This window comes from Myxine glutinosa, chromosome 2 (genome assembly GCF_964187855.1).
Source record: "Myxine glutinosa chromosome 2, kmMyxGlut1.1, whole genome shotgun sequence".
NCBI lineage: Eukaryota > Metazoa > Chordata > Myxini > Myxiniformes > Myxinidae > Myxine > Myxine glutinosa.
This window is the reverse complement of record NC_136262.1, coordinates 74,376,669-74,448,757: the sequence shown is the minus strand read 5'-3', so window position 1 is coordinate 74,448,757 and position 72,089 is coordinate 74,376,669. Positions and strand designations below refer to the sequence as shown.

The 72,089-nt window shown below is 43.2% G+C and overlaps 2 long non-coding RNA genes across 2 annotated transcripts; both read left to right on the top strand.

Moving 5' to 3' along the window:
- Positions 1–12,635: 12,635 nt before the first annotated feature.
- On the top strand, positions 12,636–16,167 carry LOC137421685 (uncharacterized). Its single transcript, XR_010983386.2, has 2 exons — positions 12,636–12,811; positions 16,117–16,167. It is a non-coding gene; the product is annotated as an uncharacterized LOC137421685 (long non-coding RNA).
- Positions 16,168–31,203: 15,036 nt separating this feature from the next.
- LOC144891053 (uncharacterized) lies at positions 31,204–52,921 on the top strand. The gene is made up of 2 exons (XR_013622689.1): positions 31,204–31,578; positions 50,322–52,921. It is a non-coding gene; the product is annotated as an uncharacterized LOC144891053 (long non-coding RNA).
- Positions 52,922–72,089: the final 19,168 nt, after the last annotated feature.

Genomic DNA, 72,089 nt, shown 5'->3' with positions numbered 1-72,089 from the left:
AGCCAATTCAAATGATTGGACATGATTTAGAAAGAAACACACCCTTCTATGTAAGGTCCCACAGTCGACAGTGCAACTCAGAGCAGAAACTCTATCATAAAGTCCAAGGAACTGTCCGTAGAACTCCGAGATAGAATTGTGAGGAGAAATGGATCTGGGGAAGGGTATGAAACAATTTCTAGAGTGTTGAACATTCCCAAGAGCACAGTGAGCTCCATCATAAGGAGATGGAAAGGATATGGAACTACCCAGACTCTTCATAGAGCTGGCTGTCCGACCAAATTGAGCAATCGGGCAAGAAGGACCTTGGTCAGGGAGGTGACCAAGGAATCATTAATCACTCTGACAGAACTACAGAGTTCCTTGGCCGAGATGGGAGAACATGCCAGAAGGACAACAGTTTCTACAGCACTTCACAAATCTAGGCTTTATGGGAATGTGACCAGACGGAAGCTACTCCTGATAAAAAGGCTCATGACAGCATGACTGGAGTTTGCAAAATGGCACGTGAAAGACTGAGCGCATGAGGCAAAATATTATGTGGTCTGATGAGACAAAAAATTGAACTCTTTGGCCTGAATGCAAAGTACTACATCTGGCAGAAATTGAGCACAGCTTCATTGGTATCCAGTGGTGGGAGAGATTGTGCTAAAATTCAACCCATCTAACACCATCCCTACCATGAAGCATGGTGGTGGCAGCAACTTGACAACTTTTCAGCAGCAAGTCCTGGGAGACTCCAGGATAGAGGAAACAATGAATGGAGCCAAATACAGGCAAACCCTTGAGAATAATCTGCTTCAGAGTACAAAAGACCGAAGACTGCGGCAAAGATTTACGTTCCAATAGGACAATGTCCCCAAGCCTACGGCCAAAGTAACACTGGAAATGGCGTCAGAACAACATGAAAGTCCTTGAGTGGTCCAGTCAAAGCCCAGACTTGAATTCCACTGAGAATCTGTGGAAAAACGTGAAGATTGCTGTTCAACAACGCTCCCCATCCAACTTCACAGAGCTTGAGCAAATTTGCAAGGAAGAATGGGAGAAACTCCCCAAATCCAGATGTGCAAAAGTGATACAGACATACCCAAGAAGAATAATAACTGTAGTCCCTGCCAAAGGCACTCTACGAAGTACTGACAGGTTTCGGTATTTCATTTTTATTTATTGTATAAACTTCTCTCAAAAAAAATCCACTTTGACATTATAGGGTATATATGTAGATCAGTGACTAAAAATCTCAATATAACCCATTTTAAATTCAGGCTGTAACATAACAAAATGTGAAAAGTCAAGGGGTGTGAATACTTTCTGAAGACACTGTATTTATTGATGACATCCAGTTATCTATCTATAATTCCAGCAATCTCTGTGTGTATGTTTGTATGTTTGTATGTTTGTATGTTTGTATGTTTGTATGTATGTTTGTCTGTGACCGCTGTTTCTCGACAACTACCGGTCCGATATACTTGAAACTTGCCAGGTATATTGCTGGGGACCCGAGGATGTGCCTTTTCAAGGTTTTAAATTAATCGCAGAAGTAGTTACCGAGCTATGTCCAAAAAACGATTCAACCAATCAGAGAGCAGCGAGCTATCACGTGTGCCGAACGTGGCGAACAGACTCTGCCTCGGATGGCACATTTGAGAGCGTATTCATTTATTTCACGTTGGAAAACTATGTTGCCGTTAAACTATGTTTTAAAACTAATTAAAACTAATTTGCGATTCATCGTAACTACGATTTGCGACCTTCCGGACAGTCAAATGAGGACGTCACTTCCGGACTTACGGATAGTCATAGTGACGCTGAACGTGGCGAGCAGACGCTGCCTCGGACGGCACATTTGAGAGCGTATTCATTTATTTGACGTTGCAATCTGTGTTGATTGTTGTAAGGTACGATCGATTGTAGTACATACATATTTATATTTTGTACATATTCATTACGGGCACGTCACGGGTACGGGTACGGTACCGGGTACGGTACGGTTACGGGTACGCCACGTACGGGCACGTATATTGCTGGGGACCTGAGGATGTGCCTTTTCAAGGTTTCATATTAATCGGAGAAGTAGTTACCGAGCTATGGCGATTTAGCCGTTCGCCGTTCGCTTTGGCTTTGCGAATGGACCAAACCATTCATGTAAATAGAGGGGGGGGGGGTTCTGTGGTCGTTCACTTTGGCTTTGCGAATGGACCAAACCATTTCATGTAAATAGAGGGGGGGGGGGTTCTGTGGTCGTTACTGCCACGCGGTTTGGAATGTTTTTCCGAAAGGGCACCCACGTACGGGCATGCCCTAGTGATATACAAAGTGGATTAACCGACAAAATTACACCACAGATTCACGGATTGGTTTTGATAAATTATGAGCTTATTATATTGGTACATTGCATCACTGTTATTATAAACATGAATTGTACAATAATATCGATGTTCAATACCCATCCATCAATGCCCATCAATCCCGGTCGATCACTGAATTAACGCCAGGGGGGTTGACTCAGCCTGTCATCCTTCCGAGGTCGGCTAATTGAGTACCAGTTCACTGGTAATGCCCCGTTTGTCGTAAAAGGCGACAAACAGGGTTGGCGGCAGGAAGGGAATCCGGCCGTAAAACATTGCTTCAAAAAGGGGACCAACAAAAACAACAACAACCACGGTGCCCGAAAAAGGCCAACCCCCGCTTTGCGGGGAAAAATGGCCTCTAAAGGTGGTTTATAATACCCATCCATCAATGCATGATGAATATAGATTTTGAAATGTTTTTTTGGTTATATTGTTCAAACACTGTCCCATTAATCACACAAGATAATATTTAGGACATTCTCAAAACCAATGTGACTCAAAATGAACTTCGGAATTATGCATTAAACAAAAAATCTGCTTATTTTCACGAAATCCAAATGTCTTCATTAGGTTTTCATACCGAGGATTTGTGGTTAAATTAATGTGATATTGAAGCTTCAACTAAAAAGAAAACCCAAGGCACAATCTGAAAAAGAATTTTTTTAATTGTAATTTTTGTTTCCCATTATGTTTTTCCTATTTTGTTTTGTGGAAATCGGTGAGGAAGAACATTGTGTATCTGGGGTGAAAAGGCCTTTTGGTACCCTGGAGCAGGTTTTAAAACAACCCCGTTTTATAGTGTGTTTGAATAATTAATGTCGAGATACTTTTTCATTCCACATTTATCATGAAAGTCCTCTTTAGCTAAGTTTCTACATAATTTCCACCCTTTGTTATTAAAACATGATTATCCCATACACAATTCTTCCTTTTTAATGTGAAGGAAATTCCACTCAGATTGCATATTCTTAAGTTGTGCTGAACGTGGTGGTTCCGTTTGAAACGTTTTAATAGTGTGAGGAAAAAAAAAAATGCGAACAGTTGGAGGAAAATTTTTGCTTCAAGGTTTGTGATTCGGCACTGCCTCCAAAGCAGCATGAGAACCCTTCAATTAATCAAAGGAATCATCATCTCGTTTTTAATTATGTACAAGACTGACAATAATATCGATAGCTGTTATATTTAAATTATATAACTACTTATAACTCTATCATCGATATTTATAACTCTATCATCCAAAGTTTGTTGATATGCACTTATCTTTCATTTGTCTTTGCTCTCAACATTATTTATGTTTTCTGATAGGATTTTCTGTTCATTGGTATAAAAAAAAATGCCATAATTTGATCAGTTTTACTTCACTTAATATAATTTTGAAATATATCAAGAATTATACAACGCTCAGCATGTCGTCAGCATGCATCCGCCACCACAAGGCTCGACAGGATAATGAAGATCATTTTTGACTTCTCTTCAAATGAAATAAGGATGAAAAGTATACCAAATACCACATCACATGATATTTGAAGTCGATGTGCGAAACTGCTGAACTTGAATTTTTCTTTCTGGCAACTAAAGTGTCTAATTGGTGTTCTATCTGCAAAGCAAAGTTGGATTTCACTTGAAAAAAATTCCTCACATCACAGCAGAATTCCGTTCTTACCTAATCCCTCTGTCTGGTCGTTGAAGGCAACATTTTGGTCTGGATTGCTCAAAAAAGAAAAACTGTCCTTTCTTGCCACAGAGGGCTGAAGCAAAAAATGTGAGGGCCATTTAATATGTTCTCCAAACAGAATACGAAGAAAAATCCTCGAGCACACGAATGATTTCTGCATTTTGCAATCTCAAAGCATGTATTGTGTAATTAGAAAGGAAAATATTCCCTTTAAACAAATGAAATGTTCTTGTAAATTGAGAAATAAAATTTTTTTTTTAAACCTTGCAGTTTTTTGAACAAATGTGAATTTCTCCTTGATATAATATTTTGAACGCCTCACATATTTACAATATAAAACTCAACATTATTTGTCTGACATGGTTGTTCAAGAGGAAATGCGTGTGTGTCCTATTCATAGTTTGGAGTCTGAGCTGTGCATGTTACTTGTCTCGTCTTAATTGTCGTTGACAGCTTGTCACATTTGTTGGCTCGTTTCGTTTTTATTTAAGGTTGTTTCCTGAAATTACATCTGAGATACACAAGAAAGTTAAATTGAAGAATGCATCAGTGATTTTAACCACTTTGTTATTTGAGCAAGCTAAAGGTTTTGCCACCAATGAAATTTCTAGAATGTTTTGTTGCCCTCTCTCCCCCACAATTCAATCAATAAACGGACAACTCTCACATGGCTTACAAGCGATAATCAATATATGTCAGAATTGTCATCAGTGTTGCACTCTTGAAAATCCTCACAGCTTGATACCTCGTCCAAGCATTGCTTCAAATTAATCAGAAAGCTTGTGTTCAAAATCAAAGCAGACATCTTACATATCTTGCTTCGGTAAACTCACAAGTTTAATTGCCAGCTTTCAGCAAGGATTAATTAATTGCACAGAATTGCTGTAAAACTCCACGCAAAATATGTAAACATAATATAGAAACTTGTGTATATGCTCCAGTTTCAAAAACCCCATGAGTAAGATGAATTCACCTACCCCGACATCTACATCATTTACATTAAAATAGAAAGATTACAAAGAGCTACAAAGTACGTTGAAGACAAAATCACAACCTGAACAAGTATTTTTAACTCAGCAATTTTGGGAAAGCAAAAGTTTAATGCCAAAAGCAGTATTGTTTTTTCAGAAATAAAATTCTCAGTACATATCTCATGACCACTCAGTAACAAGTAAACATGGAGGAATTTCACTTTGTGAAAACAATCCTCTTCCTCTCTAGATTATACACCAACATCGCTCCCACCTCCAATAACACTCCACCCACTCCCTCCCCCAACCACACTCCAAATTATCATGCCCTTCCTGAGTAAGCTTTTAAATAATGATGTGTCAATAATATTTAAGCATAAACCAATTTGGTTGTGCCTATCAATATAGGCACAACCAAAGTGGTTGACACATTAAAATTTACCCCATAATGGCTCCCACGATATATATGAGAAGTGGGCAGAGTACAGGTAGAAACTTATCAACTCAAAAAGGGCAACGTTTATTTCCATATTCTGTATGTTTCTGTATGTAAATTTACGACACCAATTTTGAAAGTTTTCCATTACACTTTGGACATCGGTTAAATGGTAAACGTATCTATCTCTATTATAATAGCCGTAGATGATTCTGTCTGTCTGTCTGTTGGGCGTCTGTCCGGGGTGTGGCTTACTCGGTTTGCAGAGTAGCTCCACCCATAGCTCCACCCATTCTGGGAGAGGCTTCGCTTCATATAAACAAATATCCACCATTTTATTAACTCGCATAGCTTTGAGGCCTGTTTTGTAGGCCCGTGGTGTCTTGCTCTCTCTCCCAGTTTTATTTCACATCAAATTCGATATATCATTTCATTTTTCACAGTCGCTAACATAGTTTTAGACTCGGTTGAAAAAAAACGGGAAGAAAATCCGATGAAAGTTGCCGTTTATAGAACGAAATGAATTCTCAAAGGCCTGTAACTTCAAGGCCATTGAGTCTCTCACGCCTTTATCTCCAATCTAACTCACCATCTGATTTCATTTTTAGCGATGGTTTTAGACTCGGTGTCAGCAATAATTGAGAACATTCCACACACGCGGGAAAATGCAGAGATATATTTTTAAAAATCGCGTCATGATGTATCATACACCGCCCAACATGACACCGACGGCAACGTGTCGACATATATTAAAAATTCGCTTTTGCTTTTCCGTTAAGATATATTACTTTTTCGTTTGATGACAGTCGTCACAAAAACGTCAACAATGATGCCGACATATATTTCTTCGTTTTTATTTCATTCAACATTATTAGCCGGAAGTAAAATATGTTTCAGGAAATTACCGAGAGATATTTATTCGTTTTTTTTTATTAGTTATGTGCGCATCTATCTATAATTCCAGCAATCTCTGTGTGTATGTTTGTATGTTTGTATGTTTGTATGTTTGTATGTTTGTATGTTTGTATGTATGTTTGTCTGTGACCGCTGTTTCTCGACAACTACCGGTCCGATATACTTGAAACTTGCCAGGTATATTGCTGGGGACCCGAGGATGTGCCTTTTCAAGGTTTTAAATTAATCGCAGAAGTAGTTACCGAGCTATGTCCAAAAAACGATTCAACCAATCAGAGAGCAGCGAGCTATCACGTGTGCCGAACGTGGCGAACAGACTCTGCCTCGGATGGCACATTTGAGAGCGTATTCATTTATTTCACGTTGGAAAACTATGTTGCCGTTAAACTATGTTTTAAAACTAATTAAAACTAATTTGCGATTCATCGTAACTGCGATTTGCGACCTTCCGGACAGTCAAATGAGGACGTCACTTCCGGACTTACGGATAGTCATAGTGACGCTGAACGTGGCGAGCAGACGCTGCCTCGGACGGCACATTTGAGAGCGTATTCATTTATTTGACGTTGCAATCTGTGTTGATTGTTGTAAGGTACGATCGATTGTAGTACATACATATTTATATTTTGTACATATTCATTACGGGCACGTCACGGGTACGGGTACGGTACCGGGTACGGTACGGTTACGGGTACGCCACGTACGGGCACGTATATTGCTGGGGACCTGAGGATGTGCCTTTTCAAGGTTTCATATTAATCGGAGAAGTAGTTACCGAGCTATGGCGATTTAGCCGTTCGCCGTTCGCTTTGGCTTTGCGAATGGACCAAACCATTCATGTAAATAGAGGGGGGGGGGTTCTGTGGTCGTTCGCTTTGGCTTTGCGAATGGACCAAACCATTTCATGTAAATAGAGGGGGGGGGTTCTGTGGTCGTTACTGCCACGCGGTTTGGAATGTTTTTCCGAACGGGCACCCACGTACGGGCATGCCCTAGTACACTTTAAATAGGTTTATTTGAAATCTTTAATTTTCCACAATATAATCTACTTGCCATTTATCATTTGATGATTACGAGACACTTCCTCTTGAGGATCGTGACAATTCATGCACTGCGTGGAAACTTCTATTTCCAAAATGAATGAGACGATCGATGAAGAACGCAGACTTGAACAGAATGTAGCAAGAAAACGAATGAGACGGGCGAACGAGTCCATCGACGAACGTCAATGCAAACTTGAACATGATGGAGCAAGAAAAAGAACGAGACGGGAGAAAAACGAGAGAAACGAGACGGGGAAAAGCCGATTGGAGAGGCGAGTGAGGAGCAATTGGAGAGGGGAGTGAGGAGCGATTGGAGAGGCGAGTGAGGAGCGATTGGAGAGGTGAGTGAGGAGCGATTGGAGAGGCGAGTGAGGAGCGAATGGAGAGGCAAGTGAGGAGCGATTGGAGAGGCGAGTGAGGAGTGATTGGAGGGGAGTGTGAGGCGCGATTGGAGAGGCGTGTGAGGCGCGATTGGAGAGGAGTGTGAGGCACGATTGGAGAGGAGTGTGAGGCGTGACTGGAGAGGAGTGTGAGGCGTGATTGGAGAGGAGTGTGAGGCGCGATTGGAGAGGAGTGTGAGGGGCGATTGGAGAGCAGTGTGAGGCGCGATTGGAGAGGCGAGTGAGGCACGATTGGAGAGGCGTGTGAGGAGCGATTGGAGAGGAGAGTGAGGAGCGATTGGAGGGGAGTGTGAGGCGCGATTGGAGAGGAGTGTGAGGCGCGATTGGAGAGGAGTGTGAGGCACGATTGGAGAGGAGTGTGAGGCACGATTGGAGAGGAGTGTGAGGCACAATTGGAGAGGAGTGTGAGGCACGATTGGAGAGGAGTGAGGAGCGATTGGAGGGGAGAGTGAGGCGCGATTGGAGAGGAGTGTGAGGTGCGATTGGAGAGGAGTGTGAGGCGCGATTGGAGAGGAGTGTGAGGCACGATTGGAGAGGAGTGTGAGGCGCGATTGGAGAGGAGTGTGAGGCGAGATTGGAGAGGAGTGTGAGGCGCGATTGGAGAGGAGTGTGAGGCACGATTGGAGAGGAGTGTGAGGCACGATTGGAGAGGAGTGTGAGGCGCGATTGGAGAGGAGTGTGAGGCGCGATTGGAGAGGAGTGTGAGGCGCGATTGGAGAGGAGTGTGAGGCACGATTGGAGAGGAGTGTGAGGCACGATTGGAGAGGCATGTGAGGGATTGGAGAGGAGAGGAGTGTGAGGGATTGGAGAGGTGAGGGATTGGAGAGGAGAGGAATGTGAGGGATTGGAGAGGAGAGGAATGTGAGGGATTGGAGAGGAGAGGAGTGCTAGGTGGAGAGAGGAGAGTGTCAGGTGGAGAGAGGAAAGTGTCAGGTGGGAGAGGAGAGTGTCAGGTGGAGAGGAATGAGGGGTCACATATTATGTGAAATAAATAAATTGTGTTCATTACCCCATTTCTGGATCTGATGACTTGCCAGTAACCATTTTGTAAAAATGAATGTGCAGCATCTAACTCAATATGTCGAAATGTCACATCCATCCATGCCCATGGGATTCCCACGGGTGACCCCCACGAGTGACCCCGCTATAACCTATATTATATTAGCCGTAGGTGATTCTGTCTGTCTGTCCGGGGGTGTGGCTTACTCCATTTAGAGAGTAGCTCCACCCATTCTGGGAGAGACTTCATAAACAAATATCCACCATTGTATTAACTCATATATATATATATATATATATATATATATATATGTATATATATATATATATATATATATATATATATATATATATATATATATATATATATATATATAAATAAATAAATATATATATATATATATATATATATATATATATATATATATATATATATATATATATATATGTATATATATATATATATGTATATATATATATATGTATATATATATATATATATATATATATATATATATATATATATATATATATATATTCCCTGCAGGTAGTGGCGTCCATCTTGTTTATCCCTTGAAACCTGTACTGCCCCAGCCCTCTCCGGATGTCCCTGTTCCCTACTGTTGTTGCACTTCCTTCTTTCTCCCCATCTTGTCTCCCGCTCCCTTTATTATATGTTCTACGTGTTAGCTCTTACACGAGCCTCGACTCAGTATACAAAAAAAACAAAAACTTGCATAGCTTTGAGGCCTGTTTATTTAGGCCCGTGCTGTCTTGCTCTCTCTCTCACAGTTTTATTGCAACTCCAATTCGATATATCATTTCATTTTTCACAGTCGCTAACATAGTTCTTTTTTTTTCTTCTTTTTTTTCTTGTATACTGAATCGAGGCTCGTGAAAGAGCTAACATTTACTTCACAAACAAATCAACCAGACAAACAAAATACCCAAAAAGAGGGAGCGGAAGACAATATGGAGAAAAGGGGAAGCACACAAACACAACATCCGAGAGCAGGGAGATGTGTGGAAGGGAGAGGGCCCGGGGGGAGGAGGCATGGGAAGGGGGGGGGGGGAGGGAGAAGTATAAAACACAAGGACACCAAGGACTTCCTGGGCAGAAGTTGGTATTTCAAAAGAGTGGAATTGGGGTGAAATTAGCGGGGGTTGAAAAGATCAAGGTTTTGGATGGGGGAAGATAAGAGATGGTGGTGAACAGCTGTTTTAAAGACTTGGAGGGTGGAGTGGGATTGAAGAGAGTGAGGGAGTTTGTTCCAGAGGCGGGAGAAAAGAGGAATGAAGGAGTGAAGGTGAGCAGAGAGTCTTGATTTTGGCAGTTTAACCATAAGAGGGTTGCAGGCAGATCTTGTGCGACTTGTAGGAATATTTGCGGGACAGAGCCCAGAGAGAGCTGGGGGGGCAAGGCCAGAGAGGAGTCGGTAGAAGACGGAAAGACCACCAACCTGCCTGTGGTGAGTGAGAGAGAGGCCCTTGGAGTTAGCTTCATCGTGGGAGATTCCAATGATTCTGAATGCTTTGGTTTCAACAGCGTGAAGGCGAGCTAGGTGTGAGGCAGGAGCACCAGCCCAGAGGGGAGAGCAGTATTCCATTGTAGTAACAACTAAGCGAGTTTTAGACTCGGTGGGGAAAAAAACGGGAATAAAATCCTATGAAAGTTTCCGTTTATAGAACGAAATGAATTCTCGAAGGCCTGTAATATAAAAGCCATTGAGTCTCTCTCACGCCTTTATCTCCAATCTAACTCACCATCTGATTTCATTTTTATTGATGGTTTTACACTCGGTGTCAGAAATAATTGAGAACATTCACGCACACATGGGAAAATGCCGAGATATATTTTTTAAAAATCGCGCCTCGATGTATCATACACCGCCCAACATGACACAAATGGCAACATGTCGACATATATTAAAAATTCGCTTTTTCTTTTCTGTTAAGATATATTACTTTTCCGTTTGATGACTGTCGTCACAAAAACATCAACAATGATGTCGACATATATTTCTTTGTTCTTATTTCATTCAACATTATTATCCAGAAGTAAAGGTTCACGTGTTCATTTCACGTGTGCAAAAACAAACTCCATTTCACGTGTGCATGGACATGTAATTCACATATGTAAAATAAATAAATTAACAGACGGGAAATTGAGAGATATTTCGTTTGGAGCGATTATACACTGCCCAAAGTAAAAATTTCACCGATAAACCGAGCGAATTTCATCGAATTTCACCGAGTTTCAGGAAATTACCGAGAGTTGTTTCTTCGTTTTTATTTTATTAGTTACTAGCAGAAGTACCCGGCGTTGCCGGGCGGCGAAGGGAAGGCGGAAGGCGGAAGAGGGGGGAAGGGCACGTACACTTTAAACATGTTTATACATGTGGGATGTGGGGGGGGGGGGGGGGGGGGTGTGTGTGTGTGTGTGTGTGTGTGTGTGTGTGTGTGCGTGTGCGCGCGCACATGCATTCACATGTTATCAGAAGTAAATACATTGTGTAGATGACATTTGTGCATCTGATAAATTGGCAGTCACCATTTTGTGAAACTGAATGTGCAGGTGCAGCATCTAACTCAATATGTCGAAATGTCACACGTCCATGCCCGTGGGATTACCGTGTAAAGTTACTACAAATGTGAATGTGGGTGGGGCAGTTTGCACAAATATGCACACATTTACCATAAAAGTTGTAGTGTTTTTCAGCAACTGAGATTGACATGAAAATCTCTTGAGCCCTGCACAATAACCCCCCGCATCCACCCCTCCACCAACCTTTGAAAATTACCATCACCATTTGATTTCAATGTATTTGGCATGAAAATGAAGGGGAAAGGGCTGGACATAAAGCAGAGGCTAGATGTGCAGAATGTCCCTTTATAAAACATGGTCGAAATGCAAGTAATTGTTTTGTAATGTCTATTGTATATTCATGGCAGAGCTTGTCATATAATGAGCACATTATTGCAGAGAATAAACAAATTATCCAATTAAACAATTAGATCCGGCTTGGGAAGCTTCAGAGTTTGTGGAACAATAGGAGAAACGCAGAAAGTCATTCCAACAGTATGCCTTCTGGAAACTTCGCCTGAATCTTCCGTGAACGTATTAATGACATCAATACCCTTTCTTTTCGTCTTGAAATGAATATTAATGCTTTATCACATTGCTTTGAGTACAGTGTCTGGTTTATTTATTCCCTTGTCCTAAATATTTTATTAATATTTGTACCTTATCCTTATTTTGAGAAATAGTCTAAAGGGAAAGGATAATTCAATTTGATTAGTTAGCTACTGTGTGTATGTGTGTGTGTGTGAGATCAGCTGTATGTCCAATTACCACAATTAGCATTGACAGAGATCGAGTGTTTCAAATTTAGATGGTACCACATCATTCCCTTAATCCCTATGTTGTTTCACAATTAAACGTGCTATATTTTCATTAATTACTTTCCTTCCACATGTTCACGCAGGTGCAGGAGTTGTTTTTCGAATGGATTCGTTATACATGATGCTGTATATGGGATATCACATGGCCTGTCGTGCATGCATTGGCTGACTTTTGGAATGTTTGTCTAATGCGTTTTGAACTACACCCGTTTGTCTGGGAAGATAATGACCTTTTGGAATGTTTGTCTTTACATTCACAGCATATTCACAGAATCAGCCTGATTGCGTGCTAGTTTGTTCACAGGTGGCAGGGCCAATCAGATTCAGAGTTCTTGGAATGGGTAGTACAGCAATGGTTGCACGGAACATCCAGAGGAAGATCTATAGCCAGAGATTTAAAGAGAGAGAGATATCAACTGTGGCAGAAGGAGAGAGAGGGTTCTTCGCTTGCGTTGCAGGAATTGAGTCATGAGAGTTCAGAAAAGGGTGCTCTAATGGGAGATCAAGACCAGATCTTGCAGCGAGTGAGACAAACCTGTTTATTTCATGCGCAACAGGCCTCTTAGCGAGAACATCAGGATCACTGAAATCCACGCAATGCTGCGTGTCCCTGGGAAGGTGAGACGTTTCCCCAGTTCAGTGAAGCATCTGTCTTATTTTATTTCCCTTCTCCGTTATCCTACCTGTGTGTGTCCATGTGTATAATCGTTTGTGTTAGGTGTGTAGCATTTGGGATTCTCTTGTATGTACAACATATGAATGTTCTGCAGTTGTCGACAAACTCGTGTAGAGTTTGAAACAGCAAAGGGCTTACCTTGTATATCTTTTCATTGTTGCTCTATGCAACAGACAGACAAACAGACAGGGGTGAAAATACGACCTCCATCCACCTTTGGTGGTGGAGGTAATTAACCCACAGGAGCGCTAAATCTGACCAAACCAGAACAGGATGAGTCAAGATACAATTATTTATACATCATAGGTTCAATTAAAGAAAGTGTGGGGGTTTTCACCCGCAGCGCAATGGAATACTGTTCTCCCATCTGAGCTGGTGCTCCTGCCTCACACCTACAATGCATTCAGAAAGTATTCAAACCCCTTCACTTTTTTCACATTTTGTTATGTTGCTGCCTTATGCTGAAATCGTTTAAATTAATTTTTCCCCTCATCAATCTACACTCAATACCCCATAATGACAAAGAGAAAACAGGATTTTAGAAAGTTTTGCAAATTTATGAAAAAGAAAAAACTGAAATATCACATTGACATAAGTATTCATACCCTCTGCTATGACACTTGAAATTTAGCTCAGGTGCCTCCCACTTCTCTTGATCATCTTTGAGATGTTTCCACACCTTGATTGGAGTCCACCTGTGTTAAATTAAATTGATTGGACATGATTTGGAAAGGCTCACACCTGTCTATATAGGGTCTCACAGCTGACAATGCATATCAGAGCAAAAACCAAGCCATGAGGTCGTAGGAACTGCTTGCAGAGCTCTGAGACAGGATTGTGTTGAGGCACAGATTTGGGGAAGCCTTTCTGCTGCATTGAAGGTTCCCAAGAGCACAGTGGCCTCCATAATTCTTAAATGGAAGAAGTTTGGAACAACCAGGACTCTTCCTAGAGCTGGCCGCCCGGCCAAACTGAGCAATCGGGGGAGAAGGGCCTTGGTAAGAGAGGTGACCAAGAACCCGATGGTCACTGGCTGAGCTCCAGAGATCCTGTGTGGAGATGGGAGAAACTTCCAGAAGGACAACCATCACTGCAACATTCCACCGATCTGGGCTTTATGGCAGAGTGGCCAGACGGAAGCCTCTCCTCAGTGAAAAACACATGAAAGCCCACAGAATCTTGTTTCTCGCAGTGTGAGAGTCCTTTAGGTGCTTTTTTGCAAACTCCAAGCGGGTTAATTACCTTTCAATCGGTCCAACGGTTGCAGAGAAAATCATATTATTTGATTTTGTCTAATACATGTACAATCTTATTCTGTGCAGACAAACAAACAAACAGACAAACAAACAAGAAGACGTCATGCATAGCACGATACTTGCAAAATCCGCCTCCCCCCCCCCCCCCAAAAGTTTTCCATTGATACAGCAAATTGTGCATTTCATGAAGATTTAAATTTACCATATCGATCAAAGCTCGGGTCAACAGGATGAAAAGTGATGATTTTTCAGATGAAAAATGATGATTTTAGAAGTTTGACCTTGAGTTGACCTTTGACCTTTTGACCTCAGAAATAGTATGTTTCCCAATTTAGTGACGATATGCAAATGCTGTTCCATTTTCAAGTCAATCGGTTGAAAATTGACGGCTTTTCAGATGAAAATTGATGATTTTGAAAATTTGACCTTGAGTTGACCTTTGACATTTTGACCTCAAAAATAGTTCATTTCCCAATTTAGTGACTCGATATGCAAATGCTATTCAATTTTCAAGTCAATCGGATTTAAAATGGCGATTTTAGAAATTTGACCTCCAGATGACCTTTGACCTCAAAATCAATAGGCTTCTCAATTGGGACGACTTATACAACTTGGTGAAGTTTCGTGATGATCGGTTTAGAATTGTGACCTGTAGGCCGGTGACAAACAGACAGACAGACAGACAAACAGACAGAACCACAAACGGAACCGACCAAACGGACTCAAATGCAATACCCTCTCCTCTGGCTAGGGTAATTAAACAACAACCAACCTGGCATACATCTCTCATGATCCTGCAATCCCAAGTTTAAATTACTGTAAAAGTACACCGATATCTCTCAACATCCTTATTTCTAATACATGTACAATCTTCAACATGAACTCACTGTAAAATATAAAAACATTGTCAGAGTAAAGAAATAACTGCAATTTTATCAAAAGAAAACTGCACATGTAGAAGTACACGCTGAAAGAGAATGAAATTGTAACGAGGTAGACTGCAATAAGCATGAGTTAATTGCACCGTGAACGAGTGCAAAGATTTAAACAAAAGTTTGACAACTGAAGCAATACCAGGATGATGTTATTAATGAGCATCTCGATCAGAAGTTGGAAGTGAATCGAGATTTCATAGGTAACTCTTAAAATAGTTCACTCGGGGATGGGTAATATGTATGAAAAGTGTGATTAAAGGGAGAAATCAAAGGACCGCTGGAATGTCAAGTTACTTGGCAGACATGAGACATGGGTGAGCGGGACGGGGGGGGTGTGGGGGGGGGGGGGGTGGAGTAATCGTCAAAAAATACTGCTCCTGAGATGTGAGCAATTCTACTGAAGAGAGTTACCTGCAGAATTGTGCAATCAAATAAAACGTGTCTAAGACAAACACATTAATCAGGCCACACAGCTACCGGCAAATGAGTGTGAAATGCATTGCAACCTCGGTTGGTTCATACATCACCTGGAAGCACTTGGTGCGACATCGAGATGCATGAAACGGTTCAAAATCACGAAAAATCGCAATAAATAATCTTATCTATTGCAATATTTAGAGAACTAGCTGCCTCTGGGTCACTGACCAAAGCTTGGCAGGTATCTGTTTTATCTATTTTTTCGAGTTAAAGGCAATACATCCGGGACCTTAGACCTTCGCAACCAAACCTTGAACTCATTCGTTATGATACGATTTTAATATTCAACAATAAATCCCGTTAAAAAAAATTACTGAGCATGCCTTACCTGTCGCTTCGCTGATGGGATAAATCAAAAGACAGCATGTTGTACAAGACAAACACATTGCTTGTCTATCTGTGTCAACGAGGACGTAAAATGAAGTGAAACGCACAAAAAAGGATTTTATAACATGTAATTGTTGGTGTGGCCGTGGCTCTTGTCGTGGGGTCCTTTCATGTACTTTTAATATATTTTTATATTCTTTGAGAAATATTATTATGTATAATTTTGTGGTTTCCCCCCATGCCCTTCCAAAGGGATCCTGTTGTGGTGGGATAATAAATGGTACCATTTGACCGCAACATGAAGCTCCCATTCCCGTGTCTTCTTCCTCAATCCCAGAAAGTGGGACTTTTAAAACGGGCATCTTTCTGATTAAATAGACATTAATGTTTGTCTCCGAGTAAATTAATTAATTAGCTTTCCAACCAAGTGAATCGATTATTATGGGAAGGGTTAGGGTTATTATTATTCTGGGTTATTATTAGGTTATTATTATTAGGGGACCAGAGGTACCCTTTTGAAATTGCTCAGATTATTATTACTAGGGCATGCCCGTACTATATATATATCTAAAATTATATCCCCCCCCCCCCCTCTATTTACATGAAATGGTTTGGTCCATTCGCAAAGCCAAAGCGAACGGCTTGCGAGTACGGTGACAATCCCCCCCCCCTCTATTTACATGAAATGGTTTGGTCCATTCGCAACGACCACAGAACCCCCCCCCCCCCCCCTCTATTTACATGAAATGGTTTGGTCCATTCGCAAAGCCAGTAACGACCACAGAACCCCCCCCTCTATTTACATGAAATGGTTTGGTCCATTCGCAACGCCAAAGCGAACGGCGAACGGCTAAATCGCCATAGCTCGGTAACTACTTGTCCGATTAATATGAAACCTTGAAAAGGCACATCCTCGGGTCCCCAGCAATATACCTGGCAAGTTTCAAGTATATCGGACCCGTGGTTGTCGAGAAACAGCGGTCACAGACAAACACACAGACATACACACATACACATACACATACACACACACACACACACACACACAGAGATTACTGGAATTATAGATAGATTATTCTGATTCCATGAAAATTTGTTGGCGACCTACAGGTCACACCTTTGATCGTAGGAATTTGAAACTTTGACCAAACTTTGACCTTATGACTTGATGCATATCATAAGTATGACGTCATAGGTCACGTTATGTGGCGGCCATTAGTGAAAATCTTAAAAACCTATCTCCTTCATTTTTTGACCTATTGAGTTGAAACTTGGCACACATATACTACACCCCAAGGCGAAGAACGCTGTTTTCTCCGATTTTCCATTTTTTGCTTAATTAGTCTATGGCGCGCCAATTAAAAAAGTGCTGACTCTACATTTCTTTTATTTAATTAATATTGTGATGCCATGAACTTTGTATCGACCTACAGGCCAAACCGTTGGTTAGATGAACTTGATACTTTGACCAATTATAGTATGTCACTTGATTGGATGCATATCCTAATTATGACGTCATAGGTCACGTGACACGGCGGCCATGTTGGATTTCTTGAAAACCTTAAAAATGCATCTCTGCCTTTATTTTTTGATCGATTGAGTTGAAACTTTGAACACTTATAGTACGCCATGTGATTGGATGCATATCCTAATTATGACGTCATAGGTCATGTGACCTGGCGGCCATATTGGATTTTATGAAAACCTTAAAAATGGATCCCCGCCTTCATTTTTCGATCGATTGAGTTGAAACTTTGAACAATCGGATCTGGGCTGTCGTTGTCAACGACTCTGGCGAGCACCCGTCCAATCAGGATGGAGCAGTATGGTCCCTGGATCATCACTGCCCGCAGTTTTAATTCTATATATTATTATTCTGGAATTACTGAGACCTCTCCTTTCATAAATAGATGTGTGGAATAGGACGACGAATACGTAAGGTACGGCAATAACACCTCTGTTCACCCTCCTAAGTTCCAGCCTAGGCCCCACCTGCATTCATTTATCCCCTTACTCTGTGGAATTGTCTCCCTGTGTCCATTGTCTCATCCTCTTCACCTTTTTTGTACACAGAGTCGAGGCTCGTGGAAGAGCTAGAACACGGAACGAATCAGGTCACAACAATACAAAAGGAACAACAGAAAGAGAAGGGAGCAATGCCAACAGCAGGGCCGAGGGAGAAAATAAATAAAGACAAACAAACAAGGGATGCGGGGAACGTTGAGGGGTAGGAAGAATGCATGGGGTAGATAAGATTGATAGAGAAACAAAAAATGGGGTCGGGTGGGGTGGAAACAGGTGTTGCACACTGTTGAATATTTGAAACACTGTTGAGTGATGGGGAGAGAATTTGAAGCGTCATTCTTTAAAATGCTCTCCCCACGACTACCTCAAGCACTCACAATGCACATCCATAATCTATTCTACATATACTTATTATTTCCCATTGTGTTACTCTATGGGCCATTGTTACTTGTTTTTGAGTTATTCTTACTTTCCTCATTGTTCATAACCACCCAACTCTCATTATCCCTTGGTGGCCTGCTGCCCTTTGTCATTGAGCTCCTCCATGAGTCGAGACTCATGAATGACAGGGGAAATTGAATTTCTCGTAAAATGTTTTGTCCCACTGGCCATGCAAAAGAAAATTGAGTAATGAAATAAAGTAACAAATGAAGCGGTAAATAAAACTGGACAAAATCAACTTTCAGCAGCAACATTGTCAGCACACTCGTTGTGGTGGGTGACATTCAAATTTGGGAACCCAGCAAATTGGAAAGCAATATAAGCAAAGATAGAAAGTGGGGAGAAAGATGGACTATTAGGTATTGCTATATATGAGACTTCAAGACAATGTTGGAATATTTGCAATATAACACCTTCAACAATTAAAAAAAAACATTGAAATAATACCTTTATAACACCTAATAACACCCTCAACATTGAAAGCTTTAACAATAAAAAACACCCAGGAATGATGCTTGTCACACTGCACCTGGAACACGAGGAGCAAATTCAAGAGCCTGCAGATAGTCCCAAATGGCCAAATGTTGATACCTTATACTGGGGAGAAATATACCACAATTATCTTCAAAAATCCATTTTCACCATCTCCTCAAGCAAACTTAAGTTGTATTCACAGTAGTCCGTGGGCTGAGTAGGGTTTACATGCACCCCCCCCCCCCCCCCACAACGTAACTTCCTGGGTATGTCCATGTACCACCCTAGGGTGGGGTACCACCCATGTACCACCCATGTACCACCCTTTATAACACCCCCCACCCTAGGGGTTAGGAAAAACCACGTTAACAGAAAAAAAACTCATTCCCAAGGTACCTCCCACGCATATTTTGATGTTACCCCACCTGTCAGTGATTTCCGAAAATTAGGGGTAGGCGAAATTCAAATGGCCATAACTTTTTACCTCGTCATCCTATGGTTGCATATGACCCCTCAAAATGTTTGTCCTGGGACACTCTTTACAATGATATGTGTTATATGCAAATGAGGTCACTAATGAGGTCACCAGAGGTCAAACTATGAGGGAATGAGTTTTTTTTTCTGTTAACATGGTTTTTCCTAACCCCTAGGGTGGGGGGTACATGGACATACCCGGGAAGTTAAGTTGTGGGGGGGGGGGGGAGTGCATGTAAACCCTACTCAGCCCACGGACTACAGGGAGAAAGATTACAAATCAAAAGAGGTAGTGTAACACTGAACGGTAATATAGAGAGGCCTTATATATATTGTGTACAGGTAAACATGTCAGGAGGGACATAGCTGCCATAGAGAGGGTTCAGTGGAGAGCAACGATATTGATTCTGGGCCGAGCTAGACTAATCTGTGAGGATCAGCTGAAGGAGACAGGATTTTATACACTACAAACGAGTCAATTACGAGGGGATATGATGGAAATGTTCAAGATAATGAAGGGTGGAGATTTTATTTTATTTTTTTGTATACAAGATTGAGGCTCGTGTAAGTGCTAACATTAATCACAAAAAGACAAACTGACACATAAAACATATGATAAAGGGAGCGGGAGACAAGATGGAAAGAGAGGGGGAAGAACACAAGTACAACATTTGAGAGCAGGGACATCGGGAGATCTGTGGGAGGTAGAGGGCTTGGGGGAGGAGGCATGGGAAGGGGGGTGGGGTGAGAGAGGTAAAAAAAAAACAGATGGACACTGCTAGGACTTCCAGGAAAGAAGCCGGTATTTCAGAAAAGTGGGTCTGGGGTTAATTAACAGGGGTAGAAAAGATCAAGGTTTTGGATGGGGGAAGATAAGAGATGGTGGTGATCAGCTGTTTTTAAGACCTGGAGGGATGAGTGGGATTGAAGAGAGTGAGGGAGTTTGTTCCAGTGGCGGGAGAGAAGAGGAATGAAAGTGAAGGTGAGCAGAGAGTCTTGATTTTTGCAGTTTCACAAGAAGAAAATTGCAGCCAGATCTTGTGCGACCTATAGGAGTACTTGGGGGACAGAGCACAGATTGGGGGAGGGAGGGGGGGGGCTAGGCCAGAGAGTAGTCGGTAGAAGACAGAAAGACCACCAACCTGCCTGTGGTGAGTGAGTGAAAGGTGCTCACAATCGGCTTCATCGCGGGAGATTCCAATAATTCTGAAAGCTTTGGTTTCAACAGCGTGAAGCCGAGCGAGGTGTGATGCAGGAGCACCGGCCCAGAGGGGAGAGCAGTATTCCATTGAGCTGCGGATGAAAGCCTTGTATGTGGTGAGGAGCTCAGGTGTGCCAAGGAAGGACTTTGCAACAAGATAAAAATGAGGCAGGACCATTTTTTAAATCAGGATGGGCAGTCACAGAACTTGTGGGCATAATTGAAGAGTGAAGAAGAGGGCAGCAGTTAAAACAACCAAGGTTCTTTAACACAGTTGTTGATGCATGAATTGATCTTCCAAGAAAGGTGGCAGCAGCATGGAGAGTTATACGTTTAAAATGGGCTTGGGTAAGTACTTATAAGCAATGTGCACAGAGACAGGTGCTGGGCAATTGGCAGTCCGAATGGTAGGTAGCTGAAGATTTTTCCATGTGTGATTGAGTGGTGATGGATGTAAATTAGAGATGTCTGATTGTTTTGTTTGTATCCTGTCAAGTGGGATCAGGAAACAGACCCCTCCCCCCCCCCCCCTCCTGATCCCCATATTAAAACTACTCCCTGTGGTGCACATTGAAGTCTCCAAAATCGAGGACCTCAACTTGAGGGATGTCATAACTTCATGGCAGGAATTTAGATCATCAAAGAAAGTTGTAAAGTTTGTAGAGTTAGGAGAGCAGTCGGTGAAACAGAGAAGGAAGACGAGTGATGGTTGTGAGACAAATCTTAAACCAGATGATTTCTAAGGGATTGGAGATTCAAGATCCACAAGGCACACAACAGGATTGTTCCTGCTGGAATAAGCACAGACTCCTTCTTTGAAGTGGAATCGTGATTGAAGGTTGTCATTGGAAATGAGAAAGGAATTCACGAGAACATCATTTGACAATTGTATCTCTTGAGAGAAGCAAGATATTCGGTGAGGAACAAACTAAATGGTGTTCAACAGAAGAAAGGTTGGAAAAAAGACCACTAATGTTGGTAAAATGAATAGAAAAAGAGTCGGGCCCAATATTACTACTGCCTGAGCCCTCCCTCTCATTGGCAGCAAAGACAGGTAGGATTCTGGAGATTATTCGCATTCCAGAATGCCAGAACTAGGGGGCACAAACTTGTTCGACATCTCCATGTTCATAATTAGTGGTTTTAAGGAAATGAAAGGAAAGATAAAGAATGGAAAGATGTGGAATGAAAATGAGTATAAGTGTATGGTACGTGTGAGAAAGAGAAATTAAAGCTAGCCTGGTAACTTAGTTTGAGTGAGACAGAAAGTAAGACCAGTAATCCTGACAGGGAGAATGTAAGATGGTTCCAGCCACCACTTTAATGCTCCTACGTCAGGACGGTAGTATCACCCTGGGTGGTTGCTGTCTGCCACCTTCAACCTAAAGCAACTTAGATGGCTGGTTTTCCCATCCTGGGAGAAACCCTTAGATAGTAGGTTTTGTTTTTTAGTCCTACTGGGTGTCTAAGCATCCTCCTCGAAGAGGCAGAGGATGCTGACTTGGGTGGGCTGTCAGTTTAGTCACCGATGACCCGATGATGAACAGGCAGTACTGCATACATGCTACCAGGAGCAGGTGGATGTTTGAATTCCTGACCTGGCCTGGCTTGATATAGACCAGAAGACTCCTAGAACATCAACCCTTGAACTCTCTGGCTTTGCCTCCCCAGTCAAGGTTGCCTGACTGAATTCATTTCATTCCCTTTTACTAAAATAGTTAACATTACACAACATACTGTAATGTAAAGGTAGAACTAAGACATTAGTAAATCTGTCTCTGTTTTCAATATACTCATGATTGGGGCACAAATGCAAATTGTTAATCTGTGTAAATAATTCCGGAATTTTTTGTTCCTGCAAACAATTGTCAGGGGAAAAAATTCCCAATTGTCATTTTGAAAATGAGCAGTGTGTGTAAGTAATCACATTCATAACGTGAAACCTTCCAAGATCCAAATGAAGATATTCAGATGCTTCCATGATGCTGAAAGCAATTTCCTCGCCTAGAGGCAATCATAGCTCGAATAAGAAATTTCTGATTATCTCTTTACAGCAGAAAATTTATTGATGTGGGTATGAATAATCAGCATACACGTGGCGTTCAAAATGTTTTCAGAACAATATACTGTACATTAATCTGAGAGGCGCCAACCTTAAAGTACTTTTTTCACATTGGCATATTTTGATAAATAGATGGTGTTATAAAGATCATTTTTTTATTTCCGAAACAAAAGTAAATTGTGTTTTACAATATTAATTAATGCATGGAATTTCGATATTTGGTGTGAGCACCTTTTTCATGCGAAAAAAGAAATTATCCGTTTTGGAATGCTTTCCTGCAACTTCTTGAGATATTACATTGGGAGTAATTCTCCTCCACTCATGCAGGGAATACGTGTGTGTGTGTGTGTGTGTGTGTGTGTGTGTGTGTGTGTGTGTGTGTGTGTGTGTGTTGTTGTTGTTGTTGGTTGTTCCCACATACAGGTTTCAGAAGGTGAAACGTAGTCCTCCCAGGTCCTAAAAGTATCCAACTTCGTGTGTGTTTGTATGTCTATGTATGCGTATGTCTGTGTGTATGTGTATATACACTAACGGTCAAAAGTTTTGGAACACCTCAATTTTTCCAGTTTTTGTTGAAATTTACGCAGTTTAATGTCTCAATGTACTCTGAAATTAAGCATAGAACAAATAAACAATTGGAGATAAAAAAGAAATCAAAGAATCATTTTGTTTAACAAAATTTAATTTAAATGTTTGACTCAGCAAAGTAGCCACCTTTTGCAGATATAACCGCCGAACACACTCGTGCCATTCTTTCTACAATGGAAATCAAATATTGTTCGGGAAGTTCTTCCCAACACTGTTGCAGACGTTCCCACAAATGTGTTGCACTTGTAGGTTGCTTTGCTTTCACCCTTCTGTCCAGTTCATCCCAAACCAGCTTGATGGGGTTTAAGTCTGGAGACTGTGCTGGCCATTCCATGATTTGACGCCTACCGTCTTGTTCTTTTCCTCGAAGGTAGTTTTGACATAGCCTGGAGGTGTGTTTAGGGTCATTATCTTGCTGTAGGATGAACCCCTGACCAACTAGTCGTATACCAGAGGGTATTGCATGGCGCTGCAAAATTCTGTGGTAGGCCTTTTGGTTCAGGGTGCCAGTCACTCTGTGCAAGTCGCCGACTCTGGATCCAGCAAAAGGGCCCCAGACCATCACGCTTCCTCCTCAATGTTTGACAGTTGGTGTCACACACTGAGGAACCATCCTTTCGCCTCCTCGACGGCATACAAAAACCCTGCGTGATGAACCAAAGATTTCAAATTTTGATTCATTGGTCCATAAGACCTTCCAGTCTTCATTAGTCCACTGGCGGTGCTTCATGGCCCAGGCAAGCCTCTTTTTCCTATTTTGCCATGTTAGCAATGGCTTTCTTACTGCCACTCGACCTGTCAAACCTGCAGCTCGAAGTCTTCTCTTTACAGTTGAAACTGAGACTTGCTTACTTCGACCAGTGTTAAGCTGTGCTTGAAGCTGTTGTCCTGTGAGCCGCCTATCACGCAAGCTGTTGACTCTCAGAAACTTGTCTTCTGATTCTGTTGTGGCTTTGGGTCTGTCAGACCTCTTCCTGTCAGAGTTTCCTCCAGTTTCCAATATACTACTTCCTGCAGTGCAATATTGTCCAAATGATGCTTCAGAGGGTGTAATAACAGTCTGTTCCAATACTGCTTTTATACAGACAGGGGGTTCGTAATCAAGTAATCAGCAGAGGTTGGGACACCTGTAGGAATTGTTTGCATCAACTTTCAAGGCTTAATTTACTTACATTGCTGCAGAACGGCTACAGTATAAGTTGTTAACCCATTATTTGTTCTCTGAAGAAGGCCTTTTTTTACAATATAACTGTGCAATTTACATTATTTTCCCGTTTTTGCTGACCTAAACTTTTTTTTAAAATCTCGAGCAGTTTACTGCTTACCTTTGTACCATTTCAGGTTATTCACTGGACATTAAACTGCGTAAATTTCAATAAAAACTGGAAAGATTGAGGTGTTCTAAAACCTTTGACCGGTGGTGTGTATATATATATATATATATATGTCAAGTAGTAGATTTGTTATTGCCTAAAGTTCAGTTATAGACGTTAGGCGTAATGTGTTATGATTTAAATGTTGTCTAGAAATGCTATTTTCATAAAGTAAATAAAGGGTTTTTGCTTCGTTTTAGTTTTGGATGAGGGAAGGCTTAAAATGAGGTCATGCTGAACAAACTGTATACGTGTGCTTTTTTCGAGGCTGGTCGTAAAACCACGCCCACATGCGCTTGTTTTTTTGCGTAATGCAAGTAGAATGACATGAACCTATCGTTAACTATATATATTTTGTTTTAATCTCAGCAAACGCATGACTCTGTATAAACATGCTTTGGATTACTCATGTACACAAACCCATAAAATATATGGGTTTGTTTGGCTAAGCATACACTCTTCTCTTTGTGAGTTACAGTTCTGTTTTCTCGGAGCCCAGAAAAACAATTGATAAGGACGGGCTGACTCCCCCGAATGATAACGGTGGGAGGAACCTCTCCCAGTGTTGTTTGTTCCCTCGGAGATTTCCTGATAAAACGTGTCCCTATATAAATGGACTGGGAATCAATGTGTTTTCAGGAAGGCTTGACGTGGCATGTTCTTGCTGTAGATTGCTGTAGACGTCGGTCTCCTCCGGATCCGTATAAGTTGGTTCTTTAATAAAGCTGCGCCATTCCAGGCTATTGTGGACTTCTTTTGCAAACGAAGAGCTGATTCTTCACAGATGGTACCAGAAGTGGGGTGTCAACAGACGCGGAGGACGGGAAACGGAGCCCGAGGGACAGGAGGAAGGCTGACCTGAGGCCGGCGCCGGCACGTTGATTTGAGTAAAGGTGGGAGTTGTTTTATATCAGAGGGCTATTATTCCAAATTCGTACCTTCCTCCCTCGCGCGGGTTCAGTCTCCTTGTCTTCCCCGCTGTCTGCACTCGAACAGAAATTGTAAGTAGAGGCTCATTTAGGCCTCAGAATGGCGTAGCTTTGTTAAAGCCAGGATAAATAAGTAAGGATAAACCAGGAAGGACTTAACAGTAAGCTTAAAGTTACAGTTAGCACCAGGAGGGGAAAATGAGGTCGGACAGCCATATAGGTTGAAACCAGGTGGCCAAGATTTTTCCAGGAAGGAACAGCCCAGAGACAAGATGGGGTATGCCATTGCATGCCAGGGAACGAAGGGCTGTGGCTAACTTAGGCTAAACTTAGATAGAAAGCCATAGGAACATAGAAGGCCATAGGAACATGGCCAGTAAAAGGATTTGCGCAGGATATCGGTGAAGATAACGTTCGGTAAAAGGGAAGGGGGGAAAGTGAGGTCGAGCCAGGCCGAGAACTTTCCAGGAAGGAACAGCCCAGAGACAAGATGGGGTATGCCATTGCATGCCAGGGAACAAAGGGCTGTGGCTAAACTTAGATAAAAGGCCATAGGTTAACTTAGAAGGCCAAAGGGACATGGCCAGGAAAAGGGAAATGCGTAGGTACCAGGTAGGTTTGACAAGAAGGTAGTGACAACTACGAGGTCAAGCCAGGAAGTTCTAGACAAGAGGTCCAGATAAAGCAGGCCAGGACCTGGTGGACAAGAGAAAATAAATAAGCTCACAGGAAATGGGCCAGGTGAAACAATTAAGGAGGTAGTTAAGCAAGCAAATCAGCGGCTAATGCCGCTCGTCCATAATCCGGACCAAGACCCCGCGAAAGGGGAGGTAGCCACCATGCCCCCAACCCCCCCCCCAAGACCTGAGCTCAGCCCCGGGGCTCTAGGCAACACCCCAACACCCCCCGCCCTGCCTCCCCTTTCCACCTCAACCCACCCCCCGTCCAAACCCATCCCAAAAAAAAAAAAAAAAAAAAAAAAAAAAAAAAAAAATAAAAAAAAAAAAAAAAAAAAAAAAAAAATCCTTTTCCTTGAATGAGAGACGTAACATGAATGAGGAATGAATGTATATTGGGATGTTAATTGACGTGTGTGTCTGGCCAATGTGTTTGTCTGTGTGTCATGTGCAAAGCAGAGGGTTTCGGTGTGAAACTTTGTAAGCGATCTGCTCGACTTGGGGGAAATTCAGGCCGGGAATGTCCATTTTAACGTCTATCCGAGAGAACAGGCGAGGTCCTGAACTGAGTCCGGATTTTCATCTGTTTGGGAGTTGTTTGGGAAGCGAATTGATATAAATCGGGTCAGGAAAGCACCCGGAGTGCCCTTGTCGATCTACTGTTGATATGAAGCGGTTTCTTGGAGATGGTTGCAGAATTCGAATCAATATGTGTGTTTTACTTGAATTGAAGAGTTCATTCAATGGCAGATATTGTGGATTGTATGTGTGGGATGTATCGCTGAGGCAGCTCACCTTTGGAATTGGTGTCATATAGTGCATTTTGGGTCAGAGAGGTCAAGCGTCGGAGATCCTGTTAGCTAGGGATGAGTTCTGACAGCTCAATGTTCTGACAGCTCACTACATGTCAGGTCGTGGATTTGTTATGACAGCACTTTGTTATGACAGCCGACTGCATGTCCCAACGCGAGGTAAACCCCGCCGCGAACGCGAATAGAGCGACGTGCAGGGAGTGTTGGGATTCGTGCGGAGGCACGAGGGTGCGCGCCAAGACGGGGGGCGGCGTGGCGTCATGGCGTTAAGATGGTAGTGCCAGGTCAATCGGCGATCTCTGAATTTAAATCGGATTTTTGTCATGTGTGTTGTAAAATTAAACGTCTATCCGAGAATCCTGGCTTTATTCGTTTTATTAAAATGTGGTACAAACCTGTGTTTCCGCCGTGCGGCTCCGTGGAAGTTTGGGTAGAGGGATATTGTGTGTTCAGACAGGAGCCGAGCGAGCCGCGAGTCACGGGTGTGCTGTATGAGGTTGCTCAGAGTGCCGGCGATAACTCGCCCACTCTCAGAGGAAGTGTGTGCCCAAATGCATTGTGGGTCATTTCGACTTTGCTGGATGTCGGACGTTCACATGTCAGTATCTTGTCAGAATCTTCTTCTTCATATCATGTCCTTCATCCTTCATCTTCTTGTCAGAATTAGACATGAGTCATGAGCCATGTCGGAATAGTGGCCGGCTGTGACATATATGCCAGGCAATGTCACAGGACGAATACGTTATTTAAGATGGATTTATAAGATGGATAGATGGATGGATTTATTTAGGATGGTTAAATTAAACGATTTCTAGACAGAGTAATTAATTTCCGGAGCCAAAAAGTCTTGTTCATACAGTAAGTGAGATACAGTGCGAATAAATGAGATTCAGAGAGATCTCTGATTGAGGTAGGCAGAAATGTCACGTTTTCAACAGAACGCTGATCCGAGGAAAGAGGAATATCGAGGTTTCAACTGTCGGTATGTGGTGTGGCTTGTGCCAAGGTGTGGACGCGAGGAGGTGCGTTGATGAAGCGTTGTGCGAACGAGGAAGGATGTGCGATGGGCATTGTGAAGCACGCCTCGTACGGAAGGTCCTTGGACGAAGTGTGACGGTTGTTGGATTCGTAGAAGCTAGCATTTTGCGATGTAGAGCCTCAATAAGGGTCATTTGTCCATTGTCGCCGGACTTGCATTACTTGTGGGATAATAAAGCGCTGGTTACCCCAATTTGAAGTTTGACCTTTCGAAGTTTATTTGACCTTTGTTCGAGATATGTAAGGGTAAGAGGTCAGAGGCAATTCACTAACCTTGGAAGAACGACAGGCGGAGTCAGTCTACAGGGTGTTGCTTTAACGACAGGATATAGAACTTAAATCTGGAGAGAATATCGGGACATATATTGTGGGTAAAACCAAAATCATGTACGTAATTAATGAACAGAGAATATCGAGTCCTGTTTGTCGTTGTAATTGTCGTTGATGTCCCGATTCAGGGGTCTCAAGAAATAAACAGACTTCCGGTGCCGACTGGACGCGTCAGGTACAGTACGCTGGAATTTAATTTAAGTCATGTCAAGAGGAGGACATTTGTGAGGATGAAGAGATGCAAGTAACGTGGATTAAATTGTGGTATCACGAGCTGGGTGCCAGAGATATTGTGGTTATTATAACTCACTGATTATAGGGGGCGCCGGGCGCACCGAGTACAGATCGGGTTGCATGATGGAGCACGCATGCATGGATTTTGGCTTTGCGAGGCCCCGGATAGAAATTGGCATTTCGATGCTGTGGATTATATTGTACCTGCCCGGAAAGGGGATGTCCTGTGCTGGGGCTGACGACATGCCTCTGTTATTTGTCTGTCTGTCGGTCTGATTGTAAGTCTTTGGTACTGGGAGGGCTAATTGAGTGCTTAGGCGTCATTGTTCCATGGAGGCAGGTCCGGGGGTTTTGGTCCAGCCTGCAAGGAGTCCAGGGGCTTGTTTTAGGGCTGGGTCGCCAAAAATGGGATGCTGTGCCCATCTGGATGTAAAATTATCCATCAAGGACGGGGAATAATGTGCAGTGTGATTGGGTAAGAGGTAAAGGCCATAAAACACCAACCCCATGAGGAACGAAATAAATGGAGAGATGTTGGGATCACATGATGGTTGGGATTGAAGAACAACCTACTGGGATTTCAAACCTGTGTTTGGGTCTGGGGCAACTGGGTGATGGGCAATAGTGTATGAGTGAGTAATTATGATCTGTTTTAGTGTGAAGTAGGTTGGTTGCTTATTTGTCACAGTAAGATGAGAGTTGTGTTTTAAGCTTGGTCTTTGAATGAATTGTTGCTTGGAATGTGGAAAAGTGATTGGAAAAGTGATTTCTGATCGCTGATCCGATCTGGTTTTGAATTGTTTGATTTAATTTTGAATTGATTGGAGGTAATAAGGATTTGTGTTGATTTCCTGATTTGAGTTCATCTGGAAACGAAGACAGATGGGATTAATGTGTATATCAGGAACAATTTGGAAAAGAAATATGGATATATGACATTACTAAAATATAACCAAGCAATTGAGAGTTCTTGGGTTAATGGGATATAAATAAATGCATCTACAAGTTGATGGTTTATAAAAAAATTTAGGTCTGGATGATACTTAAACGATGAACAATGTTGGCAATATACAAAGAATGTGACTTGTTTTTTGGGGGGAAAACATGTGGTTTAAATTTGGTTGGCTAAGTTTTAAAGATGGAGATGTTTCGCAGAACTCTTATGATTATTTATATGAGTGGTGGACTATTCCATGGCGAAGCATTTTTCAGTTTTTATGATTAAGGTTTAAGGTCTTTATGATCTGTTTAGTGTATTTTTCAAAGGAGAGGGTTTTGGTCAATGATGATGCCAAGATTCCGGATGTGGACTGGGAAACCATCGATGTTGGGGGGAATGAAGATTAATTCAGATTTAGCGTAGTTAAGTTCGAGGAAGCTGATCTGAAGCTAGAATTTTATTTCAGTTAGGCAGTTTGTCAGGATAGAGTGGGTGGTGGTGGAGCACGATTTGGTGGAGATGAAAAAGCTGGATGTCATCGGTGAAGCAGTGGAATTGGAGACCATGGTGCATTGGCTATGGTGCATGACGGATTAAGTGACCAAGGGGGGATAGGTACAGGACGAAGAGGAGGGGGCCAAGAACTGAACCTTGGGGGACACCTTAAGGGGGAGTGAATTGTGGTGATTAAGCTGTTGTAGATGCTGTCAATTTTGCTTTGGATGAATGGTCCAGGAAGGAAGGAGGGTGCAGGTGGCACCAGGTGTGAGTGCACAGGTGTGCACCAACAGGTGTGTGGAGCAAGGTGGTGGTATCCAGGGAGCTGAGGAGTTTGTTCACGTTGTAAAGTTTGTTTATTTAGTTTGTTTATTGTAGAGAAGAGTGCTTTTGGGATTCCGGAGCCAGAGTGGATAATTTGAGGGTAGTAGGTGGAGTAGAGGACATCTTTGCAGTGCTGTAGGTGGTCCTTGTAGGCTTGGGGGTGAACTGATTTGGGTTTAATAGGCACAAGCTGGTCTAAACAGGGTGAGGAGGATGGTGTGATTGATGATGTCAAAGGAGGCGTTGAGGTGAGGAGGATGAAAATGTTGAGGTTGCCGGCATCAGAGGAGAGAAAAGGTCGCTGGTGATTTTGAGGAGAGCAGTTTCAGTACTGTGGCTGGAGCAGAATCCGGATTGGGATGTTTCATACAGGTTATTGGCAGAGTGGTGATGTTTGAGTTGAGTGGCCACAGCACGTTCCAAAACTTTTGACAGAAAGGGTAGATTGGAGATGGGTCTGAAGTTATTTAGGGTGTCAGGGTTTAGTCCAGGGTTTTTCCAGAATGGGGGTGAAGTTTCACGAGTTTTTGGGGAAATCGGTATGTGAAGCTGGATTAAGTTGGAACTGCTTGATGAGCCATGGAGATGGATTGGGTTTTGTTGTTGGTTGTCTGGGAGTTCGGTTGTTGCATTGCCAAAGGTTTCTGTGTGGTGGACACACTCGTTGGCTGTTGTCTTGTGTGACGTGGATGGAGATGTATGTGGCTGTGTGTGGCTGCCTGGAGGGGAAGGCGGCTACAGTGGTTGATATTGGTTGTGGGTTGTCCGGGGTGCTTCGATTTGCATAAGGGGTGAAGATTGGGATATTACATTATTTTGAGTAAGTATTGGCATGAGTAATTACAGAAGTAATTATGAGTTATTATGAGTAATTAGTGGTATGAGTATTAGTTATGAGTTCCAGGTGTTGAGCTAGTTATGCTAGTTATCCAGCTAGTTATGAGTAAGTGATTATTTTAGTAAAATTACATGTTTCGCTGTGTTGTTGATCTGGGGACAAGCTAGTTTGATGGGTACCCTGGGGTCTTCGGCGTGTCTATGTGTTTGGCTGTCTGTCACACCGGACTCTTGAATGGGTTTTCATGAGACGAATTTCAGACATAACAGTGAGAATCTATTTTGAGCGAATCACAGTGGGTGAGGAAAACATTGTGTGTGACCAGACACCAGAACTGACCAGAATTTAAATTGGAAGTAGACCAGGTTATTTCTATTATTTGTTTATTCGTGAAAATAAATAAATAATAGGGGGAGGTTAATGGAGGTTAATGGTGGTTTGTTTGTGTTAATGGAGGTTAATGGTGGTTTGTTTGTGTTAATTCTAGTTGAAACTCTCACTGAAGTAATTTTCGTTTATTTTTATTTTTTGATTCGATTTGAGAGTTGAGATGATTGATTTTTTTATTAATTTTATAATTTTATTTTTATTGATGTTGGAAACAGGTAATGGGATGCTGAGAGAAGGATGGAATTTAATTTGAATTGGACTGGATTAAATGGGATTGAATTTAAAAATTGAATATTGAATAAAATTGGATCCACTTGGAAAAAAGTGGATTAGGAAATTGGAGACCTGTAGACCAGGCGCTCCCAGGAGACTTGTGGATCAGGTGTTCCACCAGAGGAAAAAGACCAGGTGTTCGTGGAGCACTTCACCTGCAAGAACGCCTTGGAACCAAGGTGGAAGGGACCAGTCCAGGTGTTGCTGACTACACCAACGGCAGTCTTTTGCGAGGGCAAGACTTCGTGGATCCACGCCACGCACTGTAAGTTGGCCATACAAGCACCAGACACCACACCCCCAGAACACAGTAAGGATGGGCCTAATCATAGGTACAATACTATTGATAGCGACAGCAGCTAGGGGAAATTCCGATTCCAATAGATGCGAAAACGAAACCCGACACCTCACCGTAACATGGGGACAAAGAGTATCACCACCATGTTTCGAACAGAAAGCCCTGCACACAAATTGGGTGAACATAAATTGGCTAGCACTGTCGGCAGGGCCTGGACGCGTTGGCATGGTACTACAAAAGCAACGAGAGTTCCGGGAAGACGGGCAAGCTAGCATTGAGACCTTGGCCCAACCAGGATACAAATGGGGAACCCCTGATTTTAAGCTACAAACACGCACGCGCCTAGAGAAAGGCATGACTATGCAGGTCCGGTGCAGCGTCTGGACCCCTGGCGCGGCCGGTGGCGAAAGGAACTACATACCATGCATCGAATACATACTCACGCCACAACCCCAGAATAAGGCCCCAAAGAAGGGTGAAAACACATATTGGAAAGTGGCCAGGGAGGTGGCAACAATTCAAAATAGGACACACTGCTGGTCGTGCATGCGCTTTCCCCAAGCAGGCACCACAGGAATACACATGATAGTGCTACCTCTGTCCCTCAATGACCTCTGCTCACAACCTATCGATTCCCCATGTTTAGTCACCACGCTGGAAAGAGAAGGGGTTGACAACGGCAAGAGTTGCAATCGACAATTTAATTATCGCCCGTCAATGATTGCCCATGTGGCCGAGAGGCCTGCCCCCGTCTGGGTCAAACCACAGAAAGGGAGGGTCTGCCTCCAGGGTTCCGGCCACTTGCGTATGGGAGAATCAGAATGCGCCTACACTCTCCCCGGGAAGCTGGGACAAGGGAGCTCGGGGATTACATTACGAATAGTACTGCAAGATAAACGCAACCACAACATAACGGCTATAACATTCTCTAGGGGGGTTAGTAGGATTAATGGGGTGGTAAAGGGACTCCAGTGCTTATCCACCCACCTGGTCCCACCCCATGGGACAATGTTTATATGCGGCGACAAGGCTTACCCCTATTTACCAAATAATTGGGGGGGCACATGTTATCTGGGTTCAGTTCTTCCTGACGTTGAGATACTGGATGAGCGAGACCCAAAGTCCTTGGACAGGCGTTATAAGAGGTCAGTCATGAACGAAGATGGAACCACTAAACTACACGGGAGTCTATGGGAAAAGGTGTTTGGTTTCTTCTTCCCAGGAGCGGGCACAGTCATGGATAGTTTCCGGATAGACAAATTGGCTTTGGCCCTAGAAAAGGTGGCAAACGACACCGCTACGGCTCATGACATACTATTGGACACGGTGATTCACATGCGTACAATGGTGATGCAGAATCGGGTGGCTTTGGACATGCTCTTGGCAGAGAAAGGAGGGGTATGCGGAATTATAGAGGGAAAATGTTGCACTTACATACCCGATCCATCTGAAGGAGTGTCAGCCGCAATAGTGAGACTAAGGGAAACTAGCCACGCCCTGACGATCGATCGGATCGCGCGCGAAAATTCTTATACATTTAGCTGGCTCACTGACTGGTTCCAGGGATGGACGGGCACCATAGTGAAGTGGTTATTGACCGCACTGGCTGTGATAATCGGGGTAGTAATTTGGGGGGCACTAATGAAATCTCTAGTCCTCCTCTGTATGAGAAAGTATTTTACAGGATGGAAAGTGAAGAAGCCGCTGACAACGACTATGGCTCTGACCACAGAGGCCGTCGACCTGAACGGGTCCTTCAACAAGGCAGTTGCGACCAACGCTCCAGAAAATTGTATTGAATTTTGTGACGACTGTGATACTTGTGTGGATCCCATGTGGGAACTGGCTGCTGCCTGTAACGGTGTATGTGATGACTGTGATACTTGTGCTATAAACCCCTTGCGTGTACTGGCTAACGCTGCTTATGTATTACAAGCTGACAGCTGCACGCCCCCTTTCCGACCCAACTATGGATCTGATTGCGACACTGGGTCTGGCGGTTGAGGGACCCGACGCGGATGTCCTAGACCCGCAAGCCGACCAGGCGCCCATGGGAGACTTTGACATAAAGGAAGTCCCTCTCTTTTCTTCAAATGTTTCGGATCTCTTTGATCCAAATGTTTCGGATCTCTTTGATCCACATGTTGCGGATCTCTTTGCTTCAAGTGATTCGGATTCGGATTTTTACGCTCTGTACCCTGACCAGGAAATTGAGACACAAGATACTGACGACATTTTGTATTCCCCAGAACAGCAACACGTGAGGGACCTCATGGGCATGACCGTTGATTAACTTCGAAGATCTGCAAGGACTGGGTCTGCAAAGGGTGGGGGGAGCCAGTTCCGCAGGGGAAGTGATGCACCCTCTGGCGGAGCAGAACCTCATCTGGACCAGACCTCTTCGTTGTGGATCCGAAACGTTAATGGACTTTCATGTTCTGAGCCCTCAGGCTCCGAGCACGCACCACACGACACGTTCGCCAAATGCACGGGCGAGGCGCTTTGGGCGCACGATATGCCCTTGGGAGATACCCGCATTACACAATTATTTTTTAATACCCGCATTACGCAATTATTTTTCAATAAAGCCCGATGTGGCACGTTGTCTCTTAAGATACTTTGTCTCGACGAGACAAGAGGAAGGAATGTCAAGTAGTAGATTTGTTATTGCCTAAAGTTCAGTTATAGACGTTAGGCGTAATGTGTTATGATTTAAATGTTGTCTAGAAATGCTATTTTCATAAAGTAAATAAAGGGTTTTTGCTTCGTTTTAGTTTTGGATGAGGGAAGGCTTAAAATGAGGTCATGCTGAACAAACTGTATACGTGTGCTTTTTTCGAGGCTGGTCGTAAAACCACGCCCACATGCGCTTGTTTTTTTGCGTAATGCAAGTAGAATGACATGAACCTATCGTTAACTATATATATTTTGTTTTAATCTCAGCAAACGCATGACTCTGTATAAACATGCTTTGGATTACTCATGTACACAAACCCATAAAATATATGGGTTTGTTTGGCTAAGCATACACTCTTCTCTTTGTGAGTTACAGTTCTGTTTTCTCGGAGCCCAGAAAAACAATTGATAAGGACGGGCTGACTCCCCCGAATGATAACGGTGGGAGGAACCTCTCCCAGTGTTGTTTGTTCCCTCGGAGATTTCCTGATAAAACGTGTCCCTATATAAATGGACTGGGAATCAATGTGTTTTCAGGAAGGCTTGACGTGGCATGTTCTTGCTGTAGATTGCTGTAGACGTCGGTCTCCTCCGGATCCGTATAAGTTGGTTCTTTAATAAAGCTGCGCCATTCCAGGCTATTGTGGACTTCTTTTGCAAACGAAGAGCTGATTCTTCACATATATATATATATATATATATATATATATATATATATATATATATATATATATATATATATATATATATATATATATATATATATATATATATATATATATATTGTTACTGTTTTTAGAACCTTCACTAGTAAATTTTAGTAAATATATCCCTTATAAATGCCCCCCTGTAGATATCCCCATCAATTGGCTGGTTAAAGATCACACCCTAGTTAGTCCATGAACCACACGTAGCGAACCATAGGACCTCTTCGTAGTTATCTCATTATTATGTGTTTCAGTTAAGGACCTGTTCCCAGTAGTTGAATCTGCATTGCACTAATCAAATAAGATAGGCCTTTTCAATTTCCCCAATCATCTCCGCTCTTCAAAGTTCCCTTCAAAAGCGGTGCGAGTGGTTTGCTAACTCCCCACCAGCCGCCATTGGCCATGCGGTCGGGCCGAGAAGACGGGGGAGGAGCCGCCAGATCACGGGCGTGGCAAGTCGACGCATTGGCAGAGGTGGAGTCAGCAAGCCCTTACCGGCCAACCAGCACCGCCGTGAGCCAACCGGTAGGCGGGTCATCAGAGCCGGTGGCTTGATTTCCACCACAGCAATAAAAAGGGCTGCAAGGGACTGCTTGGCGAGTTGAGTGATGGAGTTGGAGTGAGAGGGTTCCGAAGAAGGAGAGAGAGAAGGTACGAGTCGGTGAGAAGGCACGAGAGGAGGAGGAGTGATCCAGCCGAACCGAGAAGTTGAGTGGAGTTGGAGGAGAGTTGGAAGAAGAAGGCAGAGAGAGAGAGACGAAGCTGCGCGGAGCTCTGACAAGCTGCTTCAAACAGCCCTACCGTGTGAAACGAATATGTGTAACTGCCGCCGGCTGCTCGCTTCCAGCCCGGAGCATGGAGCTGGAGCGGACCTCCTTGCTGTACCCTGCCGAACCTTCCAGCCCTGCTGTCCTGCACGGACCCTTCTCCCTCCTCCAGTGATTCCTGCCTGCTATTCCCTTGTCATGTAAGTCTGTTGTCTGTCCTTTTTGTTGTCTGGGGTTTAATATAAGACTGTTTTAAGGCTTGCCCTGTGTATCTTCTTCTTCTTCGTCCTGTATATTACTTTCGTTTCTCTTCCTTTGGTTTTCTGTACATAATTAATAAATGTCTGTTATTTCTTACCTTTGGTTTCTTCTTTCTCATCCGATCGCTTTAGTCCCTTCTTTCGATTGAGTACCTGTGGCACGATTTTGCCAACGCTCGGAATCGGGTTTAGTCCCTTGATAACGGCTCGAACCGCGGATTGCTAAACCGCTCGGCAAATACCAGCTTGTACATGGTTCGAGCGGTACTTGTCTCCCTGTTTTGCGGAGGGATTGGTGAAGGTATTCGGGAGAACACCTTGACCAATAACCCTGATCAATCCCACCCTGCAAAAGAGCGTTACAAGTACCAGGACCAGAGACGGCCGGCTTAACAGGCCAAGGGGATTAACCCCCCCCCCCCCCCCTTGCTAAGTGGAGTGCCGTCTCTGAGATCCGTAACAATATATATATATACAGGTAGTCCCCGGGTTACGAACGAGTTCCGTTTTTAAGTCTGTCTGTAAGTCGAATTTGTATGTGTCGGAACAGTTACGTACGGTTCACATCTAGTGTCAATTAGTCAAATGTTTGTCTTAGTATATAGTATATATTTTACCTAAAACATCTATAGGTATAAAAAACATGAAAGAAACATTTATTAAACTGTTTAGATAGAAAAGAAAAGATAATGATTAAAGGTTAACACTTACTCTCGTTCCAATTGATGTCTTGCAAACCTTGAAACGATCATACCTTGATATATCTCTCCGAGATGATGGGCCTGGTGTTGGAGAGGATGGACCTGGTGCTGGAGAAGATGGACCTGGTGCTGGTCAATTTTCTTAAAGTAAACATCAAGGGTGGCTTGACCAGAGCTTTTCTCATATTTATCTTGTCTACCGCTCCCCTTATTATATACTATGTGTGTCTGTTTGATTTTAATTTTTTGTGTGATAAATGTTAGCTCTTTCACGAGCCTCGATTCTGTTTACAACCAGAAAAAAAAAAATTTTTTTTTTTAAATAATAGACTTTACGGAGGTCGGTACGTAAGTACGGGCGTTCGTAACCCGGGGACTGCCTGTGTATATATTGTTGCGGTTTTGAGAACCCACACTTGCTTGTAAATATCACATCATTAAAGGTTAAAGGTAGCACCCCATAGATAGGCTACAAGCAACACGTAGGTCACCATAGGACATCAGTTATTTCATATGTGTATAGATAAGGCCATTTTCCCAATGAGGACTTACAGCGGAAGCTTGTGCTAAGAGGACTTGGACAATTTGCAGCGTGATAATGGACTGCAAGGAAGCGCGGTGATTACAGAACTGTGCACAGAGGAAGCTTATGCGCTTGATCAAAGAGGGCTCGCTGGCATTGGTATTTCAAAGCAGGACATTGGAGAGGGGGCGTTTGGTGCGAGTCGTGCGCATATTACGTATGCAGTATACCAGCCTTCCCCCGTCATTATAACTGTCCGTTCGCGTCACGCTACATGAAAAGCTGCCTGACGGGTTTCGTCCGCTGGACCGGAGCCGGACCGGAGCCGGACTGGAGCCTGGACGCGCTGGTGACCTTCCAACCTGTTCATCTGCAATCCCCGTGTGAGTGTCTGTATGTGAGACGGGCCCGTTTGTCCAGGGAATAAGTTAAGACTGTAATTAAGACTGCACTGTGTACTTTTCCTTCCTTTTTCTTTCATGTACATTTCTTTCGTTTCCTCTTCTTCTTTGTACATAATTAATAAACCCATCTGTTCTTCCTATTTTCCTGGTTTCCTCTCCATCCGATCGAATCAGTCTTTTCTCTAATTGGGTAAGCGTGGCACGATCGCAACCGCTTAGAATCGGGTCTAGTCACTTGTTAACAGCTCGGATCGCGGAACGCTATCCGCTCAGCGTTTCCACCAATATCCGTAATTTGGGCGGGAGTTATTCCCTCGTTTCCGGTCGGCGTTAGTACTTAGGTAGTAGCGAATCCCTAGGCCTAACAAACCCTACAGAACGCCGTGCCGGGAAGGATGTTATAACTTCCAGGACTCGCGTCGGCCAGATAAAAGGACAAGCAGATTAACCCCCACCCCCCCCCCCCTTGGTAAGGGGAGAGCCGACGTCGGAGATCCGCAACTATATATATATATATATATATATATATATATACAGACATATATATACAGACATATATATATTTATATATATATATATATATATATATATATATATATATATATATATATATATAATATATATATATACATATATATATATAGATAGATAGATAGATATATATATATATATATATATATATATATATATATATATATATATATATATATATATATATATATATATATATATATATATATATATATATATATATATATATATATATATAAAACACAGCTTGTGTGTGTGTGTGTAATGTTACTGATAGACTCCTAAACGGAGAGGCTCACGTGCTTGATATTTGGCATAGACTTGGCCATTGAGCCTGGGAAGAACATGGCCTACCTCAAAATATTTGACGAGATCCATATTTTTTATTCATATTTACCTCAGCGCATTTCAGCAAGGAACATTATACACGGAATCTCAGCCGGTGCCAGAGCAGCTCGCTGATTCGCTCAGAGCGATCACGTGATGTTCCATCCCCGCCGCCAGACCATTGAACTGAAAATATATAGAATGACCATTGCCATTCACACCACATAGGTGGAGATGCAGCTACCGGGCGCCATCTTGGTTGGCACTCGATGCTGGGCGATGTTGATTTCCATCACACATTTGCACGTAATTCAGAGCGAAAAGCGATTGCGTTTTTTCACCTTTTATGCGATCGTGTTTTGTGTCGATTTTTGTCGATTTTGTGCGATATTAATTAAACATCATTGAAACAGCTGTGAAATGTCTTTCCACAACCCCTCTGTAACCGATTGGAGCAGTTTATTGCCGCACAAAATGGCATTTTAACAGTTGTCTGGCTTTTAAAATCTGGGACACGTTCAAAACAAACGAGATCCGCGAAGCGAGTTGGTCGAGTCGTGCTAACCAAGATGGCGACACGGCGGCTTCACTTTTCACGAGAGTATGAGCGTTCTATATATTTTTCAATTCAGTGCGCCAGACTCACTCACGTACTTGATTTGTGGCATAGACATGGCCATTGGGCCTTCACGGTGTAATTTGTGCGAGGCTTTTGTCCGAGTGAGCTTGAGTCGAGAGGGCGAATGTATGGGGGTCTCCCTCCCCCTGCCCGGCAAACGCCGGGACTGGAGGGGCGTCACAGGATCGGTGAGTCTCCAAAATCCGCTTCGTGCTGTTGTTGCGAAGATGCGGGACGATGTCGCGATTGTTGTGCTGCTCTCCTACCGTGAGAACTGGCAACGTCATTGTTGACTGGCCCTCCCCTTCCCTCCCCTCCCTTCCCCCTCCCCCCTCCCCCTCCCCTACTTCCCTCCCCTTCCCTTCCCTTCCCTTACCTTCCCCCCCCTCCCCTTCCCCCCTCCCCCTCCCTTCCCCCTCCACCCTACCCCCTCCCATTCCCCCCCCTCTCCTCTCCTCCCCTCCTCTCCCCTCCACTCCCCTTCCTCTCCCTCCACCTCCCCCCTCCACCCTACCCCTTACACTTCCCCCTACCTCTTCCCTTCTTCCCTCCCCCTCTCCTCTCCCCCCTCCCTCCTCTCCCTCCTCCCTCCCCTCCCCCCTCCTTTCCCCCTCCCCCTTCCCCTCCCCCTCCCCTTCCCCCGCTCCCCCTCCACTCCCCACTCTCCTCACCTCCCCCCCGTTCCCCTTCCCCCTCCCCCCGTTCCCCTCCCCTCTCCCCCCGTTCCCCTCCCCTCCCCCGCCCGGAAATGCCGGGTACTTCTGCTAATATATATATATATATATATATATATATATGTATATATATATATATATATATATATATATATATATATATATATATATATATATATATATATATATATACAGACTTGGCATTTAATATGAATATTTAATAATAATATTTTTTCTTGACGGGCTTACTTTCTGAACTCGGTATATCAATCTGGTGAGTTTCTTTTACGCTTCGGTGATTTCTTTGTTAAAGATTGCATTTTTTGACAAGAAGTTGACAAGATTGTTATTGACAAGAAGTCAATAACAGGATTATATCACAGGTGGTGTGACAAAATGTACGGACAGGTACATTTGACGATTGGATTCGAAGGGTTGTTGCGTTCTGTATTAGTGGAAAACAACTACTGCACGTCTACAAAAGTTATTGCCGCTTCCCATGGAGATGGTCCGTCAACTCGACAATGCTGTTTGTCATTTAGTGGTGGCTTTACGAAATTCCGGCATGAAATAGCGTGCTATTGCTCGGCAGTATGGCATCACTCAAGGTCAGGTGTCAAAGATCCTGAAACGAAATGCTCAGAGGGGTGTCCCTACTCCAATACCGAGGTCAGGACGTCCCCGCAGAACCACAAGGAGGGATGATCGCCAGCTGCACCGGTTAGACCGCAATGGCTGTACCAAGTCAGCTAATCGGCTTAGGGCTGAGTGGCAGCAACTGACAAATGTGCCTGTATCCAGAAGTCTAGTCAACCAACGACTGGTTCAAGCAGGCTCTCGTGCCAGGCGTCCCCTGAGAAAGCCACGTCTGACCAGACAACACCGCCAGCGTCGATTGCAGTGGGCCAGAGAGCACCGTCAATGGCAGCCAGGACACTTGAATCACGTGATCTTCAGTGACAAGTCTATATTTCTGGTCTATCGTCAATATGGCCGTGTCCGAGTGTGCAGACAAGTGGATGAAGCCTACAACGAAGATTGTATAGTGCCAAGAGTCCAAGCTGGAGGTGGTGGGGTGACCGTTTGTGCTGCTTTTCATGCAGGGGGCAAAACTGACCTGGTTGTTCTGAATGGAAACATGAACCAGTTCAAGCACAGGGCCATTCTGGAAGAAACATTGCTTCCATTTGTTCGTGCAGCCTTTCGAGGAAACTTTGTCTTCCAAGATGACAATGCACGGCCTCATCGTGCTCGCATGATCCAACACTTTCTTGCTGACCGTGGTGTAGAGCATATGGAGTGGCCTGCCATGTCCCCGGATATGAATCCGATGGAGAACTTGTGGGCAGAATTAACGCGTCAAAACGACAACTTGGACCAGCAGCCGACCTCTGTGCATGAATTGCAGCAGGCTATTGTCACTGCATGGCAAGCGATTCCTGTCCAAACCTTGGCAAATCTCGTGAACAGCATGCCTCAACGTGTACGTGCTCTCCTGAATGCTCGTGGGGGTTACACGAAGTACTGAACTGTAATTTTACTGTCCGTAATCCCAGTCGTAATTTAACTTTTGTTTTTGTTAAAAAATATTTTGGCTAATGTGCAAAATAAAGAGATACTTCTGGAAAACGTACAGAAGTTTGACACAGTACTGTCCATGAATTGAGTTCGATATCAGTTTACATCACTTTCAAGGATCAATTTATTTGTTTCGAAATGTCAAATGTGGTTTTTGTTTCTTTTAAAGGTCACATTAACAAAATCTAGAATAATTTCAACATAATTCCAATGAACTTTTGGTTCTAAGACATCTTGAAAAGTAAGTTCACCCCCACAAAAAAATATTCCATATTAAATGCCAAGTCTGTATATATATACATACATACATACATACATACATACATACATACATACATACATACATACATACATACATACATACAAAGATACATTCATTCATACATACATACATACATACATACATACATACATATATACATACATATACTGTATATATATTTATATATTTACATGTACCCTGGTGTTGGGCTAGTGGCTAGGGTGCCAGGTTTGGTTTCCCAGGATCCTGGGTTCGAATCCCGGTCTGATCGCTGAATCAACGCCAGGGGGGTTGACTCAGCCTGTACATACCTTCCGAGGTCAGCTAATTGAGTACCAGTTCACTGGTAATTCCCTGCTTGTCATAAAAGGCGACAAAAAGGGTTGGCGTCAGGAAGGGCATCCAGCCGTAAAACATTGCTTCAAAAAGGGGACCAAAAAAAAAAACAACAACAACCACGGTCCCCGAAAAAGGCCAACCCCCGCTTTGCGGGGAAAAATGGCCTCTAAATGTGGTTATTATTTTATTTTATATGTACCTTGTACCATTTTTGACATGTTGGGCTATTTAGTACTGATTTTGTTCATATGATTTTTGAGTGCCCCATACATGTCAGGAGCAATGATGCTTATCTGACATGGAACAAAGAGATATCAAATGGTAACCCTTTCGCTCATCATTCATTTGCATAATTCGAGTTATGGACAGTTATTCACACCATGATTTTTGACACGTGGATGTGTGTGTGACACCCCATGATGTTCCTCTGACCTTTTTCAGATCGGATGCTTCGTCAGCTTTACTAATGGTTGGTGACCAGCACAAGCATTGTAATTTGCTGCAATCTAATCAATCTGCCGCAGCTGCAAATTAAGCAGCAGTGATTGGGTGGGAGGGAGAAAACGCTGACCCTCGGTTCGTGTGGCCATCTCTGCCAAATCCACCAATCAGAATCTCATCCATTATTTAATGCTGGCAAATTCATCAGGGGAGCTTGAACTCAATTACCTGAGGCGTGCCATCTCCCACTTTTATTTAATTATCGTCTTCATACGTTAATAAAATCAGCAAACTGCTGACATATGCAATATATTCAATGTACACTCACAATTGGAAGAGTACATTTTATGAGTAAATTCCACCTGTGCTCTCATGATTACAAGACAATGAAAGAACTGTGCATGTTAACTTTACCAAATTGTCCAATAACACTGAAGACATTTTTCTCTTACTCACTTTTTTTTTCTTTTTTTTCTTTTTTTTGTGTACTGAATCGAGGCTCGTGAAAGAGCTAACATTTACTTCACAAACAAATCAACCAGACAAACAAAATATATAAAAAGAGGGAGCGGAAGACAAGATGGGGAGAGAAGGGGAAGCACATAACCATAACATTTGAGAGCAGGGAGATGTGTAGGAGAGAGAGGGCTTGGGGGGAGGAGGCGTGGGAAGGGAGGAGGGGAGGGAGAAGTATAAAACACAAGGACACCAAGGACTTCAAGGACAGAAGTTGGTATTTCAAAAAAGTGGAATTGGGGTGAAATTAGCGGGGGTAGAAAAGCTCAAGGTTTTGGACGGGGGAAGATAAGAGATGGTGGTGAACAGCTGTTTTAAAGACCTGGAGGGTGGAGTGGGATTGAAGAGAGTGACGGAGTTTGTTCCAGAGGCGGGAGAAAAGAGGAATGAAGGAGTGAAGGTGAGCAGAGAGTCTTCATTTTGGCAGTTTAACCATCAGACGGTTGCAGGCAGATCTTGTGCGACCTGTAGGAATATTTGCGGGACAGAGCCCAGAGAGAGCTGGGGGGCGTGGGGGGGGGGGCAAGGCCAGAGAGGAGTCGGTAGAAGACGGAAAGACCACCAACCTGCCTGCGGTGAGTGAGTGAGAGGCCCTTGGAGTTAGCTACTTCGCGGGAGATTCCAATGATTCTGAATGCTTTGGTTTCAACAGCGTGAAGGCGAGCTAGGTGTGAGGCAAGAGCACCAGCCCAGAGGGGAGAGCAGTATTCCATTGAGCTGCGGATGAAAGCCTTGTATGTGGTGAGGAGCTGAGGTGTGCCAAGGAAGGACTTCGCACGACGGAGGATACCTAGTCGGCGACTAGCTTTGGAGGCCAGATTTGAAATGTGGTTTTCCCAGGAAAGATCATGGCAGATAGTGAGACCCAAAAGCTTGAGTGACAGAACTTATTGGAGAGGATTATTCAGAAAGTGGATGGGAGGGTTGTCCAGTCGGTCTTTTCGGAGAGACATCGTAAGAGTGTGAGATTTGTCAGGAAATCTCAGAATATCAGTTGGGGTTACCCCCAGTTCATTCCATCTTGGCCAAGTTGCTTCTTCTGTATTGCAATGGATAAATGTCCTCAATATCAAACATTTCCAAATTGTAAATGGTATCCAGAGTTCCCTTAATTAATGATTCCCAGTACACTCACAAGCAGGAGATTCCTTTGGACGGAATACTATGGTGTGCCTTTACGTTCCAGTGTGCCTGAATGTAGTGTTCTGGTTCGAATCCTGTTATTGATACACATCAATGACACATCACTGTCACCTGAAAAACCAATGTATAACTTTTGAGTATAATTTCCCTCTGTGCATATTTCCACACCCCTCCCCCATAAATGATGGCAATGCAGCCCGAGCTAGTCTCTGGAGCTCCTGGGCCTCAATCACTATCAGGTATCATCAGTCTTGGGGAGATTATATCTCAAGATTAGCCTTGAAAGCCGGCTGACCCCTATGAATTATATACACTAGTGGGGTCACCCGTGGGAATCCCACGGGCATGGAGGTGTATCGTTGCGATCGGTGCAGCCGTTTTTGTGGTTACCCAGGACATTAACGTTAGGCGGAAGTCCAAACCTGAAAATGCTGGAGACCAAAGCTGAAATTGGAAAAACAATATAGCCTATTTTACTCCAGGGGGCCCCAGGATTACCCACCCAAAATATAGTTGCGATCGGTTCAGCCGTTTTTGCGGTACCTGGGAACGGACAGACAGACGGACAGGCATTTGGTGAATTATAGTAAGACTAGCAGAAGTACCCGGCATTGCCGGGCGGGGGAGGGGAGGGGGAGGGGGAAGGGGAGGGGAGGGGAACGGGGGGAGAGCGAGCCCCTTGGTAAAGCAAGCGATTTTTTTTTTCATAGAGTCATAGCGTCATAGCGTTCATAGCGTTATAGCGTTCATAGCGTTTCATAGCGTCATAGCGATTTTTTTTTTCATAGCGTCATAGCGTCATAGCGATTTTTTTTTTCATAGCGTCATAGCGTTTCATAGCGTCATAGCGATTTTTTTTTCATAGCGTCATAGCGTCATAGCGTCATAGCGTTCATAGCGTCATAGCGTCATCACGTGATCGCTCTGAGCGAATCAGCGCCCGCCTGCCCTGATTCCGTTGATTTCGTGCGCTGAAATGCGCTGAGGTAAATATGAATAAAAAATATGGATTGTCATATATTTTGAGTTCGGCCATGTTCGTTCCAGGCTGAATGGCCATGTCTATGCCAAATATCAAGCACGTAAGCCTCTCCGTTTAGGAGTCTATCGGTAACATTACACACACACACACACACACACACACACACACACACACACACACACACACACACACACACACACACACACACACACACACACACACACACACACACACACACACAAACTGTGTTTTATATATATATATATAGATGGCTCAGTGGTTCCTCTGCTGTCCGAAGCTTATAACAATAAACAATGCACAAAATCTTCATCTGGAGTGCCATGGAATATGGCTCTCACTGTGGACTGCTGCTGCTCCTTCACAACTTGACGCCCTTCAGGCCCTGGAATATAAGGATCTCAATGTCAGTGATGACATGATGTCAGAGATGCAGAAAATAGGGCAAAATGGAGAAGATTGTCATGGGGACCGCAAGGCTCACTCCCGCTCTAGCAGGGAAAATGGCCTTAAAATGCATGTTGTTGTTGTTGTTGTTGTTGTTGTTGTTGTTGTTGTTGTATGTCAGTGAAATCTCATGTCAGGAAGCCGAGTCGCAGAATCTGCTTCTTCTTCACGATTATCAGGTTTGTGGCTGACAGTTATTTTACCGGTTCTATTCTGGTCTTGCTCATACTGCCCTCACTTCCCTGCCAATCCCTTGCCCCTCAAGTTCACACATACTTGTCAGAAATCATTCCTCGTTACCCTCCCCTGCAAATATAAATTCACTGCTCATCTCCATGTTTTTTTTCATAACTTTCTTTTCTCACCTGTGGAAATTTGTTGCTTCAAGCTTTTCCCTACCGGATTTCAGGCCTGCACACACTGCCACCTCATGGTTTAACCCATTTCCACGAGTGAGTTTTATGACATGTGTACCCTGCTGCCTGCTCCCACCCTTCTAAAATTCCGATATCTTCATGCTGTGGTACATCCAATTATTGTGATCCCACTGTTTTCTCAAGGCACCAGGAATAAGCTTTCTCTATATCAATGAATACAAACTTCATGTTTCTTTGACCTCCCATGTATTTCTCCATCACTTGTCTCAAAACAAAAAGGGCATCCGTGGTGCTTCTTTTAGGCACGAAACCGAATTGACCTTCATGGATTTCCAATATTTTTCTCAATTTCTGATCTATAACACTCTCCCATATCTTAAAGGTATGTGGGAGCAGTTTAATTCCTTGGTACTTTTTGCATTCAGGGTTGTTCCCCTTTCATTTAAATATTGGTACCAGAATTCTTTGCCTTCATTTCCTTGGAATTTTCTCTCTTATCATAAGTTGAATCGTTTACTCAGGACCTGAACCCCCATATTCACCGAGGCAGCTCCATACCTCCACTGGTATCTCATCAGGTTCCACTGCTTTGCCATATTTCATTGCCTTTCAATGTTGTTCTGATCTCTTCCAAATTAATGTTAGCTGTCATTCCTTGATTTACAACTACCTCTTCTGTCTTTTTCTTGGCTTTTCTTCATTCATAAGCCAGTTAAAGTATTGGCCCCACCCCACTTTACTTTCATCCCCTTTCACTAGAGTTATGCCATCTGCATCCTTAATTGTATGGACATTTCCCACAACTTTTGTTAATCTATCCTGAGCAGCTGCTATTCTGAAGATTTATTTTTGGCCATCTTTAGTATCAAGACTTTCATATAATTCTTCCAGGGTTGGGGATCTTTTTCCAACAATCACTTTTTTTTTACATTCCTTTTTGTACCTTGTGAGCGGAATATCTTGAAAAATAAGCGAAGTACCAACTTCTAATCTGCTGTGTGGGTGTGTCAAGTCGTAGATTTGTTATTGCCTAAAGTTCAGTTATAGACGTTGGTTGCTAATGTGTTATGATTTAAATGTTGTTTAAAAATGCTATTTTCATAAAGTTAATAAAAGGTTTTTGCTTCGTTTTAGTCTAAAATGAGGAAAGGCTCGCTTCGGTCGTGCTGGACAATTGTATACGTGTGCTTTTTCGAGGCTAGATAAGGCCGGTCGTAAAATCACGCTCACATGCGCGTGATTTTGTGTAACGCTAGTAGAATGATTAGATTGCAGACATAAACCTATCGTTAAAACCATATATATTTTGTATTAATCACAGCGACGCTTGACTCTGTATAAACATGCTTTGAATTACTCATTTGAACAAACCCATATATTTTATGGCCTTATCGAAGCCAAAGAATGCACCCTCCCTTTAATGAGTTATATTTTCTGTCTCCTCGGAGCCCAGAGAAACATCTGGTCCAGATAAGGGACGGATGACGGTGGGGGCTAGGATGACGGTGAGGGACTCTCGCCAGTCGCTTTGTTCTCTCGGAGATTTTCTGATAAACTTGTCCCTATTTATACGGACTGCGAATCAATGTGCTTCAGGAAGGGCTGAACGTGGCATGAGGGCAAGTCGTGCTGTAGATGTTCGCCTTCCTCCGGATCTGTATAAGTTGGTATTTAATAAAGACCGTCATCCTCAGGCTATTGGTGGAACTTCTTTTAAGAGCCAAGAGTTGTTTCTTGACAAAATGGTACCAGAAGTGGGGTTGGGATCACATGATGGTTGGGATTGAAGAACAACCTACTGGGATTTCATGATGGGCAACAGTGTATGAGTGAGTAATTGTGATCTGTTTAAGTGTAAGAGGCGGTGGAGAAGAAAGGGGTGATGAAAAGTTATTTGTTTTAGTGTGAAGTAGGTTGGTTGCTTATTTGTCACAGTAAGATGAGAGTTGTGTTTTTAAGCTTGGTCTTTGAATGAATTGTTGCTTGGAATGTGTTGATTGGAAAAGTGATTTCTGATCGCTGATCCGATCTGGTTTTGAATTGTTTGATTTAATTTTGAGTTGATTGGAGGTAATAAGGATTTGTGTCGATTTCTTGAGTTGAGTTGATCTGAAAACAAAGACAGATGGGATTAATGTGTATATCAGGAACATTTTGGAAAAGAAATATGGATATATGACATTACTAAAATATAACCAAGCAATTGAGAGTTCTTGGGTTAATGGGATATAAATAAATGCATCTACAAGTTGATGGTTTATAAAAATTTAGTTCTGGATGATACTTAAACGATGAACAATGTTGGCAATATACAAAGAATGTGACTTGTTTTTTGGGGGGAAAACATGTGGTTTAAAAAATGGTTGGCTAAGTTTTAAAGATGGAGATGTTTCGCAGAACTCTTATGATTATTTATATGAGTGGTGGACTATTCCATGGCGAAGCATTTTTCAGTTTATTGAAAGTTGGATTTTGTAAAATAATGGTTTAATATAACCACAGTAGAAAATAATATACAGATTTGGGACATTTTGTAAACTTTCGAATAATGAGAAGATTCATAAAATTCATTTTATTTATTTCATGGAAAATATTTGGGTTGCAAGTGGAGGAGGATGAAAATGTTGAGGTTGCCGGCGTCAGAGGAGAGAGAAGGTCGCTGGTGATTTTGAGGAGAGCAGTTTCAGTACTGTGGCTGGAGCAGAATCCGGATTGGGATGTTTCATACAGGTTATTGGCAGAGTGGTGATGTTTGAGTTGAGTGGCCACAGCACGTTCCAAAACTTTTGACAGAAAGGGTAGGTTGGAGATGGGTCTGAAGTTATTTAGGGTGTCAGGGTTTAGTCCAGGGTTTTTCCAGAATGGGGGTGAAGTTTCACGAGTTTTTGGGGAAATCGGTATGTGAAGCTGGATTAAGTTGGAACTGCTTGATGAGCCATGGAGATGGATTGGGTTTTGTTGTTGGTTGTCTGGGAGTTCGGTTGTTGCATTGCCAAAGGTTTCTGTGTGGTGGACACACTCGTTGGCTGTTGTCTTGTGTGACGTGGATGGAGATGTATGTGGCTGCGTGTGGCTGCCTGGAGTCGGGAAGGCGGCTACAGTGGTTGATATTGGTTGTGGATTGTCCGGGGTGCTTCGATTTGCATAGGGGGTGAAGATTGGGATATTACATTATTTTGAGTAAGTATTGGCATGAGTAATTACATAAGTAATTATGAGTTATTATGAGTATTAGTTATGAGTAAGTGATTATTACCTTCGCAAAAGCGGAAGGTTATGTTTTGATCGCTGTGTATTTATTTGTATGTCTGTGTGTGTGTGTGTATGTGTATGTTATTCGCATAACTCAAAAGGTATTCAACCGATTCGCATGAAATTTGGTGGGATGATAGGTTATTATCCGGGAACCATTTGATTAGATTTTGGAATCGATCGGGTCAAAGGTCAAGGTCATGAAAAGGTCATGGATGTGATTACAATATCAAACTTTTGGCGGGATAGAATGGTTTAATTTGAAACAAATCTTCCCGCATGACAACGTAGGTGTGGCTTTGCTACACAGATCTTGTAGTCTTTTATTTTGGCAACAAAAGTAGCTGCGGCGAAGGTATGCGCTCTACCGAGTGCCCGTTCTAGTTTTAGTAAAGTTACATGTTTCGCTGTGTTGTGGATCTGGGGACAAGCTAGTTTGATGGGTACCCTGGGGTCTTCGGCGTGTCTATGTGTTTGGCTGTCTGTTACACCGGACTCTTGAATGGGTTTTCATGAGACGAATTTCAGACATAACAGTGAGAATCTATCTTGAGCGAACCACAGTGGGTGAGGAAAACATTGTGTGTGACCAGACACCAGAACTGACCAGAATTGAAATTGGAAGTAGACCAGGTTATTTCTATTATTTGTTTATTCGTGAAAATAAATAAATAATAGGGGGAGGTTAATGGAGGTTAATGGTGGTTTGTTTGTGTTAATGGAGGTTAATGGTGGTTTGTTTGTGTTAATGGAGGTTAATGGTGGTTTGTTTGTGTTAATGGAGGTTAATGGTGGTTTGTTTGTGTTAATTCTAGTTGAAACTCTAGCTGAAGTAATTTTCGTTTATTTTTATTATTTTATTGATTTTTATGATTTTGATTGATTTTTTGATTTGATTTGAGATTTGAGATGATTGATTTTTATTAATTTTATAATTTTATTTTTATTGATGTTGGAAACAGGTAATGGGATGCTGAGAGAAGGATTGAATTTAATTTGAATTGGACTGGATTAAATGGGATTGAAGTAAAAAATTGAATATTGGATAAAATTGGATCCACTTGAAAAAAGTGGATTAGGAAATTGGAGAAAAGGTGTTCTATGAAACTATGAATTGAATGAATTGAATCTAGATAGATGAATTGGAGACCTGTAGACCAGGCGTTCCCAGGAGACTTGTGGACCAGGTGTCCCACCAGAGGAAAAAGACCAGGTGTTCGTGGAGCACTTCACCTGCAAGAACGCCTTGGAACCAAGGTGGAAGGGACCAGTCCAGGTGTTGCTGACTACACCAACGGCAGTCTTTTGCGAGGGCAAGACCTCGTGGATCCACGCCACGCACTGTAAGTTGGCCATACAAGCACCAGACACTACACCACAGCAACCACAGTAAGGATGGGCCTAATCATAGGTGCGATACTATTGATAGCAACAGTAGCTAGGGGAAGCTGGGACAAGGGAGCTCGGGGATTACATTACGAATAGTACTGCAAGATAAACACAACCACAACATAACGGCTATAACATTCTCTAGGGGGGTTAGTAGGATTAATGGGGTGGTAAGGGGACTCCAGTGCTTATCCACCCACCTGGTCCCACCCCATGGGACAATCTTTATATGCGGCGACAAGGCTTACCCCTATTTACCAAATAATTGGGGGGGCACATGTTATCTGGGTTCAGTCCTTCCTGACGTTGAGATACTGGATGAGCTAGACCCAAAGTCCTTGGACAGGCGTTATAAGAGGTCAGTCATGAACGAAGATGGAACCACTAAACTACACGGGAGCCTATGGGAAAAGGTGTTTGGTTTCTTCTTCCCAGGAGCGGGCACAGTCATGGATAGTTTCCGGATAGACAAATTGGCTTTGGCCCTAGAAAAGGTGGCAAACGACACCGCCACGGCTCATGACATACTATTGGACACGGTAATTCACATGCGTACAATGGTGATGCAGAATCGGGTGGCTTTGGACATGCTCTTGGCAGAGAAAGGAGGGGTTTGCGGAATTATAGAGGGAAAATGTTGCACTTACATACCCGATCCATCTGAAGGAGTGTCAGCCGCAATAGTGAGACTAAGGGAAACTAGCCACGCCCTGACGATCGATCGGATCGCGCGCAAAAATTCTTATACATTTAGCTGGCTCACTGACTGGTTCCGGGGATGGACGGGCACCATAGTGAAGTGGTTATTGACCGCACTGGCTGTGATAATCGGGGTAGTAATTTGGGGGGCACTAATGAAATCTCTAGTCCTCCTCTGTATGAGAAAGTATTTTACAGGATGGAAAGTGAAGAAGCCGCTGACAACGACTATGGCTCTGACCACAGAGGCCGTCGACCTGAACGGGTCCTTCAACAAGGCAGTTGCGACCAACGCTCCAGAAAATTGTATTGAATTTTGTGACGACTGTGATACTTGTGTGGATCCCATGTGGGAACTGGCTGCTGCCTGTATGGATGTTTGTGATGACTGTGATACTTGTGCTGAAAACCCCTTGCGTGTACTGGCTAACGCCTCTTATGTATTACAAGCTGACAGCTGCACGCCCCCTTCCGACCCAACTATGGATCTGATTGCGACACTGGGTCTGGCGGTAGAGGGACCCGACGCGGATGTCCTAGACCCGCAAGCCGACCAGGCGCCCATGGGAGACTTTGACATAAAGGAAGTCCCTCTCTTTTCTCCAAATGTTTTAAGTTCAAATGCTTCAAGTGAATCGGATTTTTACGCTCTGTACCCTGATCAGGAAATTGAGACACAAGATACTGACGACATTTTGTATTCCCCAGAACAGCAGCACGTGAGGGACCTCATGGGCATGACCGTTGATTAACTTCGAAGATCTGCAAGGACTGCGTCTGCAAAGGGTGGGGGGAGCAAGTTCCGCAGGGGAGGTTGTGGGCCCTCTGGCGGGGCAGAACCTCATCTGGACCAGACGTCTTCGTTGTGGATCCGAAACGTTAATGGACTTTCATGTTCTGAGCCCTCAGGTTCAAAGCACGCACCACACGACACGTTCCCTAAATGCACGGGCGAGGCGCTATGGGCGCACGGTATGCCCTTGGGAGATACCCGCATTACACGATTGTCTTTCAATAAAGCCCGATGTGGCACGTTGTCTCTTAAGATACTTTGTCTCGACGAGACAAGAGGAAGGAATGTCAAGTCGTAGATTTGTTATTGCCTAAAGTTCAGTTATAGACGTTGGTTGCTAATGTGTTATGATTTAAATGTTGTTTAAAAATGCTATTTTCATAAAGTTAATAAAAGGTTTTTGCTTCGTTTTAGTCTAAAATGAGGAAAGGCTCGCTTCGGTCGTGCTGGACAATTGTATACGTGTGCTTTTTCGAGGCTAGATAAGGCCGGTCGTAAAATCACGCTCACATGCGCGTGATTTTGTGTAACGCTAGTAGAATGATTAGATTGCAGACATAAACCTATCGTTAAAACCATATATATTTTGTATTAATCACAGCGACGCTTGACTCTATATAAACATGCTTTGAATTACTCATTTGAACAAACCCATATATTTTATGGCCTTATCGAAGCCAAAGAATGCACCCTCCCTTTAATGAGTTATATTTTCTGTCTCCTCGGAGCCCAGAGAAACATCTGGTCCAGATAAGGGACGGATGACGGTGGGGGCTAGGATGACGGTGAGGGACTCTCGCCAGTCGCTTTGTTCTCTCGGAGATTTTCTGATAAACTTGTCCCTATTTATACGGACTGCGAATCAATGTGCTTCAGGAAGGGCTGAACGTGGCATGAGGGCAAGTCGTGCTGTAGATGTTCGCCTTCCTCCGGATCTGTATAAGTTGGTATTTAATAAAGACCGTCATCCTCAGGCTATTGGTGGAACTTCTTTTAAGAGCCAAGAGTTGTTTCTTGACAGGTGTATCTAGGCATACGGAAGAACGCTATTGAAAATTGGGTCGCCACGTCAAAATCCAAGATGGCCGCCTTGCATCTTCCACTTTGTCAACTCGCATCACTTCAACGACGGGGGACCTAGGCGTAACGCTTGTTCTCATAGAGTTTGGGTGGTGACCCTGCACGCTGCTTACAGGATACACTCGCTCCCAGTATGGGTGCCATTCCCATTCATATCAACCATCATTTGGATTTGGCGAGTGGTTTTGCAGCTGGATGCCTTTCCTGCCTGTAACTCTGCCCATTTATCCAGGAATGGGACCAGCGCTGATACAGACTACCTTGCCAACATTGGTATGCTATATGAATCTTAATACCAGTTGTTTTGTTTTTCTACATGTGGATGTTCAGAAAACCATAGACATTATAATTTAAAGCCAATCTGTATGTCTGTAAAAATAAATAATGGCTTGCACCCATTCAAAGTGTCCCATTTCCCCCAAAATTATATAGTACTGTACATGATTGGTGTAATGCAACATGAAAGGCAGTCAGTAAATTTTGTTGTTTGCTCATGCGAACATTTGCCAACTATAACTGAGTTCAACGGCCATAAACTACCTGAGGTGATTAGGTGCAAAATCCTTTATATGGGAACATTATGGGTGCAATTTCCAACACCAAAACAAAATTACACTCCCCACCCTGCAACAGCTGTTTTGTAACTTGACAAGCACTGACATGTCGCAGATTTCAAAACACGGGCACTTGCCACTTCCATCCGAAATATAATTCAGATTAAAATGTCTGTTCTCACAGATGGAAAGCAAAATGCCGCATTCATTGAACAAGAGGCTTTGAGTCCATTCAGTCGCATCTCCTGCACAATGGCCACAATATTGCTTTTCTTTTTTTCCAAGTTTTTTTCCCCCCCCTGCTGTTTACTTGCAATTAGTGTTGCCAAGCTGTGGATCTCCGCACTGCATTTCCAAGCCAGGCCAGCCAAGATCTTTAATGACAAATTGCTACAACGATTCTATGGAAGATCTTGGTAGTTTTCCAAAAAAAAAACTGCTCAAGGTCTATTCCCCTGCCATTTTGCTATCAGCATTTCACTGGAAAAAAAAATCAATAAGTGCATTGTAAATCCTTTGTTGCAATGCATTTCCATCCGATTGCTACAGCTGCAGGTGCCTCTGTAGGTTGGTTCTTGGCACTTTAATCTGTGGCTCTGGGATAACCATACAGGTAGTGATAGGTGAAGCAGATTTTAATTCAAATCACTGTGGAGGAGTCTGGGAGATTATCCTCGTATATCTGCGGCCTCAGAACAATATTGAAATTTCCATTCAATTCACCGCAAGGTTTTCTTTCTCAAGTTCAAATTATTATTGGTCCATATTTTGACAACAGTTTGGGGGAAAATATGGAGCCAAAGCTTAAATATTTCAATATTTTCATCAGTTTGACACTGAATGCATTACATATTCTGATTTGTTTGCTTTGAGGATGATATAAAACCTCAGTTTGTGATAAATGTTTCATCCGAGAATACGTGCTCCCGCATATCAATCAGGAAATTCAGGATTAATTAATCAAATGGATTTAAACCAATTTCCAAAGCACAACACAATCTGCTTCGATGTACGATGAAACCTTTTTGGTCATTCCAATTTTATTCCCACATTCCCTGAGTACTGTCACATCATTGAGCATGAATATTTAAAACATCAACCTTCCATACCGCCCAATGACAAATGAAAACTCCTTTCCAGGGATTGTGATAACTGTTTGTTTTCGAAACATATCCGCTGACTCGTCTTCTAATTCACTGAAATATCCGTTTCATTTCGCTCCGAGGCTACAAAACATGCGTGCTTCAGCAAAGCCCAAAGCATTCCTCATCTGCCACTGAAGTCAAGCTTAAACCTTCCCCGCCTGCAGAGAATTTTTACCGTACATTTCCGTGATAAACAAAGTGAGAAAAATGGAAAATATTTTCCCAGAATATTTGTATTTCGCTTTTCCCGGTTCGGTTCCACCACACTTCATCAATTGACCGAACATGTTGGGCCACGTTTTACGCAAAACACGTGATCGACGTGTGAAGCAGAGTTCATTAGCAACACGAGAAGGCAGGCAAGTCGAGACTTCGTGGCTTCCAGGTGGAAAGTTGGAATATTTTGTTCATGTTTAAGGTGTGCGGTATGGACGGATCATGGAGAGTTTATGAAGGAAAAACAAATTGTTTAACAAGACTTTGGTTGCTTAGCAGTGGATGACTGTTTCTTGTGCCAATGGGAGGTACAAAAATACACTGGAATGCTTGAACAACACTTTTAATCTGCATAGAAAACTTTATGGAGAAGGAAAGCAGCTTATCAACACACATCGTGCCTGGCCATTAGTGAAAGAATAAAATGAGGAAAGAAAGGCCGAGCACAAATGATGGCTGAGAGCATGGACTCGATTCCCACCTGCTGCGGATACCTCCCTACAATGGGCTTGCCAATCACAGTTGTCAGCCGGTACAGATAACAATTATGCACCACAAATAGTGCGTACATTGGCGTCATTCCAATAAAATATGAAAAATTGTTATTTTCCATACTTACAGTATTCACGCTGTGCCTGGCCTGCCAGAGATCCTACAAACTAAATGAAGGGCAAGCAATCAGCCGAGTGAGAGATTAAGAGAGTTGACGGCACAGGACTAATGTAAAAGTAATCCCATGTTGTCCATTTCCTTTGCAGAGCCACTGGGAGTCGTGATGTAAAAACAAATGCCAGCTCTAATTATCTCACAACATCAACACCTTCCCTAGGCATGCATAACGCCGTCGGTTGAACCACAAAAGTGTGTCAGATTTTTATGATAAATTCTCCATATTGCTTCCGTTCAGGCCAGCATGGAGGAGAATACATATACGACAGACAACCGGAGACCCCATTGTGGTTGGGTTCACTGCCTAACTTTTTGTGCTGCTTTGTTTTGAATCTAATGCAAACACTAGCACTGCTGACCTCCATTACAGTGCATGAACAAAATAAATGTAATGCACAATCAAGCCAAGATGAGAAGCTTGTTTGATTTAAAATGATAAGTTCACACTCATTCGCTCGTGATTGAGTTTGTGCTGCTTTTTGTTTTCCACGTGTCATGTTTTTCATAGAGGAGGTATACCTTTCAAAAAATTATTTCGACTCAATTGGTTTCTATAATGAACCAGTTCCAAACAGTTCAATCTTGGTTTCATCAGACCACAGTATCTTGTTTCTCACAGTCTGAGAGTCCTTTAGGTGCTTTTTTGCAAACTCCAAGTCGGCTTTCATGTGTTTTTCACTGAGGAGAGGCTTCCGTCTGGCCAATCTGCCATAAAGCCCAGAGCGGTCGAGTGTTGCAGTGATGGTTGTCCTTCTGGAAGTTTCTCCCATCTCCACACAGGATCTCTGGAGCTCAGCCAGTGTGACCATCGGGTTCTTGGTCACCTCTCTTACCAAGGTCCTTCTCCCCCGATTGCTCAGTTTGGCCGGGCGGCCAGCTCTAGGAAGAGTCCTGGTTGTTCCAAACTTCTTCCATTTAAGAATTATGGAGGCCACTGTGCTCTTGGGAACCTTCAATGCAGCAGAGATTTTTTTTGTAGGCTTCCCCAGATCTGTGCCTCGACACAATCCTGTCTCTGAGCTCTGCAGGCAGTTCCTTAGACCTCATGGCTTGGTTTTTGCTCTGATATGCATCGTCAGCTGTGAGACCTTATTTAGACAGGTGTGTGCCTTTCCAAATCATGTCCAATCAATTTAATTTACCACAGGTGGACTCCAATCAAGGTGTGGAAACATCTCAAAGATGATCAAGAGAAATGGGAGGCACCTGAGCTAAATTTCAAGTGTCATAGCAAAGGGTCTGAATACTTATGTAAATGTGATATTTCAGTTTTTTATTTTTAATAAATTTGCAAAACTTTCTGAAATCCTGTTTTCTCTTTGTCATTATGGGGTATTGACTGCAGATTGATGAGGGAAAAAATGAATTTAAATGATTTCAGCATAAGGCTGCAACATAACAAAATGAAAAAAGTGAAGGGGTCTGAATACTTTCTGAATGCACTGTACTAACCCTTACAGATTTACTTCCATCTCAAGCTATCTCTCCCCCATTCTCTTTGGATGCAGAGCTATCAACAAAAGTGCCAATGAGCATATCTGACATTTTTGCCCCTCGCACTCTCATCTGACACCCTCACAATTCACCCTCCGCACAAAACTATATATCACATCAAATGTTACAGATTGATTGACTCCTGACACCATATGTCCCGGATTCCATCGGGTGGAGTATAAGGGGAGCTCTTACAATCGACTTCCCCAATAGCAACTCTGAAGCCACTGCCCCACAAATAACTCCGAGGCATGACGGGTTACTAAGCAACCACAGACACAGTCTGAGGGGTTTAATTTAAGTAGGGTCCAGCATCCAAATCCTGCTTTACCTTCCCGGCAAATTAAGCACCCCAGATGGGGAACTGTGCTTCCCAACGGGCCACCGATTGCAGGATATGGCCAAGTCTTACCGTGTGTTGGCGTGTTAGCTCGCAACTACTCGTAACGGAACAGCTTCGAAGAACTCCCTGCTTGCAGCACACTATATCTAACCAATAGGAACTGACAGCTGGACAACTGGTGCTTTGGTTGATTGCTCGTGTCCAAAGAGGATGAGGGAGAGAAATATTTGAGAAAGTCTGTCAGGGTCTGTACATGGTGGCGACAACGCCCAGGAGCTCTTTCCGAATCGGCCCCTCTGCCTCGGGCTGGTTATCGTTCACTCCAGCTCTCCCTCCAGGCTCCCGCTTTGCCTCCATGCTCCTTCGAGCTCGTTCTCACAGCTCCCAGATGCAGCATGGTCCAAACTCAAACTCAGCCATTTATAAGCCGTGATGTGTCTCCTACCTCATCCGATCACCCCATGATCCAACTGCTCCCCCATTGGTGGTCCGTGTAATTTGGCGATGCTAATTTGTTAGGCCAGAGCTTGACGGCATAGCTGGTGTTGAGGCTCGGCACCATGGGATTGTTGCCGTGGCCTTTCCTCTGTGCTGCAGAGGGCCCTTTTATTACCATTTCGTGGCTGTGTCTGCTCAGCCCTCTGTGGGATTGTTGCCTTGGCTTTCTCTGTGTGAGATTGTTGGTTTGTGGTGTGGAGTCGTTGGTTTTGTGGTGTGCCTTTTGTGTAAAACATGTTGTAAAGCATGTTGGATGTGTTTTAGAGATAGAGAGAGAGATAGATGAAGAACTACAATGGGGTTGACGCTACTAAAAGCACAACATATATTCCCTTCCCATACTGAATGCAGGATTCCCAAGTTATATCTACACATTAGATGAGTGTGAATAGAATATGTCAGCCATGAAGCTGAAACAGCAGTGAATATAGCCCCAATGATTGCAAAATAAAACTAAAAAGGGGAAATATCAACAAATATACACCAACAACTGGGAGAATGATAAAAGAGCAGGGAGATTAAATAAAAGTTGGACAGCATGGGCATATACAAAGAAGGTTCATTGGAATGGCTAAGAGGAGGTCAGCTCAACTGGGATGGCAAACGAATCATAATAAATGCCCCAAACCAATGACATAATGCTACTGTCTTTAATAAAATGGTGGGACTGAGTCAATTGAGTAGGTGTAGGTTCTGTAAGGTAGAAACAAAGAACGAGTCACCTTATATCAGAATGTTAAAAAAAAACTCATGTCGGAACAGCTGCATACACAAAGGAACAATAAAGTATGTGAAGTAAACCACTCGCACATCTGAAAAAAATTCAATATCCCAGTTTCAGAAAACATTGCTTTTGTGGCAAACCAGTCAATAAATGAACCGTTCCCCCAAGTACGTTGGAGTCACCCTTGATCACAGCCTAACGTTCCACGAGCACGTGAAATGAGTCACAGGAAATATCAAAAGCAGGGTAAACATTATCTGGAAACTAGCGAGTAACAGTGGGGATCAAGTCTCTTCGCACTGCTGGCCTTGCTCTAGTGTATTCAGCAACAGAATACTGTTCTCCAGTTTGGGAAAAAGCAGCCACACAAAACACTTGCATGCTGTCCTGAAAACAATGATGCGGATAATCAGCGGTATACTGAAATCGACACCCATGCAGTGGCTCCCAGTCCTGTCTGACATCTTACCTCCTGATGTGCACCGGAAGGCAAGAATGTTGAGAGAGTTTGATCGCATTAAAGCCAGCCTAGAGCTACCAATACATGAAGTCCTACAGAATCTACCAAATATGTGATTAAAGTCCAGCAAACCTTTCCAGGGCTCTGCAAATGTTGTGAGTGATCCATGGTTTGACACAAATGAGAAGTGGTTCAATCTCTGGACAGACAACAACATTGCTGGCAATGACCTGGTGAGTGATCTGACAGAATAGCCTTTAGGTTTCAACCTCCCCTGGAAACAGTGGTCTGCATCATCAGGATCCACACTCTCCATGCAAGGACATCACGCCACCTCCACAAATTGAAGTTTAAAAACAGTCCATAATGTGAATGTGGTCACCCAGATAAGACTACCTATCACATTGTGAATAAGTGTCACCGCCGGAAATTTAACGAAGGATTTAGGGCAATCCACCGAGCACACAATGATTTGACTTTCCTGTCCAACTTAGACTTAGATCTGTGAGCTGCAATCTCGCACACACAAGAAGAAGAAAATGGAAGCATGAATCCAAAGAGTTCAATGATTATAAGGAAGTAACGTTCACATACAACCTGATGATCCCATCAAGCCTGAACATAGAAAACAAAGCATTGCAACCGCATATAGTACTTCAGCATCATACTAAAATACGCCATTTGTGTGTGTCTGATGAATTTTTGACGCCAATACATTCTGTCGTTACTTATCCAATCAACCAAACTTGACAGGATGACGAAGGGTTACACAATGAAGGTTGTAGCGCATTCATTTGCCCCCCCTCCCCAAGGGGGGTTTCCTCCCCCCAAGCGAGGTGCCCGCCATTGCCATCAATGGGGTTGCACGTTGAGGTGTATATAAATGTTAAATTAGCTTTATCGTGGCGTATTTCCAAAGAAGATTTATCGTGCCGTTTTTCCAAAGACGCTTTTAATAACAAAATTAATGATAATCGCATATTGTTAATGTTATTACAAAACAATATTAATACTAATAGCCGGCGAAGCCGGTGTTGTCAATAAACGAGTACGTATTATGTTGAAAACCTGATTATGCCTTCGCTCGAGAATCCGAAGCGCAGTGGAGGCAGCCATCTTGCGGATGCGGAGGTATGCATAACAAATTTAAAACATTCATTAGGAGTTTCTTTCACCCGTCGTCGTTTGATTCACAATCTTATGCACCTCCGATGTATTAATAAAATAATTTAAGACCAACATCGGCCCGCACGGGCCTGGTTATCTTCAACAAAACGCGTCACCAAACACCGGACCCAATGAGAGTCGAGCATTTGCAAAAATATTTCTAAAATGAAAGCGCTCAATGATGGGCGCCATCGACCGGATGCGGAAGTTTGCATAAAACAATTGCGAAAAAGTTCAATAGGACTTTGTTTCACCCGTCGTTCTTTGATTCATAATCTAATGAAACCTCTCATTAGTAATTAAAATACGTTAAGACCAACCTCATTATCTTCAACGAAAATCGTCATCAAAGACCAGAACCAATGAGATTCGAGCATTTGAAAAAATATTTTTTTACAAGCTTATTACGCGTTTCAGACGGTGAAAATGGCGTCAAATATTCTCACATTGACGAAAAATTATTTTTTAGAAATCTCGCGGCCGTATGGGATAGTTTTTCACGGCCAGAAATACGGTATAAGCGGTTTACATATTTAGTTTAGAAATACGGATAGTTTTTCATGGCCGGAAATATCCGAAGTTGAGATGGAATTCTTCACCGAATTAATCACTGCGACGCCAGGAACTGCGACGGGAATCACTGCGACGTCTGCGACGCCGGGAACGAGGTTGGTGCAAAACAACCGAATCACGCGTAAGTAGGTAGGTAGGTGTAATATTCGGTGTATATAATAATGTATATAATAATATATATAATAATAATAATAATAATAATAGTGTATATAATAATCACGCAAAACAACCGAAAAAGCATATGCTGCTCGAAATAGTTCTCATCATATGCTCAAATTTCCTAAGCTAAATCGTCATTGCTTTGGGCACTGTGAAACGTATCAAGTCACTCGCTTACTGCACAGCGAAAAAGTACGAGCACTTGAACAACGTGTTTTTCGACTCGATTCTGCAAAACGCCCGCCATGTCACTCGGTCAAAGCCAAAACGAGGGACAATGTTTCGCCTCCATTCTTCATCGCCACACCGACCTATCAGATGTGGCATGAAGGACGACGTTTATGCTTAACCACGACATAAACATGATTCGACAACAGTCCGTGGTAACTTGAGAGAGGTTTATACGTTGCACCAAGTAAAGCCATCGGATGTGACACCATTGTCTTCTTTTTGGGAATATGCTGCAGTAGATGTCCCTGGTGATGGGTCATGTTTTTTTGAGGACTGTCTGCTCTTCTCTTTTACCAAGTCTTACCAGGTACAGTACCTACTACACCTACCTACTACCAACTACCTACCTACCTACTACCAACTACCTACCTACCTACTACCAACTACCTAACCTACTGATGCCATGGTGATGGGTAACATAGTGGCAAGAGGTATGCAGGTATTGGGGAGGACTGTCTGCTCTTCTCTTTTACCAAGTCTTACCATGTACGGTACCTACTACACCTACCTACTACCTACCTACCTACTACCAACTACCTAACCTACTGATGCCATGGTGATGGGTAAAATAGTGGCAAGAGGTATGCAGGTATTGGGGAGGACTGTCTGCTGTTCTCTTTTACCAAGTTTTACCAGGTACGGTACCTACTACACCTACCTACTACCAACTACCTACCTACCTACTACCAACTACCTACCTACCTACTACCAACTACCTAACCTACTGATGCCATGGTGATGGGTAAAATAGTGGCAAGAGGTTTTGGCTTCGCCGGCTCATTGCGGCTTTGCAGTCGGTACTAGTAATGTCCCACTCCCCAAGGCGTTTTTCCTGCAGTGATAACGTGTATAAATAGCTTATAGTTATAATGGCATTTCTGTAGGAGCAACGGCTTCTACAGGAAGTAAAAATATTATACACCACAAAAACGTATGCTTAGCTTTTTAAACAGTCGCTAATGCTCTTTGTAACACTAAATGAAGAAATTTGGAGGAATCCCGACATCCGTGAAATAAGGTTTACTTAGAGAACTGAGCGAAGATCTACTGTACTCTATATAACCCACAATTGTTGGGTTACTAACATGGCCCTTTCTGCCGCTACCGTGGCATTTTTTGAAGCGAACTTTTGAAACTCGCTCCTGCTGTTTCATACGAAACTGAAAGGGACAAGCTCGGGTTGTGCTCCTTTACCAAGCAGCTAACTAGCGCTTGCCAAGCCAGGCCATTCCTTAACGGTTTTGAATGGAGAACTTTCTCAAATGCTTAAACCACTTGGCGATCTTTTTTTTTTTCTTTTTTTTTTTTGTATACTGAATCGAGGCTCGTGAAAGAGCTAACATTTACTTCACAAACAAATCAACCAGACAAACAAAATTTATAAAAAGAGGGAGCGGAAGACAAGATGGGGAGAGAAGGGGAAGCACACAAACACAACATTTGAGAGCAGGGAGATGTGTGGGAGGGAGAGGGCTTGGGGGGAGGAGGCGTGGGAAGGGGGGGGGGGTGGTAGAAGTATAAAACACAAGCACACCAAGGACTTCCAGGACAGAAGTTGGTATTTCAAAAAAGTGGAATTGGGGTGAAATTAGTGGGGGTAGAAAAGATCAAGGTTTTGGATGGGGGAAGATAAGACATGGTGGTGAACAGCTGTTTTAAAGACCTGGAGGGTGGAGTGGGATTGAAGAGAGTGAGGGAGTTTGTTCCAGAGGTGGGAGAAAAGAGGAATGAAGGAGTGAAGGTGAGCAGAGAGTCTTGATTTTGGCAGTTTAACCATAAGAGGGTTGCAGACAGATCTTGTGCGACCTGCAGGAATATTTGCGGGACAGAGCCCAGAGAGAGCTGGGGGGGGGGGGGGGCAAGGCCAGAGAGGAGTCGGTAGAAGACGAAAAGACCACCAATCTGCCTGCGGTGAGTGAGTGAGAGGCCCTTGGAGTTAGCTTCATCGCGGGAGATTCCAATGATTCTGAACGCTTTGGTTTCAACAGCGTGAAGACGAGCTAGGTGTGAGGCAGGAGCACCAGCCCAGAGGGGAGAGCAGTATTCCATTGAGCTGCGGATGAAAGCCTTGTATGTGGTGAGGAGCTCAGGTGTGCCAAGGAAGGACTTCGCATGATGGAGGATGCCCAGTCGGCGACTGGCTTTGGAGGCCAGATTTGAAATGTGGTTTTCCCAGGAAAGATCATGGCAGATAGTGAGACCTAAAAGCTTGAGTGACAGAACTTCTTGGAGAGGATTATTCAGAAAGTGGATGGGAGGGTTGTCCAGTCAGTCTTTTCGGAGAGACATCGTAAGAGTGTGAGATTTGTCAGGATTGAAAGACATGTTCCACTTGTTTGCCCAGTCTGTGATTTTGTCCAGGTCTGCAGAGAGTGAGGAGGCTGCAGACTGCCGATCTGAGGGATGAAGAATGGAGTGACAGAGAGTAGTCATCAGCAAAGAGATAGAGAGGATTTTCAAGAGAGTCAGAGAGATCATTGATGAAGACCAGAAAAAGCACAGGGCCCAGAACACTGCCTTGGGGAACTCCAGCCTGAACAGGAAGAGGAGATGAGAGAAACCCATTCAGGGCTACCCGTTGACTACGACTTGAGAGGAAGTCCGCCAGCCATGCGTGGAGATTTCCATGGATACCAAAAGAGGAGAGTTTGGTGAGCAGAGCGGTGTGCCAGACCGTATCACAAGAAACTTGGTAAATGAACACACACCCAATGTTCTTGAGACCCGCCCATAGATCGACTGTAATCTATATACCCCAAAGAGGAATGACCTTCCTGCTCCTCCCGGAGTCTGCGGGTGTACTAGTAAGAAAAAATAAGGCATTGCTTATTGAGGTATCAGTTCCCAGCAATTTTGGCTTAAACAATGCAGAAATAAAGACAATGACCAAATACCCAAACCTAAAAAATGAAGTGAAAAGATCATGGAATCGGAAGAGTGCCAAAATTGTACCAGTGATTATTGGACCAATGTGATGATGAAGAAGACCCTTACAGAGATCTTAAAAACATCGATGGGAATATTAATACAAACGAACTACATTTGGACGCTGTCCAAGGCTCAGTGATCCTGAAAAGAGCCCACGGAACAAAACTTTGAGAACAACAAAACCTCACAGATTGATCTGTTAATCGTGGCCCTCGCTCCCCCTTACCGAAACAGATGTGGATACTTTGAGACATTGAAGGACTCCTCCGTTCCACCTTCTAAAACCCGCATACGAAGATAACAACCATCAACACACACAAACACACACATGCAAACCCCGTCTCCCAGAGTTTTGCAATCTTTTTAAAAGGTTTATAAATTTCAAAAATAGTTTTGTTTTAAAAAAGAACTGGTTTAAACAATAATTCACTTGGTAACCATAGCTGTCATAGTATAAATAAATGCAAATCAATAAGGGTAATACTATATTAAATAACCCAAAGGATTTAAAATGATGATGGCGATGTTCAAACTGCATATCTGCAGGAATATTTGCATTATCGTACATCAAGCCATTCTTGCATCACCATTAAACATGTGACTTCCATTTGGCACAAATGATTGTCTAAAACGACAGTGTAAAGCACATGGAAGATGAAGGTAGATGCCTGAACAGTTTAAATTAAAACAATTATTGAGTGCGTATGGTGAATCGTGCATTTTCCGAAAACTTTAAATACAACATGATTCTCAAACAAAGTACAAACCGAGGGGAGGGTTGTTTGAATTACTCTCTGGGCGATCTTCCTCAGTCTTTCTTGTTTTATTTCTTTATGTTTATCTCAACCACCAAAGTTGTATGGAGATTATGTTTTCACCCCTGTCTGTCTGTCTTTCTAAGAACAGGATATCTCAAAAAGTTGTCGATGGATTCGGACGAAATTTTGTGGCGAGGTTGAGTATGTGACAAGGACGAAATGATTCGATGCTGGTGAAGATCCGGATCCGATAATTTTTTTAAAATGAATCTTCACCATTGAGAGATAGGGCAAAAGTGATATTATATAGCACGATATCTCAAAAAGTTGTGGATAGATTTGGACGAAACCTGGTAAAGAAGTTGTGTGTGTGACAAGGACGAATCGATTTGATTTTGGTGATTATGCGAAAGCGGATCCAAATCAGAGGTTTAAAATAATTTTAGGTGATTCTTTACTATTGAGTGACAGGGGCAAACGCAATATAGAGCATGATAGTTTCAAAACGTTATGGACAGATTATGACAAAAGTAGGCAGATGCGCTGGGTAGGTGGGATGAGTTGGCTGCAACGCATTGGGACTGACACAATCTGTCAATTTCCCGACCCGGATCTCAGTCAACGGTACATCATCTCTTCTAGACGTGGTTATGACTAACTTCCCTGCTAATGTCTCCTGTTCTTCTTCTGCCCCAATCGGTTCTTATGATCATATGCTTGTTAAAGTGGATATCTCTCTGGCCATTCTCAGAGAGCCTCCTCAGCGTCGACGGGTCTGGCATTTCACTCAGGCTGACTGGCACGGTCTGCAAGCAGCCATCAATCATCTGGACTGGTCTCCCATCTCTACTGTCCTTGACATCAACCCATCATCATCTTTCATGCCACCTCGTCTTCAGCTGTCATACGCTTCCTCCCGTCCATGTTACACTGAATCGTGTGGTGAGGATGTTACCCTGAAACAACTTGCCTTTGCCTCATGGAAGGCAAATCCAAAGGAAGGAATTCTCCATTCCTTCCACAAAGCTCGAAACAAGTGTGTGTCTATCCTTAGGAGAGCCAGGAAACAATATCTCTCCACCATCAAGACTGAATTCTCAAACCTGTCTCCCTCCTCCAAATCCTGGTGCGTCTGGTCAAATCTGTTTCTGGTGTTTGTCCCCTCCCATCCCCTCCTGTATCTCAAACGGCTCCACAGCTGACCCTGCCCGTGAAAAAGCTGAATGTGAAAAACTCTGTGTTTGCCTCAGAATCTTCTGTCCCAAACCCATCGCTTTCTGTATCCACCTTACCCAGTCATACCCAGCTGCTCCTGGACAGGAGGAGAGTGTCCTTCTCCCCGACAAGGTGGAGAAGTTTCTGTCAAACCTCAACTATGATTCTGCAAATGGACCAGACGGCATCAGCCCACGGGTCCTAAAATCCTGCTCCGTCGCCCTCTTTTTGCTGAGATATGACTCCACTTTCTGCCACTCCATCTCTCCACCCTCAGATTGGCAGGCAGCTGGCTCTTCACTCTCTCTGCAGACCTGGATAAAATCACAAACTGGTCAAACACATGGAACATGTCTTTCAATCCTGACAAATCTCACACACTCACGATGTCTCTGTGAAAAGATCGTCTGAAAAACTCTCCCATCTACTTTCTCAACAATCCTCTTGAACAAGTTATCTCACTCAATCTTTTGGGTCTTACAATCTGCCATGATCCTTCCTGGGAAAACCACATTTCCAAGCTGGCCTCCAAATCCAGTCACCAACTGGGCATCCTCTTTCATGTGAAGTCCTTTCTTGTTGCTACTGAGCTCCTCACCACTTACAAAGCTTTCATCTGCTGCTTGATGGAGTACTGTTGTCCCCCCTGGTGCTCCTGCCTCACACCTAGATTGGCTTCACGCTGTTGAATCCAAAAGCTTTCAGAATCATTGGTATCTCCTGTGATGAAGTCGATTCTGAAGGCCTTTCACTCTCTCACCACAGACAGGTTGGCGTTCTTTCTTTCTTCTACTGACTGACTGACTCTTCTCCAGTCTTGTGCTCTGTCCCCCAAATATTCCTGCAGGACGCACAAGATCTGCCAGGAACCCTCTTCTGGTGAATCTGCAAAAATCAAGACTCTCTGCTCACCTTCACTCTTTCATTCCTCTTTTTCCCCGTCTCTGGAACAAACCCCCACACTCTCTTGAATCCCACTACACCCTCCAGGTATTCAAAACAGCTGTTCATCACAATCTCTTATCTTCCCCATCTAAAGCCTTGATTTTTTTTTCTACCCCCGTTAATACACTGCAAATATACCTCCTTCAAATTCTGTTTTCTTTCCTGAAAGTTATTTTAGTGTCCATCTTGGTTATTCCACGTACCCCGCCCCAACCCTCTCCCTTTCACACATCTCCCGATGTCCCTTTTCTCTACTGTTGTTGTGATTCCCTCTCTCTTCCACTCTCGTCTCCCGCTGCCTTAATTATATGTTCTATGTGTTGGCTCTTACACGAGCCTCGACTTAATATACAAAAAAAAAGGTGACAAGAACACGCCGATTTGATTTTAGTTCAGGTCCCAGTCCAGATTCGGCCTATCAGTGGGATAGAAACCATAAACTGTTCAGCCTGGTGGAGGTATGCTCTCTACCGAGGGCCGTTGTAGTTTATTTTGTGAAGATACCAAATGTGCATAACAAACTAAAATGTGAGTATACTTTGGATCAGAGACTGATATAAAAGAAATAAAATATTGTTATCCACATTAAACTCTTTCAATTTATTTTAAAAGTACAATCTTTGGTTTGCTTTACCAGCAACACGTGAGAATTATTGTTCCATTTCAATTTGTCATTGATCGCTGCGCCCAGATTATTATACCCAGAAACCTGTTCTATGCTATGATGTCGAATGATCAAAGGGTCATGGCCTCTTGCTAAACGGTGAAAATCAAAAATCGTTTCCCTTGTCTTATTGACATTGAGAACTAACTGGTGCCGATCGCACCAGTCTACAAACATCTGAACTTCATTTACATTTTCACATGTTTCGTTCAATATAAATTCACTGATTACTATATCTGCATATTTGAGAACACTACAGTTAGGACTTAAACTACCACAGTCACTTATGCATTTATATGAAACAGAATAAAGGAAACAACATTACCTTGTGGTGTGCCTCGACTCAAAAACCTAACACTTGATACCATAATATTGCACTTCACCCATTGTGATCTATCTAGAAGAAAAATGTAAATGAATATTGCAAGCTTAAGTGGGATATCCATTTTCAGCAACTTGTCAATTAACATACATCGTGTGATGGTATTAAAACACTAGAAAAGTCAATAATTACACATTTCAGGGTTGGCCTCCAAAGCCAGCTGCCGGCCAAGAATCCTCCATCACACAGGGTCCTACCTTGGTACACCTGGGCTCTTGTCCTCCTGTAGGGCCTTATTCTGCAGCTTGGTGTAGTGCTGCTCTCCTCTCTGGGTTGGCTACTCTGCCTCACGTCTTGCTCGGTTTGACGCTGTGGAAACCAAGGCCTTTAAGATTATTGGGGCCTTAGACCAGGCATTTTGTATTTAAGACCTCACACTAATTGCAACAAAAACTCGCTCACTTGTTTTGTGTCCCTGAATATATCCTCTTTGACCCCAAAAATGTCTTAAGAGATCCTCTGGGGGGAAGTTCTCAAATCGGCAAATTCCAATATGGCTGCTATCCGTCTTAGTGACAATTGTTATAAAAAAAATCAAAAGCAAAACAATCATGAGTAATACCACTTTTTATGGGTTTTTGGGGTCGAGGAATCAAATTCCGATCTTATTTTGGTGATATAAGGTCACAGAAACTCTATGAGGTCACCATCAAGGTCATTTTGGGACAACAAGATAAGAATAATGCATAATGCATCTATGTAGTTTTTTTTTTAGCAGTGGCGAATCTGCTTCTGATCTTATTTTGATGATTAGAGGTCATGCTCATTCGTTATTGGAGTCAAAAAGGATATTCTTGTGTATCTTCTGAAAAGATTTCGTTTTAAGTTAAACAAAAATTTGTAAAATAAGTAGTGTTAAGTTCCTAGTAAGAAAGTGTGCAGTAGCAGTAAGAGCAATATTTTTCCATGTCATATTTTTTTTGCAATGGGCATCTTTCAGTTGTGATAATATGAAGTGTTTGATGTTTACTAAGTGTAGATAGTGGTTTCTGTTTTCAGCCATGGAGGTATCTGAAGTGTGTGCCATCCGCAAGAAATCTATAGACGAGAGAGGGTCAACGGCATCAACTCTTGGAGAAAGGGAAAGTTCTGCCATCAACCAGGCCAGCAACGCAAGAAAAGACAGCATTTACACTGTGCCTGGAGAAAATGTACACAAAGACTGTCGCCGCACATACTGTCACCCACAACAGATAGCCAAGGACACCAAGCAAGAAGAGTCAAAGCCAAGCACAAGCAATGACAGACAAGTACTTAGGTCATCTGAGGAGAGGTTCTCTTTCCAGACTAATTGCCTTTTTTGTGGTAGACCAGCAACGTTTGGAAGAAAGAGGAAGAAGCAGGAAGTTCTTCAAGTCAAGACCATTGAATTCAAAGAAACGCTCCTGGCAACATGTCGCGAACGAGCAGATGATTGGTCAGGTACTGTCAAGGCGCGAATTCTGCATGTTCATGACCTGCATGCTGCAGATGCAGCGTACCATCAGACTTGCAGCGTCAATTTCCGCACAAAGAAGCAGATACCCATGGCTCAGCAGATGAACACGGAAATCTCCAAGAGAGCAAGGCTTGGAAGGCCTAAAGCTGATGAGAAGACTGAAGCATTCTTGGATGTTGCAAAATATCATGAAGAAAATGACGACGAGCAGATCACTGTCAATGATCTCATTACCCTTATGCAACATAAACTGTCAGACACAAAACATGAGGCATATGGCTACACCCACATGAAGATGAGGCTGCATGAACACTTTGGTGAGAGGATAATCCAGACAGCGATTAATGGAAAGTCAAACGTGGTTACCTTCAGGACAACAGCCAGGGAGGTGTTACAGGAATACTACAAAAAGCAGCAGCAGAAAACTAACACTGCTGAAGAGAAGATAAAACTTGTACAGGCAGCTGCTAAACTGATCAAAGAAGACATCAAAGCCATGGAAACATCCCATGAAGTCTATCCATCTTGTATTGACATAGAATCACAAAAATCTGGCGTCAAATATCTACCAGATACTCTGATGATACTATTGGAAGGACTATTTGCTGGGAAGAATGCTGGTGTCGAAGTGGCATCAATTGGACAAGCAATGATGCAAGCAACCAGACCTTGAGTCCTGCTGACACCACTGCAGTTTGGTTTGGGCGTGCAACTGTATCACCACTTCGGATCAAGATTCCTCATCGACTCCCTTCATCATCACGGGTTCTGCTGCTCATACCAACAGGTGCTCCAATTTGAGCGAAATGCTCAATCACACGGAACAGACATTCCTAACATGACGACAGAGTTTGTCCAGTATGCTGCCGACAATGTCGACCATAATATTCGCACGCTCGATGGCCATGGCACCTTCCATGGCATGGGAATGATTGCTGCCGTCACCCCTGGAACTCGATCCAGCCGGTCAACCGGTTCAACCACAGATGTTGCCACCAACAGCAGGAGCAGCAATGTACCACAGCCTGCTTGTGTACCTGCAAATTCAAGAATGGAAGGGGTCGGCAGATGGACTTTGTCCGACTGAGTGGGGGTGGCAAGAGTGTGACGAGGGGCTTGTGCCATTCCAGACAGCCCTAGCTCCTGCTCCTGAAAAACTGCTGCAGGTGATCAGGTGCAACTGTCAGGCTGACTGCAGCACCCTGAGATGCACATGCAAGAAAAATAACATTGAGTGTACTCTAGCTTGTGGAAACTGCAGGGGATCTGGCTGCACGAACTCGCTACAGATGCCATGTGATGATGATGATGACGATGATGATGATGATGATGATGACAATGTCAAGTTCTGAATTTCTTTATAAACTTGAATTCTTCATTGATTTAAATCCTCTTCACCAAACATTAAGCATGGTATATACTAATAAGTCATTTGAACAACCATGCAAGAACACTGATTTGTGGCAAAAAAAAATCCGTTTTTGGTAGGGTTAAACATTGATGATTTTCATAATTCACCCCCCCCCCCCCCCCCAGACGATTCCTTAAGATATTTTTCGTGTGATAGAAGACATATCCAGGAATCAAAATTCGTTGAGTTTGTTTTTGTTGCAATTTGTGTGAGGTTGCACAGCTATTTTTCATAAAATGCCTGTACTACCTCCCACAATGGGGCTGGATCTGTGGGCTTGTTGGTAGTCTCTGTCTTCTGCCATCTCCTCTCTGGTTTTGTGTCCTCTGCTCTTTCCATGATTTGTGACCCACCCTCACCTCAGCAATTCCCGGGTTTATACGGGGCCCCAGCGGTCCACTGTCGGCCTACTTCTGGTGGAACTACCTGAAACCGGGATCGCTGCTCACCTCTACTCATTTGTTCCTCTTTCTTCCCACCGGTGGAATAAGCTTCCACATCCTCTTCAGTCTAATTCTTCCATCCGA